At 53.2% G+C, this 69813-nt stretch overlaps 2 protein-coding genes across 4 annotated transcripts; one reads left to right on the forward strand and one right to left on the reverse strand.

Moving 5' to 3' along the window:
* The first annotated feature begins 3051 nt into the window (after positions 1 to 3051).
* Positions 3052 to 7541, forward strand: IGFBP1 (insulin like growth factor binding protein 1). Its single transcript, XM_036066747.2, has 4 exons — positions 3052 to 3475; positions 4623 to 4792; positions 6078 to 6203; positions 7070 to 7541. Exons 1-4 carry the CDS (start codon positions 3067 to 3069, stop codon positions 7199 to 7201), a joined length of 837 nt encoding a protein of 278 aa, XP_035922640.2. The 5' UTR covers positions 3052 to 3066; the 3' UTR covers positions 7202 to 7541.
* Positions 7542 to 16727: 9186 nt separating this feature from the next.
* Positions 16728 to 24160, reverse strand: IGFBP3 (insulin like growth factor binding protein 3). 3 transcript variants are annotated; one of them, XM_078059908.1, is made up of 5 exons: positions 23632 to 24159; positions 20329 to 20555; positions 19892 to 20011; positions 19069 to 19208; positions 16728 to 18080 (listed from the first exon to the last, which is right to left on the reverse strand). In XM_078059908.1, exons 1-4 carry the CDS (start codon positions 24038 to 24040, stop codon positions 19083 to 19085), a joined length of 882 nt encoding a protein of 293 aa, XP_077916034.1. In that variant the 5' UTR covers positions 24041 to 24159; the 3' UTR covers positions 16728 to 18080; positions 19069 to 19082. The 3 variants fall into 3 exon arrangements, with proteins under 3 accessions (XP_077916034.1, XP_077916035.1, XP_035922638.2); XM_078059909.1 differs by lacking the exon at positions 16728 to 18080 and adding an exon at positions 18662 to 18809 and having other exon boundaries at positions 23632 to 24160; XM_036066745.2 differs by lacking the exon at positions 16728 to 18080 and having other exon boundaries at positions 18662 to 19208.
* Between the last annotated feature and the right edge of the window lie 45653 nt (positions 24161 to 69813).

The raw sequence follows: 69813 nt of genomic DNA on the forward strand, positions 1-69813 counted from the left end.
CCTGCCTTACCCACTCGTCTGCCCTGCGGGGCCATCCTCTGCTGTTTGGGAGGCCCTTCTTCCCCTCCGACACCTGCCTTGGCTGGCGGCTTCTGTGGGAAGCGCCCATGCGTGGCTCCATGCCCTGTGGCCTGCAGTTTGCCACCACACTCTGGACTCTCCAGGAAAGCGCTTATCTCCAGGACCAGCTTATAATTGGCCCCGGACGGGGCATACCTCCTGCCAGGCGCCGCAGCCCTCACCGCAGCCGGCCCCCATCCTCTGCATGTCCTCTGCTGCGGGAAGGACAGGGTGCGAGACCGAAGCTCGAGAACGTGCCCTGTGAGGGCCCTTCCTTCCCGAGGGGTGGCTGTTGGAGGGGGTCAAGGAGAGCCCGGGAAGAACGCGCCTGCAAGGTGGACGGCGGGATGGTGGCGCGGAGGGAGGTGGACTGGGGAGGGGCATGGAAATGCCGCCAGGAAGCACAGCAAGGAGGACATCAGGAGACGTGGCAGTGACTTTCTCTGGCGTGGGGTGGGGACCCAAGGGCCGGACGCTGAGCAGGGGTCCGCAGGACTGGGGAGGCAGGAGCAGCTCTGACCGCACAGTGCTCGAGTCAGGAGGGGCTCCCTGCAGCGCCCGGGGGGGGTGACTGGGCCTCTGACGGGGTCACGGAAGTCGGGGCGCGGACCTGGGGGCGCGGCAGGCCGGGCGCCAGGGGCAGCAGGGCCCGGGACTCACGGGTGCATGCAGGAGCAGGCCCCGCAGGGTGGACAGACAGGCAGGGCCCACAGGGGCCTCCAGGAGGAACTGCCCCGTTCGTGTTGTTGTGGCCGGGGAGGCGGAGGTCTCTCTCTCTGGGGTTTGGTTCGTGGCTCCTGCGAGGCAAGCAGTGGAAACATTTGGGAAATCGACGTACACGGAGAGGAACTTCCACTACATGCTGAAGGAGGGAGACCTGGGGTAGGGGTGGGGGCCTCACCGGGCAAGTGCACAGCAGGGTGAACTGTCCAGGGCTGGCACGGACCCGCACACAGTAGGCGGACCCTGAATGTTTACCCAGTGATGCCCTCTTGTGTGTGTGTCATTAAGGGACCATCTCAGGTGGACACAGATCCTAAATGGAGGAAGTCAGAGGAAATTCAGAGCACAGATCCTTCTTTTGGAAACGAAATCATTTAGGAACCTACACCCAAAATAATGCTCAGCTAGTCGAAAGCCATGGTCAGCTCCTTTACCAGACACTGAACTTTACTCCCTAAAAATAATGACAAACATGACCTTGAACTTCCAACTGCAATGATTTCCGCTGACCTTGTTTTGATCGTAGCTGGTGCTGTGGTCAGGGACGGAGCAGAGCAGAAACCCAAGCCACCGGCCCGGTGAGGCGGCTACAAATTCATGGTAAATTCATGGTAATGTGGTTACTCTTGAGATGGATAATAGACAGGATAATAAAAGTTACGATCCTACGAAATAATGTAGTATTTACTAGATACTGTAAATCCAGAAAGACGGAGGTGTGCACAGGGCAAAGCAGTCCCTCCCTCAGTCCCTGATGTCATGCCCCTCCCCACCAAGGAGGCCCTGACATCAGTGTCTTATGTATTCCTCCCAAGATAGTCCATAAATTTAGAATCACGCTGACATGTATGTTCCTATTACTTTTTTGTACACAAATTGCATATTGTGTACCTCCTCGTTTTTTAAAAAAGATTTTATTTATTTATTAGAGAGAGAGCGAGCAAGAGTGGGGAGGAGAGGGAGAAGAGGACTTCCCCGCTGAGCAGGGAGCCCAACGCGGGGCTTGATCCCAGGACCCTGAGATCGTGACCTGAGCTGAAGGCAGACGCTTCACTGACTGAGCCCCCCAGGCGCCCGTGTACCTCTTCATTTTACTTCACTTGGAAATTATACTTAGCTTGCAAAACTTCATACATCTTGGACGTTTTCTCTGTCAGTAAGTGTGGAGCTGCCTCCTTCTTGTGAATAGGTGCCTAGTTTCTGGGGACCAGGTGTCCACGAGAGCACCTGCAGGTGCGGGGACGAACGGACCCATTTCCCACGGCCTCTAAAGATACAAGGACATTTTTCTTGCAACCCCAGAAAATATCTAACAAATAGGAATTTTCTCAAAAGAAAAAGACTCCTGATAAAAATTTGGTCCCATGGGGCGCCTGGGTGGCTCAGACGGTTGCACGTCTGACTCTTGGTTTTGGCTCAGGTCTGATCTCAGGGTCGTGAGATCGAGCCCCACGTCAGGCTCTGTGCTCAGTGGGGAGTTTGCTTGAGATTCTCTTCCTCTACCCCGCCCCCCAGCTGTCGCTCTCTCTAAAATAAATAAATCTTAAAGAAGTTTTTTTTTTTTTTGGTCTGAGACAGAAAGTCAGAGGAAGAAGCCTGGGGTCTGGGCTGCATTCTGGGGCCTTGGCCCTGTGTCTTCATGGGCCCTGAGCCCTGCTCTTCTCTGGAAGCCAGCAAAGTCAGTCTCTGGAGGCTGTGGTGACACTGGGGAGCTTGGCACCAGCCCTGGGAGGAGCTGTCCCTTTCCCTCCATCCTCCCTCCTGGGAAAGGCTGTGATGTGTGCAGGTCCGTGGGCTGGAGGCCTTCTGCCTGCAGAGGGAGAAGCAATTCAGGGCTTTGCCACTGAAAACTGGCCAGGGGTCCCTCCCTTCCTCTCCCTGGGCCTCGGTTTCCCCGTTTGAATACTGGCCGCGAGGGCTGGCTTTGCCCAGCTGATCTCTGCGGAGGAGGAGCCCGCCGACGGCTGGGCAGGGGATGCCCCTTGAGCAAAACAAGCGAGACCTGGCCGTGCGCTCCTGGTCAGAATTGCCCTTTGGCTCCAGGTGGGAGCCCTAGCAGGACAAACAGTCGGAAACCTGGACCAGTAACCCTCCCTCCGCCCACCATTTGCGCAGGCTCTGGGATGCACGAGCAAAACAACCTTTTTCTTTTTTCTCTTCCCCCCAGACTTCTATTGAGCGCCAGCCACAAAGCGCGCCGCGCCGTCAATCATTAACGGCGCGTTCAGCGGGGAGGGGAGGGCGGGCCGCAGCCTTCATAAGGGCGCGCGGCTCCCGGGGAGCATGGAGCGGCGGTCACCTCGCCAGCAGCCGCCCTCGGCCCCGCTCGCTCGCAAGCGCGCCCGCTCCACGATGCCCGAGGCCCCCGCAGCCCGCGCCTGGCCGCTTCTGCTCCTGCTGGCCATCCGGCTGGGCGCGACGGCGGGCGCCCCCCAGCCATGGCACTGCGCGCCCTGCTCCGCCGAGAAGCTCGCGCTCTGCCCCCCCGTGCCCGACTCCTGCGCGGAGGCCGCGCCGCCCGCCAGCTGCGGCTGCTGCCCGATGTGCACCCTGCCACCGGGGGCCGCCTGCGGGGTGGCCACTGCGCGCTGCGCCACCGGGCTCAGCTGCCGCGCGCCGCCGGAGACCCCGCGGCCGCTGCACGCCCTCATCCGCGGCCAAGGCGTCTGCGGGCCCACCGATCCCGAAGCAGGTAGGACCATACCCCCCACGGGGTCGCTGGACCCCCGCCCCACCCCAAGACAGATTGGGTGGGGATGCACAGGGTGGAGCAAACCCACCCAAGTCCAGAGCTTGGAGGGGAAAGCATCACCTAGATGAGCCCCGTCATTCATTCCATGGTCCTGCGGCAGGTGCCCAGGAGAGGGCCGGAGAGGCAGGAGGGCCTTGCACAACTTGGTGGGAGAGCTGGGGAGCAGGCCCAGACCTGGACACCAGCCCACTAATGGGGGGGTAACCCAGTCCCCCGAGAGAGGAGGGAGGCCATGGGGGGCCGGCCCTCCTTTCTGCTGCTGAGTGGCCGCCCCCCATGTTGGGGGGCTTGCCCGGAGCCTCTGGGAAGGCCTGGATGGGGATCCCTCCCGCCCCAGGGCAAGCATTTGGAATGTTCTTTGTAATGGACTCCCGTGGAGACAGCCCGAATTTGGCAACTGCTTACAGAGCTCGTGTGAGCAGAGGCTATAAACTTCACTTGCATTCATTGCGATAGGAAAACAGCATTTGACATGCGTGTTGCCCCTGAGGATTTGACAGTCAGATCTTTGCTGAAATTCGCAGGGATTTATTTGTAGTGGGAAGCAGAGGAAATGCCCCCACTCCCTACCTCCCCATCGGGCCGGTGGCTGCCCTGTCCTGTGTCATTCTTGGAAGAATCCCGTGGTTCCATGCCCTGGGAGGGGACCTGCCAGAGCGCGTGACCCTTGCAAGGAGGGACACAGTGTTCCTGCGGGGTCTCTGCCTTCAGAGTCAGTAAAATGGGGTCATCTCAATGGTCCTCAAAGGAGTTGGATCCCCGGGACCCCCTCAGGAAAGCCAGCTCTCTGTGACTCTGTCCACGCACCGGATCCAAATGTGCACGTGGCTTCACTCTCCTGCTACTTTAGAAGCAAAAACACAGGGTACCCTTGCAAGAACCCCCAGCTTACAAAATTGCCTGTTGGGTCGTCTGATTCCCCGGACATTGTCAGAAGCTCTGTTAAAGAGCAAGTGGGCATAACTCAGGGTCAGCATGACCACCCTTCTGCCCCAGCCTGGATTCTTGGGAGAGGAAGCCACTCCCGGGGGGGACAGGGGCGGAAGCTTGGGGAGGGCTCACGGGTCTGCGGCGCTGCCTTTTTCAGATGCCAAGGAGTCCTCGGAGAGCTCTGAGATCACCCAGGAGCAGCTGCTGGAGAACTTCCATCTGATGGCCCCGTCGGAGGAGGACGTGCCCGTCCTCTGGAACGCAATCAGTAGTTACAAGACCATGCGAGCTGGGTATGCCTCGGGCTCGGACTCCGACAAGTTGAAGGTGAGGCCCCGGGGCAGGTGCCAAGCAGACCCAGTGGGCTTCCCGGGGGCCCGAAGGCCTGGGAATGAATGCTTTCCTCCCCAAGGCCTGATGAATGGACGTTTCCCACCTCAGCTTTGTCCAGCTTTTCCCGCAGGGACTTCGAGGAGGAGAGCCTGTTGGGTGGAAAGCCAGCCCCTCTGCTGTGTGGCTTCAGATGTGTGTCTGTCACACCGCCCTAAAGCTCAGCCCGGGACTTTACACTGCTTCCCCAGGACCTCTGCTCCCCGCTTTCTAAAAATTGTGGTCAGATATGCATAACGTGACATTTATGATTTTAACCATCATACAGTATAGCTCTGTGGTATTGATTCTGCAAGCATCACCGCCATCCATCTCAAGAACTATTTTATCTTCCCACCCTGAAACTGTCCCCACTAAACGCTCACTCCGCCGTCCCGCCTGATTCGACGGCTGTTTTTCATCCGACCACTTGAGGGCGGCTGGGAATCAAAGCTGGAGGGATGGGCGGGTGTGTGAGGAAAAAGAGAGAAAATGGTCCCCACAAACACAAGCCCCCAGAAAAGTGGGGGTCTGACCCACTTCCCGGACACTTCAGGATTCTGTCTGCACATGGTGACCAATGGGGAAAAGTTCATTCTTATCTCCAAGTAGCCAGATGGATGCCTCGATCCTCGCTTGATCTAGCTTCTGTGAAGTAATGGCATAGAGGAAAGGGGTTCACAATCTCGAAGTCTCTGCTGCTGGAAGGGCTGGGTCCTCCTTCCCGTCAGATGGCCGGGGCAAATGAACACGGGGCAGAGGCAGAGGGGAGCACCGGGGGATGGGGAGCTCCGGTCTCCCTGTAGGTGTTTAGCCAACGTTCAGGGAGGGTGGGTGTGCCCCCCCCAAATCTCAACAACTCTCACATACACTAACCCCCTCCTCACCCCCCGGGCAGGTCTGACCCGCCCCCAGAGCCCCACAGAACTTCTCCCGCCAGTCCTGTTTAGGTGGACAATTCACTTTTCTTTTCTTTTTTTTTTTATTTTTTATTTTTTATTTTTTAAAGATTTTATTTATTTATTTGAGAGAGAGAGAATGAGAGACAGAGAGCATGAGAGGGAGGAGGGTCAGAGGGAGAAGCAGACTCCCCGCTGAGCAGGGAGCCCGATGCGGGACTCGATCCCGGGACTCCAGGATCATGACCTGAGCCGAAGGCAGTTGCTTAACCAACTGAGCCACCCAGGCGCCCGACAATTCACTTTTCCTTGTCATTTATCGCAATGTCAAAATGTTCTTCTAGGAGCCTTGCCGGCGAGAGCTCCACAGGATACTGGGACAACTGGCCGAGGAACATCAGTCGCCCAGGCACCTTAACAATTTCTACCTGCCCAACTGCAACAAGAATGGATTCTATCACAGCAGACAGGTGTGCATCTTGCCCAGGGGCATCCTGGTGGGGACGGCCCCGGCTGGCACATCCCTGCAAAGCCACCCTTTCCTCCAGCAGGGCGTCCAGTCCCAAATAGGCACCGTAAAGCCCCCAGCTGACCATATTAAGTAAGAGCCACCCCTCTGGGGCTAGGGGCAGGCAGCCCCTGGGAGCCTGAAGACCAGTTCGGTGGTCACGGCCAGTGGGGGACCCCGCACTGGGCCAGGGACTCTGGCTCAAGCATGACCCTGCCCCTCGGCAAGCCTGAGCAGGTGGGCGATAGGTCCCAGATCTGTTTCCCATCTGTCCCACCAGAGGAAGGGGATAGTCTTAGGAAAGCGAGTGTCTCCTTGGACCTCTGTCACTGCTCTCCTCCCCACAAAGGGAGACAACCCGCTCAGTGAAACACAGTAGAGTCTTCCAGCTTACAGATAATAAAGGAGATCAAAACCAAACCAAACACTTAATTTTGAGGAGCTCCTTAAGACCCAGTGAAGCACGGGGTCTGGGGGGGGTGTATAACCAGGCTGTGGTTTCCTGATGAGGAGTCTGCCCGGGGGATTGGGGGGGGGGGCGTCCAAGGTGATGGCGGCCACACACGGGACATGCTCCCTCTGGGCTCAGCAGCCTGCTGTCGGGGCCACAAGCCAGACACCTGTGCTCACACGAGGCCATTGAACACATGCACGATGTCCTCATCAACTGGACACTTGGCTTTAGTCTCTATTTTACGGGGAGAACTGCGGGCGAGCTTGTGGGGCGTGCCCTCCCCGGCCATGGTCATGGCGGCTCCGAGCTCCACCTCCCCCCAGCTTCACCGGGGCTGCTCCTGACCTTGCCTGCTGTCTGTCTTGCGTCTGCAGTGCCGGACGGCCACGGACGGTCAGCGGGGGCTCTGTTGGTGTGTCTACCCCTGGAGCGGGGAGAGGATCCCGGGATCTGTGGAGGTCAGAGGCAACCCCAACTGCAATCAATATTTTGCCGTGCACAGCTGAGAGCACGTGCCCTGTCATCTGTCCCTTCACAGGAAATATTTAAGTACATAGCGTATTTATAGTCCAGAAATCATGCACACCTATCTATATATATATATGTATATGTGTGGGAACCACTTTTATACGCCACATGCTAGTGGACACATAAATCTGTAGTTTATTTATTCACTGTACATGTATTTTTTCAACACAGTCCCTGTGCTGTGTTACTTTGTAAATCATGAGACCTGTCACGTCGCACTGGGTGTAAATACTTGATTGCAGTTCCTCAAAGTTCCCTGCTTCTGGTTCTAAAGAGCTGGGGGTGGGGAAATAAAGCCTGGAAAATGCAAACCTGAAATGTGTAGCAGGTGCTTTTTTTTCTCAAGTGACTTAACAGGATGCTGAAGAAGGACTCCCTCTGCAGCCAGAGATCCGAGTCTGTGTAAACGCGCAGGGAGAGTCGGGGGGGATGACGGGACCAGAGTGGGACGTGGCCACGTTGCTCCGAGTTCCGGTCGAGTTGGCCATGTTGTCCGACACACCTGCAAGGTGCAGACGTAGTGCGAAAAAATGTTCCAGCTGGGAGCACTGTGGCTGCCGTGGACGTGGACTGAATGTTCCCTCCTTGTCTCTGAGATCCCTCTCATGCACCCCCTTCTCACGCAGCTGTGGTGTTTCAGGCTCCCAGGCCTGCTGCTGGCAGGTCTGCTCTTCCCCCTACCCCCTACTCCCCCAACCTGGGTCCTAACCTCTGATGACTCACCCCTTCTCTGCCTCTGTGAACAGGATCTTAAATGCGGGACACAAGCACTTCCTTCACTTGCCCCTCACCCTCTCCTGCCTCTGTCCTCGGCAGGGCTCGACGGTCTGTAGGTGGGCACCTGCTTCCCCTTCTGTTTGGATGGCTGAGCCCTGAGTGCATGGGGCTTCTCTGCTCCTTGGATCCCTTATTCCTTCAACTATTCCTTGTTTGCTGTTCTGGAGGCAGCCCTGCTGACTGTTCCTTCCACATTTCTCCAGGGATGGATATCTTATCCATCCCAGTGGGTCCCACCTAGCCTCTTGGCTGCCTCCACCCCATCTCCTGGGGGCCCCCTACCTTGGCTGTGGGAAAAGCCAGAGTCTCCCCATCTCACATCCCCCTCACCCTCCATGGTCTGGGCTCTAGCTCCCCATCCTGGGTCTCTCCTTTCACCCTCTGACCCGTGGCTGCCGTCCCGCCTCTGCCAAGCCCCCAGGAGTGGCCTGTGAGCTCAACATCCAATATTATAATATCTTAAGACTATGGACACAAACTCTTCAACAAAATACTAGTAAACTGAATCCAGCAGCATATTAAAATAATCATTCATTGGGCGCCTGGGTGGCTCAGTCGGTTAAGTATCCAACTCTTGGTTTCGGTTCAGGTTGTGATCTCAGGGTTGTGAGATCGAGCCCTGTGACAGGCTCCATGTTGAGCTTGGAGTCTGCTTAAGATTCTCTCTTTCCCTCTGCTCGTCCCCCACTCATGTGTGCATGCTTGCTCTCTCTTTCTCTCTTAAAAAAAAAAAGTCAATCACTATGACCAAGTGGGATTTATCTCAGGAATGCAAGGTTGTTCCAACATCCTAACATAAATTAATGTAATAAATCACATCAATAGAATAAAAACCTAAAAATCACATGGTCATCTCAAGAGACTCAGAAAAAGCATTTGATAATATCCAATACCCTTTCATGGTAAAAAACAAAAACAAAAACAAATCTCAACAGACTAGGAATAGAAAGAACTTCCTCAAGCTGACTAAAGGGATCTAGGAAAATCCCACAGCTGACAATGTAGTTAATGGGGAAAGTCTGTGTGCCTCTCCCCTTCCCTCTGCAGATGGGGAAAGAAGACAAGGATGTCTGCTCCCACCACTTCTTTTCAGCATTGTACTGGAGGTTCTATCAGTTAGGCAAGAAAAATAAATAAATGGCATTCACATAAAGGAATAGTAGAACTACCTCTTTTTGAAGATGGTCTGATCTTACATATAGAAAATCCTAGGCAATCCACTAAAAGACTATTCAATGAGTTTAGCAAGGTTGCAGGATACAAGAGCAATATAAAAAAATCAATTCTATTTCTATATGTTTACTTCATTCAACCTAAAAAGAAAATTAAGAAAATAACTTCTCTCATTTTTTAGCATTAAAAAATATAAAATACTTGGTAATACACTTAACAAAAGAAGTACAAAATAAAAACTACAAAATATTGTTGAAAGAAATTAAAGGAGATCTAAATAAATGGAAAACATACCATGTTCATGGAACAGAAGGCCTGACATTGTCAACATTAAACACCCTAAACTAACCCACAGATTAAACACAATCCTTTTCAGAATCTTAGCTGACTTCTCTGTAGAAACTGACAAGCTGACTTTAAATTTCGTACAAAACTACAAGGGGTCTAGAATAGCCCAGACAATCCTGAAAAAGAACAAAGTAGAAGGACTCACACTTCCTGACTGCAAAACTTATTACAAAGCAATGGTAATCAAACAGTGTGTTACTGGAGTAAGGCTAGACATATAGATCAATGGAATAGAATCAAAAGGCCATTAATAGACCCATACATTGCTGATCAGCTGATTTTCAACGAGGGTTGGAAGACCATTTAATGAGGATAAAGTTCTTTTTCAACAAATGGGGCTGGGAAAACTGGATAGTCACATGTAAAAGAATGAAATTGGACCCCTACCTCACACTATAAAAAAAGATTAAATCAAAATCCATAAAGATGTAAATTTAAGAGCCAAAAATATAAAATTCTTAGAAGAAAACATAGGGGTAAATCTTCATGACCTTGGATTGGGCAAAAGATTCTTAGATATGACACCAAAAACACAAGTGACAAAACTAAAAAAGATAATCAAATTTTATCATAATTAAAAACTCATGTGCTTCAAAGGCCACCATCAAGAAAGCAAAAGGACCACCTGCAGAATGAAAGACAATATTTGCAAATTACAAATCTGATAATACTGGTATCTAGAATATATAAGGAAGTCTTACAACTCAGTAGTATAAAGACAAACAACCCAATTAAAAAATGGGCAAATTATATGAACAGACATTTCTCCAAAGAAGACATATAGTCACTAAGCACAAGAAAAGATACTCACCCTCATTAGTCATCAGGGAAATGCAAATCAAAACCCCAGTGAGTCACCACTTTGCATGCATTAGGATGGCTGTAATCAAAACATCAGGTCACAAGTGCTGGTGGGGATGTGCAAAAATCAGGCTCTCATACTGCTGGTGGGAAAATAAAATGGTGCAACCACTTTGGAAAACAGTCTGGCCATTCCTCAAATGATTCCACATCGATTTACCATAGGACCCGGCAATTCCACTTCTAGAGATATATCCGAGATATGTGAAACATATGTCCGTTGCAAAAACTTGTACACAGACGTTATGTTCTAGATGTATTATTTATAATGGCTAAAAGGTAGAACTAATCGAAATGCTCATCAGTAGATGAATGGATAAACACAGTATCGTGTATCGATACCACAGAAATACTACTTGGCCATAAAAAGGAATGATGCATGCTACAACATGGGTGGACCTTGAAAACAGTATGCTCAGTGAATGAGACCCGTCATAAATGACCTCACATTACGTGATTCTGTTCACGTGAATGTCCAAAATAGGGAAAGCTGCAGAGACGGAAAGGAATGAGTGGTTGCTTAGGGCTGGGATGAGGGGCTGGCGGATGACAGCCGATGGGTACGGGGGTTCTTAATTCAGTGATGGAAATGTTCTGAAACTGAGCAAGGATGATGCCACATGTTGGTGAATACGCTCAAAGCCATGGAATTGCATACTTTAAATGGGGGCATTGCATGGTATGGGAAATCTATCTCGACAAAGCTGTTAAAACAAAATTTTCTTGGGGCGGAGGTTATGCTGGATTCCAGGAGAAGGCACAGGAGCCGGAAGACCAGGTGGGAGTTGGCTGGAACCATGGAGAGCTAGCGACTCTCGGAGTCACCTGCGCTCCCCGGCTCCAGCCTCTTTCCGGGCTGTCTTTGAACCCATTCTAATCAGCTGTGAGGATTCATCACAATCCCCGGTTGATAGCACACTCCCATTATGGGTCTGCATTTGGCTCTCTTATTATTTGTTCTATTTTTAATAATGCAGTAAGGATCCATGGTCTCATGCGCCAACTTGAAAACCACAATTCTGGCAATTACTTAGAGTGAGGACATGGCTCCTTGCTTCACTGTGGATATAGTTGTATATCATCTATGCTTATTTTTTTTAGTATGTTTTTTTTTTAAAGATTTTATTTATTCATTTGAGAGAGAGAAGAGAGAACGAGCAGGGGGAGAGGCAGAGGGACAGGGAGAAACAGATTCCCCACTGAGCGCAGACCCCAACTCGGGGCTTGAACTCATGACCCTGAGATCATGACTTGAGCCGAAATCGAGAGTCAGACGCTTAACCGACTGAGCCACCCGGATGCCCCTTAACAGTTTTTATAGTGCTGAATTTTGTCAACTGTTCTTGCTGTCTGTATGTCTTTTTCTCTTTAGTATACTCATGTGATTAGTTATATTTGTTCTCTTCGTAGAGTTTCTGATATTAAATTATTTTGTATGCCTGGAATGAACCCAAGTTGGAAATGGCATAATACCTTTTATATGAACTGTGGGATTTGATTTAGTAACAATTTCCTTGGGATTTTTATATCGATGAGCACAATAGGTGGGTACTTTGCCTTTTTGTCTTTGTGTGGTTTTGGTTTTGGGGTCATACTGCTTTTGTAGGATGAATCAAGGTCTCTTATAGCTTGTTGATTGGGACGCTCTGTTCCTCAAGCATTTAGTAGGACTCGTGAGACCATTTGGACGTGGTGTTTTCTTTGCGGGAATATCTTAAACCGTCCTTCAAATGCTGTCACAATTACAAGAATCTTCAGGCTTTTGTTTTTTAAGATTTTATTTATTTGTCAGAGAGAGAGAGAGAGAGAGACCAAGCAGGGGGAGCAGCAAGCAAAGGGAGAAGCAGGCTCCCCGCCGAGCAGGGAGCCCGATGCGGGACTCGATCCCAGGACTCCAGGATCATGACCTGAGCCGAAGGCAGACGCTTAACCGACTGAGCCACCCAGGCATCCCAAGAATCTTCAGGCTTTTGATTTGTTCCTCAAAATTATAACTTCTATGGAATTTTATGTTTTATTTGTGTTTTCGAAGGTGATAGTGTAGAGTTTTGATAGTATTTTCTAATACTATGCTAACAATCTGCGCATTTCCTGCTTTATCTGCTCTATCTCCTTTCTCTCATAATATTAGCTGTGACTGCTTTGTTCCTGACAGTCTTTTTAAAGGTGTTTGCCTCTTTTGTTTGGTGTTTCAAAGAAGTTTTGACTGTGTTGATCTCATTTCTTCTCAGAGATTGCTTTCCACCCTTCTCCTTATGAACTCTTTGCTTGTGTGGTCTCTGGGTTTGCTCTAAGCACCGCAGGTAATCACTTAGCTGATTTTCGGCCCTTTCTTTACCTGGTGTAGGTATTTCGAGCATATATTTCTTTTGATCTTCTTGCTTGTCATTATCATTAACATTATCCACAGAGTTTTAATTTCAAGATGGTTAGTTCCTCCTTCAATCTTGAGTTATTCATCTCTGTGCTTTTCCATTTTTGAAAATGTGGGCATCTAGGGAGATTATTCCTGTCATTAATTCTCGATTTAATCACGTTATGGTCATAAATTATCATGTACATGGTATCTATTCTTTTAATTCTGAGGCTTTCTTATGACCTGATACGTGATCGATTTTTCAAAGCTCTGTAGGTTCTTGAGAAAGACGTGTAGTCTGTAATTTCCCCACATAAATTGGTTCTGCTAAGCTGGGTAGTTTGGAGGTTCCAGATCTCCTAAATCCCCGCTGATTTTTTTTTTTTTTTGTCTGTTTGACAATCAATAACGAAAAGAGGGCAAAAATTCTTATCATATTAATTTTCAAATAAGGTAGTTGAAAGATACCTTATTAGATGCACATGTGGTTAAAACAGCTAACTACTGCTGGTTAATTTACCCTCTTGTTACCTTGTAGCGACTTTTCCTACCTCTAAGAAACCACTCTGTCTTAAAATCTGTTTGTTCTCATGGTACTAGCTGCTATACTTTGTGTTGGTTGGTTTTTTTTCCCCTGGTATCACTTTTCTACCCTTTAACTTTTAGCCTTGTCTGTTGTAATAAAATGTATCTTGATTTTTAACAAAGGAATCTGCCTCTCTCTGTTCAACTGGCAAATCTTAACATCTGTTTAAATCAGTTTCTGAATGTCGGCATGAGTGACATCTTGGGTGGGATAATTGCTCGTGGCAGGGCTGTGCTGTCGTGGGAAGCTTGGCAGCATCCGTGGCGTCCACCTGCTGGACGCCAGGGCACCCTCCAGGTGTGGGGCCAGATACCTCTGCGGACACTGCCCACTGTCCTGGGCGAGGGGGGCAGGGGACAGTGCTGGCGCCGCCGGGGAGTCACTGATTCCACAGTGCTGACCGTGGAATCCGTTTATAGCATTTCCGTTTGTTGTTTGCGTTCACCCCCCTCCACCTTCTACCTTCAACATCCAGGATCCGTACTCTCCCACAGGAGGTCTTCCTCCAAAATGCTGTCAGTGTGCTTCTCTGGGGCGGCACGCCTCCCGGGGGGGTGTCCTCAGTGCCTGAGACTATTTCTCGAGTCATTCCTTTGTCCTTCCTGCATCCAGAGTCGTGGTCACACACTTGTTTCTGTATCTGGGACCGGCTCTTTCTCTCTCGAAGCTTTGATATTTTACAAATTCACCATAATGTATCCATCAGTTTTTATTTCTTTACCTTTTAAAGATTTTATTTATTTATTTTAGAGAGAGCAGGGGGAGGGGCAGAGAGAGACCCTCAAGCAGATTCCCTGCTGAGCGCGGAGCCAGCCGAATGCTGGGCTCGATCCCACGACCCTGAGATCATGACCTGAGCTGACATCAAGAGCCGGACGCTTAACTGACTGAGCCACCCAGGCGCCCCCATCAGTGTTTTTAAACTGTATCCCCTGGTACGTTCGGTGGAGCCCATCAACCTAAAGTCTTTCTTTCTTTTTTTTTCTTACAATGAGAAATGTATCTCTTATTTCTTTAAATATTCGCCAGGACTTCTGTGGTCTGGACGCAACCTCCCTGCTTCCAGCCTCCATTCCTCTCAATTGTTCCTTTTATTTTGCAGTTTCTGTGTTTCCTGCTTCCTTGTAGGACAGGTGGTCAACTTGATCTTCACTAAGTCAGCCTCTGGCTCTTTATCCCACCTATTTGTTCTTTGTTTCAACCATTAGAAACTTCATGCCACCTTTGCCATTTGGTTCTTTATGTTTCTTGTTCTTACGTGGTGATAGGATACCTTCCCTCCGCTCTTCACACCTGTGCTGGGGGGACAGTTATGATTTTGTTTCCAGTGGAAATGGTCTACTTCTTTGTTTACCTTTTGATACAATTGTGCTGCTCAGAGTCCTGCAGCTTGTGAACCCTCGTTGCCTAGGGTATCAGCGACCCCTGCCGTGTGGTTCTGTGTCCCCACCCGAAGCTCGCGGCTCAGGTGCAGGGAGGATGGGGCCGGGGAAAGCGTCCGGCACCGGGAGTCTGCAGTGGGTCACTCACACCTGCCTGGCTTGGGAGAGCTGCCACCTCCCCGTGTGGAAGGGACCCCCTGCGCTTGTGACCCATCGCTGCCCTGCCTTGACTTCGCTCCTTCGGGACACCTGTAGCACGTGGGGCAGGTGCTGACAGTTCCCGAGCCATGGAGGGGCACTGGTGGGGGCAGAGGGAGAGCGGCCCCTTTCCTGGGGGTGCACGCTGCGGCATCACTGGCCTGGCCGACTCCTGCCCAACACGGTGACTTGGGGGACCCCCCTTAAAATAGCCTCAGGCTTCCGGCTCCCCAGGGGCTCCTGTGGGTGTGTACACAGTATGACGGCATCTGCTCTCGTGTTCACCCACACTGAACATTTTTCCGTATCGCTGGCAGCAATAACAGGGTGGGTGACGTCACACCCCTTTCCAAGGAATGTGTTTCAGCTGAAAACGTCCCGGTGCCGCGTGCAGGCCTCCAGCACCTCCTTCAGGCGCGTGTCTGGGAGGAGTGCTGGGTCCCAGGCATCCGGCCGTATGAGGCGAGCCTCTCTGGACAGCTTGCCATGGTGGAGAAGCCCCTTCCATGACACCCTCCTCAACACCAGTGACTGTCACGCTTTCGTGTGTGGCTGGCTGGTCGGACCCCGGGGGACCCCGGAGAGCCGCCAGAGCAGCTGTGTCCCCTGGGCCCAGGGACCCCGGAGAGCCGCCGGAGCAGCTGTGTCCCCTGGGCCCGGTGACACACACGCCCTGGCATGCTCATTTCTGTGTTTGGGGGATGGCGGCTGGGGACACGTGGTGTGGGGGGTGGAGGGACTCCCAGGGGCTGGTGGGGAGGAGAGCAGAAGTGTGCAACTTCACGTGTTTGTCAGACATGACAGGAGGGCAGGGAGTAGGAAAGGGGTCAAAGTCGAGTGGGGGTTCAGGAGGGCACAGGATGCCGCGCTCCCAGCAAGGCCGGCCCAGGGGCCTAGAGAGTTGGCATCACACGTGGCTCTCACCTGCAGGGGCTTTAAAGGCCCTGTGGCGCTCCGGTCCTGGATGCCCAGACACCTGCCGGACTCGTGCACCCCAAGCACCCCACGGCCCCCTGGCACCTGCTGCCCCTGTGGGCCTGCTCTCCTTCCCGGCTCCCTCCCTCCTCCCGGTCAGCACTTGGCAGGCACAGCCCCCACCCGCGGTGGATGGTGGACCGTCTGTGCCACGCTCCTCCTCTCCCATGCTCTTCCTCGTTTGTTCTATGAAGACCTACGGAACTTCACGCTAGCTACGGAACTCAATACAGCTCTGCAGGGTGGACCCATCTCAGGTGCTTCTTTAAAGCGTCAGTTACGGCTCTGAACAGGCCATTCTGTGACAGGAGGCTCGTCATCCGTGCCTGAAGGCGCCCGCAAATTATGCCGGGGCCACCAAGGCGGGAGCCCACCCAGCATCCTCCGGGTCTACCTCTCCTCTGGCCTCGTCCACTGCCCTCCAAGCAGAGGGGCGAGTGAGGGCCACAGGGGAGGCCGTCCAGTGTGTGCTCCATGCCTGCCCTGCTTGGCCCTGAACGCTGAGTGGTGACAAGATAGGTCCCCGGGGGGCACCCCCTAAATGCAGTAAAGGCCAGACAGCCACGGAGGGGTACCTGCTCATCTGCTGCGCACTCCTGCGGCGGGAATGAGCCCACATCCACCTCCTAGAACGGCAGGTCCCCAGAGGTGTGGCCCAGTGCCTCCGTGGGCACCAGCAGAGGCCTCCCGGGGGTCCTGCTGGGCTACTATCCCCGGAGGTGGGACAGGCAAATGGATTTGTCTACGGAGGGCTTCAGCTGTGCTCAGAACATCTAACTCTCTCCTGGATTATTTCCCTAGTAACTAGACGCAAAACCCGGGGCCAGTCACTAACACGGGGACGGGGGTTTCCTTATGGTAAAAACTTTATTTACTATTTATAAATACATTGCAAGACAAACTTTTCAAAAATACCTTTTTTTCCCCCAAAAAACTTAATTAAAAAAAATAAAGGAAAGCTCACAGGTAGGCAGAATGTCTCGAGACCCCCCTTTGTGCTCTCAGGGAGGGCTGTGTGCTGTGCGCATCCACCCTGGGGTGTTCCTGCTCACCTACCCTGAGGCCCGGCCTCCGGGAAAGCAGCCGGGCCCGGCCCCAGCGCCCTCCCTCGGTGGAGGCCGTGTTTCTCTTCTCTAGCGCGGCTAACATCTTGTCTACGATTATCTAGCACAGGTCCTAGCGTATCTGGACTAGGACGTATACGAGGGTAACACCTCATGAAGAAGATACTTTCTCTGCATATATGTGTGACTTAGAAAGAGAAGTGGGGGTGGGGGTCCAAGTGCAGTGGGCACGGGATTCTCTGGATGGCCCCAGTGTCCCCGACAAGCCATCCCTCTTTGCTGGGTGATAACAACTATTTTTACTCTTTTTATCTCGTGCCAAGGAGGACAAGGGAGAGACAGAAAAATAAACATTTTTGCCTTTAAGAAGTTGATCCTCAAAACTAAAGTTGTTCTTGAATTGCTAAATGTAAAAATGCTATTGTCTGCAGTCATTGAAAAATCCTACTCTAATTCCGTGGCCTCTGAAAAGGGCGGAGTCGATGGCAGAGGCCAGGCCGGGGGTGGGGGGGCGGGTCAGAAACACCTGTCTTCACAGGTTCCCAGACTTCCGGGGAACATTCTTGGTCTTTTTTTATTTTTTACATGTAAGACTCCACTTATTCTCTCTGCTGTTCCCCAGGGCGCCTACTTGAAGATCCGCAGGATCAGCGGGGCCGGGCCTCCTGGCTATAAGCCCCGCCCCCGGCAGGTGCCCCGGAATGTCCAGACACCAGGCTGCGGGGCTCCCCGTCCTCGCCGAGGCCTGTGCTCATTTACCGAGTGGGGACGAGGCGTGCCCTCTACAGAAGCGACACTCGCTGGGTCTGGAAGTGGAGGGTGGGCTGCGTGGGCGCACAGGCGGGCGCGCTCCGGGACGCGGGAGGGCCGGCCGCGCGGTGCCACAGGGTACGCGTATGTTTGGAGGAAGCAAGAAGAAAAACCCGGCCGCGTCTCATCGACTCCTGCGAAGTGGAAGACGCTCCGGTTCACCATCTACAAGAGCCCTAGGCGCTGCGAACATCTCCTTCTAAACTTTGGCTAAAAGAAAAATCAATTCACCACAAAAAGAAAGATAAACTGAGGCTGTAGCCAGATGCTGATCGTGTCCTTGGCAGTCTTTTGTGCAAAATTAGGCGTTTCTGAGCTCCACATTAACTAAAACAAACAGAAAAAGAAATGTATTGAAGTAACTCCCACACCTTGGAAGGCTCAACTCCCGTCGGGAGACACTGGGGGCGAGACCCCCCGCTGCGGGCAGGTGGGGGGCTCCCCCTACACTGTCACCAAGGAGCACCTGCCAGAGGGGAGACTCAGGCAGAGGCCACTGACCCCGAGTCTCACCCAGAACCTTGAATTTCCTTCCAATTTGTGGGGAAACAAAACTTGTAACTAAAAATGAAAATTTTGGGGCACCTGGGTGACTCCGTCAGTTAAGCGTCTGCCTTCGGCTCAGGTCATGATCCCGGGGTCCTGGGGTCAAGCCCTGCACTGGGCTCCCTGCTCAGCGGGGAGTCTGCTTCTCCCTCTCCCCCACCCCCACTTATGCTCTCTGTCAAATACATAGATAAAATCTTTAAAAATAAATGAAAATTTCTTCTGTTTACTTAAATTTGTCTTGAGGAGACGAAACACATTTATTCTGTTTTCTCCAATGGCTCTCCCGTTTATTAAAAGACAAAGGAGTGTCAAACACGACCGCAGTCTTCGAAGTCATAAATCTCATTTAAAATCTCATATTTGTGTTAGGTGAAAATAAACTTTATTACAATGGTATCAATCACAGACTATCAAAATATCCGGAACATTTTACAGAGAAAAACCAGCCACACTTGTGAGGGAGAAGCATGTTCCTTTCACAAGTCCTCGAGGGTCAGAACAGCCTGCCTGTGAAGATAAGCCACAGCAGCGGTGCGGGGAAGGCTGGGCGTTGGACTTCGCCGTATGCGTGTGTGTGAACGTGCACAGGTCCAAGTCCAAGATCTTCCAAGGGTCTCCAAGCACCTCTGAGACAACCTGACCACAGGCCCTGTTCCCTGGGCTGCTGCAGGTGGGTCGGGGGGGGGCCCTGCACCCTCCTGCGGGGTCTGTCCCCGCTTCCCGAGACACACCGCCGCGGCCCCCGAGCCCAGGCCCCCCGGCTTACGTGGCGAGCAGCGTCTACTTGCTGTCCATGCTGTAGCAGTGAATGTCGCCTTTCCCCCGGGCGTCGAAGCCGGGAAGGGGCTGCCCGTACTTGTCCACGCACCAGCAGAAGCCCCGCTTCCTGCCCTTGGAGGGGCGGCACTGCGGGAGAGCACAGGACACAGGTGAACCCTGAGGGCGGGCCAGGCGCCCAGGGTCAAGGGCGCAGCAGGCTCTCACGCCCGGGGGGAGGCTCCCGTGGAGGGGGAGGGGGGCTCTCCAGAGAAGCGGCAGGGGCAGTTCTGCGCCCCTCGGGATGAGAACGTCCCACCTGCCGGGGGGCACCTGAGAGCGCTCGCCGAGGTGCACAGATGGGCTCAGCGCGGCTTTGCTGAGCAAGGGACTGATGGGAATACGCAGGCGGCAGGTAAGCTGCTGCCTAATGGCTGGTGGCAAACAGGTGCGACAGAGACCAGGAGGCCCGTGGCCCCGCTCATTCTGCAGCCACCGTGGTGGGAACTGTCCCAGTGCAGAGCCGCCTGGGATGCTGCGGTCGCGGAACAGTTCATCTCCGGAGATGCACTCAGCCTGGCCTCAATTAACGGCCCCCCATCGTGCCAGGACTCCCGGGAAGGATGGGCCGGAGGGCGACCAACAGGGGATCTCAGGGAGGCTTTCTGGCCCACGACCTCATGTCCCTGTGATGGTTATTCACAACGTCACCCCGTGTCCCTTCACCTTCAGTTAACCCAGGGCCCCGGGGCAGCGGTGCCCGGCTCTGCGGACCAGCGGGGAGGTGTGGACGGCGGGAGCGGGGGAGGGAAGCTGGGGAGGATGCCACTCACCTGCTTCTTCTTGTAGAAGCCCTTCCTGTCACAGTTGGGGATGTGGATGCCCCTGGGGCTAAGCATGTCCAAGAACTTGAGTCGGTTCAGCGTGTCCTCCACCTCCCGGCGGCAGGGCCCCTGTGGGGCAAGCCACGGGTCACTCGGGAGCGCGCACGGCCTCAGAGAACCCCACGCACCCGTGGAGGGACCTGCCATGCGATCCCCACGACCCCCCAACCATGGCTCCCCTCTCCCGTGAGGTCCCCAGAGCGAGGCCCGGGACTGGGGGGGAGGGAGTGGCCACAGGCCAGAGGACTCGGAGAGCAGGTGAACAGAACACCGCCAGCCCCGAGGCGCTCCTACCCACGTCGTTCCACCTTGACCCCCGTGGGATCCCGCAGTGGGAAGGGTCCCTCCACACTCAGCCCACCGCCCACTGGGAGGAGAAGGCTCACGTATTCCGTCTCCCGCTTGGACTCGGAGGAGAAGTTCTGGGTGTCCGTGCTCTGGGACTCGTAGTCCACCTTGTAGCGCTGGCTGTCCTTGGCGTGCCCTTTCTTGATGACGTCCATCTTGGTGTGCAGGGGCTGGAGCTTGGCGTCGGGCAGCCGGTGCGTGCCGGGGAGGGCCTGGCCCTGCACGCTCCCGGCACTGTGGTCCTCCTCCGACTCACTGCTGTTTCCTTGAGAAGTGCAAGGGGCATATAGGTGTGATGGCCATCCGCAGTGAGCCACAGTCTTTTCAAAATATTACCACGGCGACCGAGTCCCAGCTAGGTGGGAACGTCATCCAGCAACTCCAGAACACCTGGACCAAGTTCTGTTCCACGGTACTAGCAGTGGACGGCTGTCACTCTACCGGAAGCCCGCTTTCTAGAAAGGAATCTGATGTGTGCTTTCTGAGCGGTGGTGGTGGTGGTGGGGGGGGGCAGGGAAGGGTTCTCATCGCCGAGCCGGCAGCATCTGTCACCCTCCGCCGGCAGGGGGCACGCCCGAGCAGGGACGGTGCCCAGGATTCAGACCCCAAAGGCCACCCCAAGCGCAGCCTCCCAGGACTGGGGGACCAGTACCCTCTCTGCCCCACCCGCCGGCCCTGCTGAGTCAGAGGCGCCAGGTGGGGACAGCCATCTGGGTGGGGGTCCACAAGCCCCGCAGGGACTCTGACTCCCCCGCTGTCCTGTGCCACCAGGCCGACTGGCCCCGGGGAAAGCTCACTCCCCTTTGAGCCTGGCTGCAGGTCCCCTGGCTCTGGGCACTGGGTGGTGTGTGACGGGTCCCGCTGTCACATCTCTAACTCACTGTCCACGCATGGGCTGGAACGCCCCGAGGAGGCGCACAGACCCTGCGCGTGCTGGAGCACTCACTCCCTCAGGGACCCCCCGCCGCCCCCAGACACCGTTCTGTGACCAACACGCTAACATGAAGAGAACCGAGGCCCTGACACTGGTGTTGGATGTCCGCAGCTGTCACTGGGGCTTCACGTGCACGGACTACATGCGGGGCTGATACGGAGCCAGCGCGCTCTCGGGGTTCCTTTTCCAGGATGAACAGTGGGGGTGGCTACGGGGGAAGAGCTGCTGAGAACCCCTGTGGGTCACACGATCGCTCCATTCAACGAGGAGCCCGCCTCCGTCCTGGGAGGGGCTTGGCTCACCATCTGGTCCTGAATCTACCATGCCTGGGGGTGCCGAGCGCCCTCCAGGGGCCCCGCCCCTCATGCACGGTGGCAGCCCACAGGGAAGCTGGCTCAGACCTCCGGCTCTAGGGGACAGGGGCAAATGTCTCGTGGAGGACGCTCCCCAGGCTGGCTGAAGGACAGAATCTCTGCAGGACGCGCCCAGGGCAGGTGCACTCACCAGGGGTTGGGGGACACCCTCTCCTCCCTGGGGACTCCACTTCCTCCCCTGGGAAGAGAGAGTCCCTGGAGGTGGAGGGGTGGCTGAGCTCCCAAGGAGTTTGGCGTCTGGGGAAGCACAGATTAGCCCAGCGCCAGATACAGTCGGTTCTTAATTGGCAGAATTTGGTTTCAATGTCCTTTAACCTTAGGGTTTTTTCCTTCCTTTTCAGGGAAGTGCTGGGGACAAAGGAAATGCTCAGGGTATGTAAATAAACATATTTGCATTTCTTTTCCAAGAACTGAGTAATTTCTTAAACCTCCCAGGTTATCTTTCTAATGCCTGCTGACTTCAGCAGGAACACAAAACCTCTGCATTTAAGCAACAGATAATCTTAACTTTTGACTGCCATTTAAATGTACCTCCCCACCCCCACGGGTTTTATAAGTCTCATAAAATCCTAGGCCTGTTAAGCACGTTTTAGTTAAACACATCAACCCATGCTGCGGAGCTACTACGAGAGTAATCATAATGTACCCAGCACCGGGTCACTGAAATCGGCAGTGTGTATAAGAGCTTCTCAGGTCACTTTTCGCATACCCAGAAAACACGCTAGAAGAATAAAGGGCACACAGCAAACGCCGTAGTTGCCCCGAGAGACAAATGCACCTAGCGATTTTAAATCCACTATGATACGGCGGCGCACGTTTTAGGCAACTGGAATTTTACCTTCTCACCAGTCCTGGAATGGTGTGTGTTTCTCTGGGATCCACAGAGCCAGCCCTGCCTAGCAAAGACAGAGCCTCACCGGGAGTGGAAATGTGCAGAACCCGAAATTACAAGGGGACTGCCCTCCGGCCAGCCCAGGGTGGGAGCCTGCCCACTAGCTCTGTCCAGCCTGGTGCCTTGGAGGCGAGCGCAGAATTCTCGCGGCCTCCAGCTCCGCAGGAGCTCCACTCACAGAACCCAGGGAGGCTGGCTGAGCCTGCTGGAGAATTTAGAGCAACACCCGCAGACTCCATTTACACTGCTTTCTCGGAACAGCGTGATGTCCTTCACCGAGCCTGGCGACGGGCAGTGGGCGAGCCTCTGTCCTCTCGGGGCTCCCAGGAACCGGACCCCATCCCTTCCACTTCGGATTAAGGGCCAAACAGTCCTGAGGCTTATTCCACTCCCCTTCACCATCACTGAAATCTTCTGAGTCCACACTCCCTGAAGCCCCCGCACCTGGCGTTGGTCTGGGGCCATCCAGGCACCGGGGCGGATGGGGCGCACCAGGGGGACGAGGCAGGACGTGGCAAACCGGGTTCAGCCCCCACGCTCCTTCCTGCCTCTGGGGGACTTTGGGGAGGCACCACCTTCTGGACGTCAGGTTGCCCAAACCAAAAGATGCCAATACCCGGTTCCCACCTTACTGTTTCTGGCGCACGCCCAGACGTGCCATTGCTTCGCGCACCGTAAGTCTGTGCAAACGCTGGCATTTTTAAAGACAAGCACCATCTCCTACAAAGGTGCCCGCCCACCTTCTCCAGTCCCAATGCGCCCCGCCCGCCTCCCTGGTCCTCCAGCTCCCTCCGCATCCTTGGCATAAACACGCTCGCTCCCAGTCTGTGGGACACGGAAGCCGCGCTCCCGCGGTGGGCCGCACGGTCCATGCCCACGTGGCCGCGCTGCGCCCGCACCAAGCGCGGGGAGATGCTCGTCGGGATGGGACCGGTCATGACAACCTCGCCCCCTCCCCCTCCCTGCCCGGGACACCTCTGACCCAGTTCTGCCCAAAGCGCTTGGTAATTTGCAAGCGCTCCGCACGCGGTGAACGCAGCGCGTGGACGGCCGGCTGCGCTCGCTCGCGGGGCCTCGGTTTCCGCGCCTACAGCACCGGGCGCGGGGAGGGCAGGGGGTCCCCGCGGCGCCGGCGGCTCACCTGGCGCGGACGACGCTGGCAGCAGGTAGGCGCGCAGGCGGCCCGCAGCGCTGGCGTTGGCGCAGAGTCCGCGGCCGTCCAGCAGCGCCTGCAGCGGGCGCGGCTCCCCGGGCGGCGGCTGGCAGCGGAGGCCGGCGCCGCAGCGCTCGGTGTAGACTCCGCACGGCTGGCCCTCGCGCAGCGCGCACGTCAGGCAGCAGCCGCAGCCCGGCTCCCTCACCAGCTCGGAGCACGCGGACGCGGCGGGCGGCGGCGCGCACTGCGCCAGAGCGCGCGCGTCGCACGGCTCGCAACGCACCACGGGGCCCGCGCCCGCCGAGCCCGCGCCAGCCCGTGCGGCCGGCGGCCCGCGGAGTAGCGCCAGCGCCGTCAGCGCCGCGGCCCAGAGCGCGGGGCGCGCCCGCTGCATGGCGCCCACCGCGGGGGCCCGCTGCCCGGTCGGCCGGGGCGCGCAGGGGTCGGGCGGAAGCGCGCGGCGCGAGGCTGCGGGAGTGGGGGAGCAGCTAGCTGTGCCGAGCGCCGCGCCGCCGTTTTCGCATCTGGGCGGCCCGAGCGCGCTGGCCGCTATATAGAAGCCGGGTGGCCGAGGACACGCCCCGGAACGGCGCGCGGGATGGGGGGAGGGGGCGGGCCGGCGCCCACGAGGCTCGGGGCTCCCGCCGCACCCGGGGCCGCCGGGCTGGGGGCGGGGGCGCGCAGCGCGCGGGCGCCCAGGCACCTGCTCCACGCGCGCACTCCGGTCCCTTCGCCGCCCCGCCGTCCCGGGGACTCGGCAGCCCCGCCGCCCCGCCGGCCCCGGCGCCTCTGGCCACCCCGGCGTCTCTGGCGCCCCTGGCCCGTCCGACGCCGCCGCCCTTCTCCCTGCGGGCCTGGGCGAGGTCGCCCCGGTGGAGAGCTGGTGTCCCGGAGACTGGCGTGCTCCGCACCTCACCGAATGTACTTTGCGGCGCTTCGCAAAATTTGAGTCCACGGGTCGGGAAGGTCGTGGGACATTTCTGAGTGGGACCACCTGATTCGCGTCGAGGTCTCTGGATGTCTCTGCACCGGCGGGGCCGTTCGCTCCCTCTCCCTCCCCGCCTCCCGGGACATACAAATGCGCATCTGCAGGTGCGCACGTGGTCCTCGCGCGGTCCAAGGCAGCCGTGAAGCCTCCCTGGGTGTTTGACGCGAAGCCCCCAGCTGGCGATGGGTCCTTAGCAGGGCTCGTCGGAGCCTGGACATCACCACTGTTCTGGTCGTAGGTAGTCTCCCTGATTATGTTTTCAAGTGGAGTTTACTGCCCGAACAAAACAGTGATAAAAGCAGTAAAGCGAGCGCTGCCGAGGTGTCGTTAATAACAGAATGGTCCTCGCAGCTGGTTATTTTTACTACCATTTTCCCAGGCCACCTTGTATCCCTGTGCTGAGTTCTCTCCGGGGCGTCGAAGTGGGGATTGTTTGGGATTCTCCCTTCTCTGCGCGCCTCGGTGAAGTCCTGACCCGCGTTTGCAAAGGTGTCTGCGCGCCCCTTCCCGAGGTGACCGACAGAGGGCGCCGGGGGTCCAGGATTGAATCGGGAACTGCCCTTTGCAAGGCTCTCTTGCCGAGAGCCTGTGGATCAGCATTGCTACATTGCTAACCGATGAGACCCCCGCGGGCGGGGGGATGGTGTTGGAAAGGGAGTCTTGCCCTAGGAGGTGGACAGGTGTCTTGGGGGCGCGTTGTGCAGTTTGCAGTAGAAACCGCACCTCAGGACCCCCGTGCGTGCCCCCTTGTCCCCGGGCCAGCCCCCCGCGCAGCTGTGGGTGAAGCTAGCGTGCACCCCCGGTCTGTCTGCCCTCGCTGTGTGGAGGTGTGTGTGCGCGTGTCCTCCCTTAGAATGGGAAGGCCAGTTCGCTCCACGCAAATGCACAGACAACCGATAAAACAGCAGTCACACGTGAGGCTCTCCAAGGAGAGGAGATCAGAGACACGCGGGGGCCTGCGTCCCCTCCCCGCGGAGGCGCGCGCTCCTGTCCCCTCGGTCCCGCGCCCGGGCTCTGGAGCCCCGCCCTGCTCACCGAACACTGCGCGACCTGCCCGCCGCCCCGCTCCCATGCAGCCCTGCTTGTGCTGTCTGTCCCCGCTTTGACCCCGAGGACAGGGTCTCCGACTGCACTGGGAAATGAGGGGAAGCAGAAGATTCCCTGAGGGTTGCTCCACCCGCGGAGACCTCGATTCTGAAACTGGAGCCGGTTGTGCAGCCGGAGATCCCTGAGGTCGGCCTTTGGGTTTAGGACAGTGTCCGCCTGGCAGCGTGGCACGTCCGCAGCGTTGTCGTCCGGGGTGGCGGCTGCGAAGCTCCTTCCCGGCCTGGCTTCCCAGCGCCCCGGGCCGTGGCGGGAGAGCAGTGCCGGTGCGCGCGGAGGCCCCAGGGGGCGCCGGAGAGCCGGGCGCCGCGCCGCGGTCAGTCTCAGCGGTAGTCACGACCGCGGGTGGGGGACTGTCGTCCCTTCTCCGTGAAGTCCTGCACCAGCCGCGCGGGTCCGCGGCGGTGGGCAGCCACGGAGACACGAGGGCGTGAGAGCCGCGCCGGGGCCCCGAGAGTTACGTTGCAGTTTGCGCTCATCTTCACGGCACACACTGCAGGGACCCCCGCCTCCCAGACTGGAATTGTTGGCGGGGGACTGGGAGGGGCGGAAAACTAAATTTTGCACCAGGCTTGATTCCGTCCGGCTTGGATGCGTCTGCCGTGGTGGTGAGTTAGCGCGCACTAGGGCAGGCCGTGGGAAGAGGGCCGCCGCCCCTGCAAGTTAGGGCCTGCGCTTGCTTCAGGGTGTGCAGTCACGTCCGGCCGTGGGGAGACGGACAGAAGCAGACGAGGTCCTTCTCCGCAGTAAACTCCAGTTGGCCTGATTACGGTTAGTGACCACGGGGTCAGCCTGTCCTCGTAAGCACACGACGTGAGGCTCTCGTGTTTCTGAGCCCCCGGCACCTGCACCCGTTATGGCATCGGCCTCCTGGTCCCCCCTCTGCCCAGGCCTGGCCGACCCGCCACGCCCTCCAGGGTCTCCTCCCCACGCAGTGTGGGCGGGCGCCAGGAGCTCTGAGCCCCCCTCTGTGTCCCGCCGCTGTGGCCCGCAGGCTCACTTGCCACAGGGGCCTCTGAATAGGAAGGTCCTAACTGCCAGAGGCAAGGAATGTGGGGGATCCCATCTTAGAGCTCGGTGGCACGCTGTCTGAAGCTTCAGTGCTTCCTGCTAGGGGAGGTATGGGCGGGGACAGGGAGCCTAATTGTCCCTCCTCAGATCTCCTGCTGGGTGAGCCCACCAGGTCTGTGTTCAGGCTTTGGGGGTGCATTAGGGCGTTACTGCTGATAAGGACGCTAGAAATGGCCATAACCTACAGATAAGGCAGCAAGGGTCCAGCTGTCCACTCAGGCCACAGTTACCGAGCACCTCCTCACGCTGGCTGTGGGGTCTCACAGTCTGGCCAGACCAGACTGTGGGGGGCAGTGGGTGTTTGTCTCAGGGGAGGGGCTTGCCTATGTGGTTAGAAGTAGCTTCAGAGGGATGGTGGCATTCCAGTGCAGTCTTACCAGATGTGGAAGAGCCTGGCTGAGGGGAAAAGCCGGGAGGAAGGGTGTGTGTACGCAAGGACCATCGCTTTGTGTGCCTGGAGGGGTCGGGGGGCTCGGAAGGGATGGTGTCTCTTGAGGGACATGGAATTCTGAGGTTCAGAGGGAAGGACGGAACCTGACAAAGTGGACTGGGAAGGGGGTGCTGGTGGCATTGGAAACCCGCAGTCAGGGCCGAGGGACCTCAGAGTCGTTGTGTCCTGGTTAGTCCAACAATTTGGAGATGGATGAAGGGCCTCCAGAGAAAGACAGAAAACAAGTCTTCCTGGGACCCCACCTGCTCAGTGTGGGACTCACCCAGGACCCATGATCCTTTTATTCCTTCTAGCCTCTCCCTTTTGGAATGGGAATGCCCAACTTCTCCCACTCTGTCTTTTGGGAGCAGATCCCATGTTTTTTAGTTTAAAAGATCCACATGTGACGAGGAATTTGGGTCAGGATGAATCATACCCAGTGTCACCCATCCATGCCATTTGGACAAGTAGGTGATGAGACTTCGAGCTTTTTGAGTGGATGGTATTTAGATGAGATTTTGGATTTAGAGTTAATTCTGGAGTGGAGAGTAATGAGGTGAGCTGAATGGGTTCTGCATGTGGGACGGATGTGGAGTTTTGGATGCAGAGGGTGAACTGTATGGGGTTGAATAGTGTCAGCCGAAATTGAGGTGCATAGAACCTCGGGATGTGACCATGTTTTTAAATAGGTCTTCGAGGATGTAATCAGTTAAGAGGAGGTCATGCAGGATTAGAGTAGGTCCTAAATCTACTGACCGGTGCCCATGTAAGCCGAGGGACACTGAGGTACACAGAGGAAAGAAGGGCCGGTGAAGAGAGGGACAGAGATGGGATGACGCAGCACAAGCCGCCACAGATGTTGGGGTGGCCGACCCCACCTGAAGCCGGGGAGTCAGGACGACCCTGCACAGAGTCTCAGCAGGAGCGAACCTGCCGACACCTTCCTTTCAGCCTTCTGGCTCCAGAACTGGAGGTAGTAAATTTCTGTCATTTTAAGTCACCTGGTTTGTGGTAATTGGTTGGGGGGCCTGAAGAAACAAATAGATTTTTGAACTTGGAACAGTGAGATTGGATGCAATGTCCAAAGCAGTGAGTCAGGCCATGCTGGACAGAGGACCGGTTACAAGCCTGAGGCTTGGGAGGTCAGAATAACGAAGGCTGAGCCGTCAGAGAGGAAGGAGAAGAGCCAAAATGAGCATGAGGTGGAGGATGAGAGTGGGAGGTGGCCCGGGAACCTGGAGCAGCGTCCTGGCAGCATGAAGGACGCACTGGGATGTCATGAGTTTCAGGTAAGATTGATCAGCCTGACCGTCCTGGTCCCCATACGCAGCAACAGGTGCCGGCCCGGAGCAGTGGGAGATTGGGCTTCACTAGGTGTGGTTTCCCCAAGAGAGGAGACAGAGCTCTGAGCGGGACCAGGGACGGGGACAAGCCAGCCGAGGGGCCACGGAACGTAGGCTCCAAAATCCACTCTCCTTTCTGTCTCATAGCATGTATTCTGAGGCTCTGAGTTCTGCATACACTTGTAGAATTGCTGTGTTCTTGGTGAATTGACGCTTTGACCCTGTTATCATTAATGTTCTTCCTTGTCCTGCTGATTTCTTTGCTGTATAATCCACTCATCTGGTACGAGTTTAGATACTTCCGTTTCTTTTGATTTCTGTTTGCATGCTCTGTTTCTGTCCCTTTATTTTTTAATTGGCTTACTTAAGGATTAGATAATTACTCTTTTAGAAGTATTTGAAATTAGACAATATGATCATTCTTCTTCAAAAAGTGTGGGGACATCTGTTTTCAAAGAGCAATTCCAGATACTTAATTTATTCAAGCAATTTTCTACCAATGATAATCAAACTTTTAAAATCATCACTAAGGGGGCGCCTGGGTGGCTCAGTCATTAAGCGTCTGCCTTCGACTCAGGTCATGATCCCAGAGTCCTGGGATCAAGCCCCTCATCGGGCTCCCTGCTCCGCGGGAAGCCTGCTTCTCCCTCTCCCACTCCCCCTGCTGTGTTCCCTCTCTCGCTGTGTCTCTCTCTGTCAAATAAATAAATAAAATCTTAAAAAAAAAAGATCACTAAGTGTTCCCCGAGAGATGATCAGTGCTGAAGAATAAGCTGTCATGAGTATTTGTGTCTACTTTATAGTAAGATGCTGAAGAGTTTTTATAAAAGATATAGATAATTTGCCTCAAAGAGCTTCTGAGAAACACAATATAAACATTTACATTAGAGACAGAGCCCACTGTCTCCACTGGGACTCGCCACAGAGTCAACAGATTTGCCTGAAAGCCAGTACGGATAGACAGCAGCACGAGATTTGATCGCAGGACTTTGTCCCGGAAAGAAAGAGTGTGCTCGGTTACATGTGGCCTTTAATCTTGAACTACAGCTAGGCTGCAAATCCCAAGCTCAAACCCAGAGTCAGCCGCGTGGAGATGTGCACGCCCTCCAAACACTGTCCAGACTCCTGGGCGTCCCGGCTCTGATGCGGACCTCAGGGGCACTCAGAAGGGCACGTACTCAAGTTCAGAGCAGGATGAACCATACGTTCCCATTAGTGACTAGCCACAGGTCCCAAAGTACGCATGCCCACATCTGGGTCAGCATCTGGCCACGTGGCAAACCTGCCTGACTTTATCTAGTGCATTTTTAGTTTGTATGCTGCATTTCCCTCTTCTCCAGTTTTCAGTGGGTTCTTACAATTCCCATCATTGGTGAGAACTTCAACTTTTCTTTCACTTAGAGTCTTCCCTTCGTCCTCACAGAGCGTGGTGATAGTAGTAGGTCTGATCATTTCTGCGTCCGGGTTGTCTGGAGGCTGGCCTTCCCTTGTCCACTGTCTTTCCTCTTGAGATGTATTCGTATTCTCTTGGTGTTTCTGACTCTGTCCTCTGCGTGAGGAATGTTACATTCCCCAGACTCTCCGTGCAGGGTCCTGTTATCATCTTCTGGAGAATGTTGATGCTTTTGTTTGTTTCTCTTAGCGGGATATCAGCTTGGTCATCAACCACAAGTTTTGTTTCGCCATCTGTGGCCAGTGGTTCTAATCTCCGCTCTGCTTTTCAAGCTTTGCTCTGCTGCCTTGGGTCTTGCCCTTGTCCGAATCACAAGGTATTTGCTATGCTGCCTTGAGCCCCTCCCACTCGTGTGCCACTGGGCTGAGTCTAGGACTTGGGCACGTTCGTACTCAGAAGCAGGCAATCTGTGCCATGCCAGCCTTTCTCTGGGGCTGCCCACCTCCTCTGGCCCGCAGAGGTCCCTTTCCTTGTCTCTAGCCAGAAGCCGGGTGGCTTTTCCTGCAGTTTGGGTTCTCTGTGCTCCAGCTGCTCCAAGATGGGGCCACGTCTTTGGGCAAAGCTCAGAGGGAAAAGAATGGAAGAAAACAGGCATTTCCTGCAACCCTCTTGGCTTTAGGAGCACTTTCTCTGAGTTCCTCTGGCCAGAAAGCCAGCATTGCACCTTCTGTGCTTGGGGCTGCCCTTGGGGCAACACCAGAGATGTAAGAGGAGCCTTTACACCAGGAAACATTCCATCGTGGGCAACCTTTCCATGCGTTGGCTCCCCTCTACGTGGGCCGGCTGTGGTTACTCCACATGTCAGTTGTGGTCAGCGGCTGGTAGAGGAGCTGGGGAAACCTCACTCCATCGTAGTCAGACGTGGCGTCCCGGGTGGTAATTTTCATGATTGTACTTTTACTTCTTCCTACTTGTTCAGAGTTATTCTTTAGTCATTTTGCAGTACTCCCTAGAAATTACGAAGGTCTTCTTCATTTATACAGTTCTCGTATTGGTTGTGCTTTGATCCTCTTTCTGTGCATTGAAAGCACAGTCAGATGTTTTAGTTCTGTTCGTGCTTTCCCTGATTTCTGGGCTATTGTTGGTATGTCTCTTAATTCTGTCCATAGATTCCGAGTCCCAGAACATGTTAGTGTTCTTGTTTTAATACAGTTAGTTTTCCTTTGGATCTAGTCTCATAATTCTTCTGATTTCTTCCTTCCTTCAGTTTTCCATCTGTAGCCTTCTTATAATCAGTGTTTACCAGGTATGTGTATTCCACCCTTTTAATCTAAACCTAGTAGTGCATTTATATTTAAAGTTCATCGTTTATATAGCATGTAGTTGGGTCTTGCTTTTTATTTTTGACCCCAGTCCAATGATCTCTGTCTTTTAATTGGACTGGTTTTTGTTAATTAACATTAATAGAATCATCCACAGGATTGGGCCAAGTCTACCATTTTCCTGTTTGCTTTCTCTTTGTCCCATTGAATCTTTGTCCTGCTTTTCTTTCTCTACATTCTTTGGATTCATTAAATATCTTTTGGTATTCCACTTCATGTCCTCTATTGGCATTTTTGTATTTTTTTGATCATTGATTTTAGAGATTACAATCACCATGCTACACTTTTCTCGGGGTACCGTGGGTTAATATTGGACCACTTCTGTAAGATGTAAGAGCTTTAGAACAACAATTCTGTTACCAGGACCGCCCCCACTCTTGTGCTATTGAGGTAATATATTTTGCTTACGCACATGTTATAAAACACACAGCACAATGTTATGATTTTTGCTTTAAGGAAGTAATAGTCTTGGGGTGCCTGGTTGGCTCAGTCGGTTAGGCGTCCGACTCTTGATTGCAGCTCAGGTCATGATCTCAGGGTCATGAGATTGAGCCCCGAGTCAGGCTCTTTGCTCATTGCGGAGAGATTCTCTCTCTCCCTCTCCCTCAGCCCCGCCCCCTGTATGCTCTCTCTCCCCACCCCCTAAAAAAAAATAAGACCTTAAAGAAAAGAATGAATAGTCTTACATATGTCTTTTTACATTTTATCTTTGGCCACAGTTGACTTCTGCTGGTGCCTTGTGTTCCTCCCGGTAGACTTGTGCTTTTGTCTTGGAGCATCCCGATGGCCTGAAGGTCTCCCTGTGGTATTTCTTTCAGTGTAGACCTGCTGCTGTGGATTCTCTCAGCTTTCTTTTTCTCTGAAAATGATTTATTTCGGCTTCATTTCTGAAGGATATGTTTGCTAATTATAGAATTTAGGGTTGGAAGTGTTCTTCAGCATTTGAAAAAATATTTCATTTTCTTCATTCTGGTTTCCTCTGTTTTTAGGAAAAGCCACCTGCCATTCTTTTTGTTGTTGCACAGAATACAATTATTTTCCCTCTGGGTGTTTTTACCCAGTTTCTCTTTGGTTCTCAGACGTTTGACCAGGACGTAGCTTGGTGTAGATTTTCTGTGTTTATCCACCATGGGATTTGTTGAGCTTTTGAATTGTTGGTCTGATGACCAATAGCATTGGGACGTTCTCGCTTGTTTTCTGTTCAAATACTTCTGCTCTATTCCCTCTCTCCTTCTGTGAACACAGCTGAGTTATACCAGAGTGTTGGACTTTGTCTGCGTCTGTGACAGGATCTATTTCTGTTTTTTCTGTGCTTCAGTGTGAATCCTTTCTCTTATTTTTCAGTTCACTGATTGTTTTGTTTTGCTCAGCCTCCATTAAACCAACTGAATGTTTCCTTAATTTTGGTTATTATATCTTTTTCATTCTAAAATTTCCATTTGGACCTTTTTTGTGGTTTTCATTTCTTTGCTGAAATTGTCCATCTTTTAATCCATTCTCGTATTTTTCTTTAATTACGTTAGTATATTTATAACAGTTATTTTAAAATCCCGCTAATTCCGGGACACCTGGGTGGCTCAGTCAGTTAAGCATCTGCCTTGGGCTCAGGTCATGATCTCAGGGTCCTGAGATTGAGCCCCGTATCAGGCTCCCTGCTCAGCAGGATGCCTGCTTTTCCCTCTCCCTCTGCTGCTCCCCAATGCTTGTGCTCTCTGTCTCTCTCTCTGACAAATAAATAAAGTGTTTAAAAAAATAAAATAAAAAATAAAATCTTGCTAATTCCAAAATCTGTGTTATTTCTCAGTGTGGCTGTATAACTGTTTTACTCTTTATGGGGGCGGGGGAGGGTCTCGTTTTCTTGTTTCTCTGAATATCTGATAAGTTTTGATTCTATGCTTGACTTTGAATATAAAGGACAGTGGGGAGGATGTGCATTGTGCTTTGTTAGGTAGCCAGAGTGAGCAGCCCTCACTGTGGTCCATCCAAAGTCAGGGGGGCCGTGGTGGGTCCCCACGTTACGTAGTTGCAATTCATCTCTGGTCTCGAATGCCTTGAGGGCCACACCAGATTCCTCTCTGTAGTAAAATCTTTGGCTCTAAATACCTCAGAACTGTGGAGATTGCTCTCTCACATGGGACATGTGAGCTGGCTCCGTGTTTGGGGTCCTCCAGATTCCAGCCCCCTACATACCAACCCATTAAATCTCCTCATTCTGGCAGACTTGTTCATTCTCTGCTCTGCAGTGATCTCAGGGAGCAAGTGGCCACTGGTCTTTTCTCACGGGGGAAGGGTTTAGAACCTTCTAGAATTTAGTAAATTTAGACTTTCTTTTGCATCTGTGTATTTCTGAAGGGGTTAAATAAAATATTGTTTTGTTTAGAAGTGCATTTTCTTTTCTTATTGTTTGGGTAGGAGAGATGGTCTTTTTCCATTTTCTACATCCCACCTTGAGGCAGACACCCCACCCATCAGTACTGGTGCCTGGCTCTCCATCCCATGCAGTGTGAAAACTCGCCCAGCTCCTCCTGAGGGATGCACATTTGGGCTGCTTCTACTCTTTCCTTTTCTGGCCTTTTTCTTTTTGTGTTGTTGTAAAATAGGGCTACCATGTGTAGCCCTGTGCATTTGTCTTCTAACATACTTGCCAGAATATTCCTAGACGTGGCACTGCTGGGTCAGAAGGTAACTGCATGTGTGATTTATCTCCCTTCCCCTCTGCAGGAGCTGCACCATTTTACGTCTCCCATAGGTGTATGTGAGAAAGCATGTCCCTCTGTCTTACCTTGTTGTAGGTGATCAGTCTTTTGGGTTTTTGCCAATTTGATAGGTGAGAAATCATAACTCAGTGTGCACTTGACTCTTGAACAACATAGGGGTTTGGGGTGCTGACCCTCTATGTATATAACTCTTGTCTCCCCCAAAAACTTAACTACTACTAGCCTATTGTTGACTGAATGCCTTATAGATAACAAAAAACAGTTGATTAACATGTTTTGTATGTTATATGTATTATATACTGTATTCTTACAATAATAAGTCAGAGAAAAAATGTTATCAAGAAAATCATAAGGAAGAGAAAATACATTTACAGTGCTGTACAGTATTTATAGAAAAAAATTCCTATGTAAGTAGACCCATGCAGCTCAAACCCAGTTGTTCAAGGTCAACTGTCCCGTGACTGGTCTTCCCGACAACCGTGTCGTCATTGGGCCACACGGAGTTACGTCCTGAAGACACAGCTTTTCCTTTTGTAGAAGCCCTCAGTGCCTTTCCCGTCCAGACGACACAGGTATATAAAAATCAGGGGCAACGGGGCAGCCTGAACCTTGATTTGGGGTTGGGGTCAGTGTGGCTTGCTGCTCTATCATCTGGCGGCTGAATCGTGGGGGGCAGATATGGGGAAGTAAAGGCAAGGTCAGTCGCTCACGGGATGCTTCGGACGTGCCCGTCTCTGTGCTAGACACCTCAGCGGGTTTGTAATATTTAACCCCTGCAGCATTTTGTGAGTTCTACCGGGGAGGAATCAGACCCAGGGAGCTCTCTGAGAAGGCCGTTAAAATGGGTGGTTGCAGCACCAGGGACGCATTCCGTGTTTTCCTAGCCCAGAGTGCGCGCTGACCTCTCGATCTCTCCATGATCCTGCCCTCCTATATGTTGTTTTCCGGTGTGATTGCAAATAGCTCTTCTCAGTGCAGAGGCCACTGTTCTTCACCAAACTGGGGACGTTGCAGTTATTTTCTGAGTTTGAAGACATAGGATAAAAAAGGAAGCCAGATATTTACAGGGTGAAGCCGGGCAAGGAGTTGGGCATGGGTGGGATGGGTTTTCCCATGGGGCTTAGCTACGAAGGCTCATGGGCTATTCTTTGAGGCTGCCCCTCTTTTCTCTTTAAAGCAGATGTTTCTTATTGCACAGACCACCTGCCCCTGATGGAGGGGGGCAGAGTGACCCCGGGGTGGGCAGCAGTGACCCTGAGTGGGAGAACTGGCTCTCTGGGGGTGCCCATGCGCAGCAAAGGAACGGCCCCTCACTGCCTGCAGCTGGGGGGGCAGGGGGGCCGAGCTACAGCAGTCCCAGACTACAGAGGCCTCTGCCGGGATGCCTTGGGTGCCTGGGGCTCGCTAGCGTATGGTGAGAGCAAAGTTACAAGGGCCCAACCCAGGGGGCAGGTCATCTATTTTTTCCCCCTTGATTGCTATTTCGAGAATTTGTGTTGATGTGGGGGGCATTTTTAGCCAAGCACACATGCAGAATGTCGAGGGGGATCCTCCCCAAGTGACTTGCCCCCTGCAGATGCACCCGTGTGTGGTTGGGAGGGCCCGGCATCCCGGGGCCTGGGGAGAGTGTCTCCTGTGTGTGGGTCCCGGCTGGCCAGGGAACCTGGGGTGTCTGGTGATGGAAGGGTGTCTGGGCAGCTGTTCCGAATTAAGTCTTTCCCTGTTGCGTGGGCACATCAGCTGCTTTTCAAGAGTAGGCGGAACGTTTGTCGTTGGACGAGATGCCGTGTCTTGGCGAGGCAGTGGGAAAGATTTCTGATGTGAGATACTTTCCCCGAAGACTGTGTGTGTGGGTGTGAGCGTGTGCACACGCATGTGCGTGTATCTGCACGAGCCTGTCAGTGAGTGCGGTTGGCTGGGAGTGTGTGTGCGCACGCGCGTGTACGATGAACACACAGATCCACATTTTCTGATTATATCGCTTGTTTTTACTTTAGCAAAGTATTAGCTGAGGCCAAACGGAGCAGTAATTATCAAGATTGGCAAAAGCGCAAGCATCGATTCCAGTTGAAAACAATTTTAATGGCCAAAATTCGGTTGTATTTTGTCGAGATACAGGAAATAATTATCATTAATTTTAGTTGGAGGGAATTAAAAAAAAGAAAACCTGTGTCAACGCTTGTCATTATGCCCCCCTCCCTTTTCCCCGCTTGTTGCTAAAGTCTCAGGGTAACAGGAGATTATTTAAAACAAGGCATCGTTGCCTTCACGAATTCAGCAGCTTCTAGCATGCAAAGAAACACCGAAGTACATAAAATAAACTAAGAGTAAGAGCAGGTAGCTTCTCTAACAAACTCGGAAGGAATGGGCACATCCCCAGCCCAGCGGAGGCAGGCCGAGGGGACCGGCCATGCAGGGCTTTTCCCCCAGTGTGGTTTTCGGCGCTGCTGGACCAGAGTAAGATGACAGGTCTCTGAAGGAACCCCAAACCTTGCCTAAATTCCAGACTTGTGAGCACTTGGGATTCCGGTTAGCCTGACGAAAGACAGGTAATCAGCAAGTCCAAATCCCACTGCTCTGAAGGCCAAAGTTCTTTCAAGCTGATAACCCTGCAAGACCCCCCACGCCCTGCAGCCTCTGCCTGTGGCCTCTCCTTGGGGGGGGCTCCAGACTGGGGGTCCCCACGTGGAACTTCCCCACTGCGTCCAGGGCTCTGGCCATTGTGCTGCAGTCCCCCAACCCGGACACGTTTGCAGGTTTGGGGCCCTAACCACAATACCCCATCTCCCCACAGGGGGTTCCAAGTAAAAATATCCCTCAGACATGAGTGGTGAAGCATGGAGGCGGTGTGAGGAGGCTTGGCAGCAGTATTTGGAGCCCTTTGGGGGGCGCAGATGGCACTGGTCACCCGGAGTGAGGCTGGGGGCCCAGGTCACAGGTTGGGTCTGGGCTAGCCCAGGTCGGGGAGGTGAAGGCAGAGTCTCTCAGGGCAGGGCACCATGCGGGGCCAGGAGGGACTGGCGTCCGGCCTGTCTCCCTTCCCCGGCCCTGCATGGTGGGGCCTCCGAGCACCCCACCTCTCTTTGCTCCGTCCCAGTGTCTCTGGAGGTGTGTCTCATAGAACTTTGCCCCCCGGCGCACCTGTGTTGGCCCTGGGTTCTGGCCCCCGAGTCTGTCCTGGGTCCCCATCTCTGGGGTGGCCAAGCTCACACAGCCTTTTGGGGGCCTCAGGGCTGACACTCTTCTCCAATCGGACCCCCCCCCCCAGTAAATAGTTATAACTTTGTTTTCTGTAGCAATTGTCCCGGAGAAGTGCTCTCAGTGGGGGGTCAAAACCCGCCAGCAAAAACCCACTGTGGGGGGACTCTCAGCTTCCAGGGAAGCTGGAAGCAAGCGGAGTCTGGCCACCTGTGCTGGTTGATTGATAGTGGGTCTAGAACTGGCTGGATGAAGGCGTTTTGTCCATCTTTGTCGCTGGCTGCCAGGTGGGAGAGAATGTTGGTTCCAAAGGGCCCTACAGATGCCGCTCAGGAGTAATCCTGAGAAGGGAACAAGGCTTTTCTCCTTTTTTTGCAAACGAGTACCTTTCTGCGGTCCCACAGCAGACGTGGAAATTCGGGTCTTGGGAAATCTCAAATACTATGAAGTCACCTAAGTTCAGCTCAAAGACATTAAAATGCCGGCTTACCCTTCAAAAACACTTTAGAAAGCATGAAGTACAATTGTATATCTAAGGGTTTTTATTTCCATGGAGATATTTCCAGGAGGTAATGGGTGCCTACGATCATAGATTCCCCAAGGACTGCCCGTGCTTGCACTCGCCGGAGTATTTCGCTGGACGTCTTGCTAGTGGGATGAATGGAACCCCTTTCCCTCGACTGTCAGTTCGTTTACTGTGTCTTCTGAGTCCTGAAGGGCAAGCACTGTTGCTCGTTACAGGAACCGTCTGAAGGATAAACAGGTTTGGTTCGACTGAAGTCTAAGGAGGAGACTCGCACAGGCGGCTAAGTCCGCGGGGCGGCGCGGCGGGTGGGAGCAGGTTCTCAGGTGCCCCAGTCAGGTGTCCGCACGGTGTTGCTCTTGCGCGAGGCCGGACGGCTCCGGGGCCGGGGACCCGCTCCCGCACGTGGTTTCTGTGCATGCCCGCTGGCGGGAGCCTCCGCACGAGCTGCGGACGCACCGGGGAGTGGACTCGGCCGGGTGGCCTGTCCAGTCTGTGGACCTGCCGAAGCCCGGGGCTCTGTGGCCAAAAAGAGGATGAGTGATGCAGTTTTTCAGACAAAGTGGACACACGTCGGCCTGCTTTTAGCCTCTGCCTGCATCCTTTTTTTTTTCTCAAGCCTGGGACATAGCTCTTTCGGATCCAAGAATCCACCTCATTCATGTAGAGAGGAGGGGTTTCACGTTAGCCGGTGTCTTTTGTGACGCGAGTGTGTCCATTGCACCAGAGCCCATGTCCCGGGTGGCGCTGGGCCAGGGCAGGGTGCAGAATCCACAGGCAGGGTGTCCTCTTGTCCGGGGAGGGGCTGTGGGGAGGGGGGCTCTGGCTGGTCCCACAGCCCCTCTGGCAGAAGCCTGTGAACAGCCTGCCTCCAGGTGGGTCCCTCGACTCGGCATCGCAGGCTCACCCTCACACCTGCCTAGCACCTGCTCCAAAATTCCAAAACACAGAGGAAAAGAAGCACCATGTGTGAGAGTCAGCAGAACCACAAACACCAGAATTGGGCTCCTGAGAGTTTCAGGAAAGGGGATCAGAATGTTTAGTAACAGAGATGTTTTCTGTTTGGAGTACACTTTCATTTCAAAAGTAGCAGAGTTTCATCAGCCACTCCCTTCTGTGCATGGTTCTTTGGGACAAGGAAGCTCCGCTGTTTGCCCCCATTATGACCTCCAGCCACCAGGAGTCTGGAGAACTCTCTGGTGGGTGAGAGGTCAGAAAAATAGGCTTTCCTGTCATGTTCCGGGGTGGCCTGATATTCTCTGTGGGATCATAACAGAGACTGAGCCGTGAGACAGAAATCCCTAATTCTTTGTGTCAGGTTTACTCACATCCTCATCCATCTCACTTGCCAAACCACAGCTTGTGGGCTGGTCAGCAGGGTCGGAACCCATGGCCCGGGAGAGTGCTGGAGAGCGGGCCAGCGGAGGCTGGGGGGCGCCTGGAGCCCAGTGTGGTCACCTGTGCTGGCTGAGGGCCTCTCTGTGGGAGCAGGGGCGTTCCTGGGAGCAGCCCCGTGTCCCTGCTGGAGTCTACACCTGCAGAAATAAGTGCTGGCCCAGGAGATGGAGAAGGTCTTGGAATGGGGCCACGGCGAGTTAGTGACAGCTGTCCAGCTATGGGCAGGGAGGGCCAGCCTGGCACGTCCCCCAGAGGGGCTTGTCTCTATCACATCCCCCCGAGGGGCTTGTCTCCATCACATCCCCCCGAGGGGCTTGTCTCCATCACATACCCCTGAGGGGCTTGTCTCCATCACACCCCCCCGAGGGGCTTGTCTCCATTATATACCCCCTGAGGAGCTTGTCGCCATTCCTCCATGAGAACAGAACCTCATTCTCAGGGCATTAAAAATTCATATTCTTGGGGGAAGGGAGTTCTTAGCCCATAGGGCTCCTGTCTGTTGTTCCAACAAGGATGCTGAACTCTCCAGGTTCATGAAGGCCAAAGGGATTCTTCCCTCAGAGTAGCAGAATGGGTTGCAGCCATCCCCTTCAGGATATGTGAAGGTTTGCTTCAGCAGAACCCAGCCATCCTGTCCCCACGTGCCCCCACCTGCCCCCACCTGCCCCCACCTGCTCTCACTTGTCCCCACCTGTCCGCACCTGCCCCCACCTGCCCCCACCTGTCCTCACCTGTCCCTCACCTGTCCCCACCTGTCCCCACCTGTCCTCACCTGCTCTCACTTGTCCCCACCTGCCCCCACCTGTCCTCACCTGTCCCTCACCTGTCCCTCACCTGTCCCCACCTGTCCCCACCTTTCTCTACCTGTCCCTACCTGCTCTCACCTGCCCTCATTTGTCCCCACCTGTCCCTAGTGTGTCCCTGGCTCTTTCTATGAGCACACACATACCTACTTCATCCTTTCTTTTTTCTTTTATTTTTTTAGTTAACACAGAGTGTATTATTAGTTTCAGAGGTAGAGTTTAGTGATTCATTAGTTGCGTATAACTCCCAGTGCTCATTACATCATGTGCCCTCCTTAATGCCCACCACCCAGTTACCCCAGCCCCTCCACCCCTCTCCCCTCCAGCAACCCTCAGGTTGTTCCCTAGAATTAAGAGTCTCTTGTGGTTTTCCTCCCTCTCTGTTTTTATTTTATTTTTCCTTCCCTTCCCCTATGTTCATCTGTTTTGTTTCTTAAATTCCATATATGAGTGAAATCATACAGTGTTTTTCTTTCCCTGACTTATTTCACTTAGCATAATACCCTCTAGTTCTGTCCATGTCCTTGCAAATGGCAAGATCTTGTCCTTTCAATGGCTGCAAGGCATTTCCTGTGGGGGCCGAGCCCGGATACCTGAAACCTTCCCCCTACCCTGAGCTTCCCAAGTGGTGTTGTCCTTCCCTTCTGACTCCCCTTTTTCTGATAAAAGTCCAAATGTGAGGAGAACTCCGTTCTCTGTAGACAAAGACTCAGTACCGGAGACGTGTTCAGGTGAACATTTTGAGAACCACGTTGCAGGGAGATGGGGACACGTCATGCTCCATATTTTGCTTTTCTCTGCTCTGCGTGTCCTTTCCCAGGGCTCGCGGAGCTGCCCTTGCTCCCCAGCGCTTTGCGGGAGGAACCCCGGCGCTCCTGAGGAGGCTCTGAAGTCGGCACAGACTTTTGCCGCTTTTAAGAGCATGCACCTGTTGTTACACGGCAGTTCTGCTGAGAAATGCGTGAGGGTGAGGAATACTCGGACGCCACCCACCTGTCCTCACCCCGTGAACCACACAACACACCTTGTTCCAGGGAGAAGGGGAGCTTCCCTGCTGCGGGTGGAGGTTTCTGAAGCGTCGTCCACTCCGACCGCGGGGAGTGCGTGAATGAGTTAGTCGTGTCTGCCCCTCACGGCAGGGGGAGGTGGCACGGTCTGCCGCTCTGGTCTGCGGGGTGTCTGTCGGAGTTTGCTGGCCCCTGGGGAGCCGGAGGGGAGGCATCCTGTGCCCGCTGCGGGGCGAGTGGTGGGCGCAAGTCCGATCACCTGACGCTTTCCTTGGCCATCTTCCAGCGAACCGACTGAAGCCCCAGGCCATGGCGAGATCCTCACTCGCCGCTCTGTCTCCGGAGGGGATGTGGCCCCCTGGCCGGGGCGGAGGTTGGCGAGGCTGCCGGCCCCTGTCTCGTCGGTGAGTGTCCACAGTGAGTGGATTTCCCGGTGCTGCGTTCATTCTCAGACAGGCTGGCAGCAGATGGTGTGGCCTGGAGCCCCTGAGCTGCCCCTGCAGCCCGGGGCCTTGAACTGTCCCTAAACAGGTGTGGCGTGTTCGAGGAGTCCCAGGCGCATCGGGTGTGGGGCCAGAGTGGTGGGAAGGGGCCCGTGGCCAGAAGGGTCCTGAGCACTGGGGGGGTGACCTCAGGGCCCGAGACTAGAAGTCCAGGGAGGCCGAGGTGGGACAGCTGGGGAAGGTGCGTGTGAGGGACGAGGGGGCGAGTCTGAGGGGCGCAGGCAGAGGCCCGGCCTCCAGGGCGGCCTGCACGGACTTCCATCCGCATTTCCAACCTGCTGCCAGGAATTTTGATATTATTGCCTTTTGTTGCATGTTTGGTGACCTGGCCGAAGGCTCCACGAGGCGGGACGGCGATCCTGCCGGGGTCCCAGGCTGCCAGGTCAGACCCACTCGAGGCTTTGGGGAGAAGCGTGGATTCTGCATCCTGCCCTCGAGGAGGAGGGTTGGTGGTGGGTCCAACGCCTCTGTTCAAAGCAGTGGGGTCCGTGCCGGGAATAAGGAGCCGGGCAGATTGGGGGCCCACGTGGACGACGTGGCGCTGGTGCTTGGCAGGGACCCACCGGACCCTGAGCGAGCCGCGCCTTCTCTCCTCCCGCCAGTGAGGTGTTCCCTCCTGCCCCAGCTCTGCTTACTTCGCTTTGGGTTTCACGCCCTTTGTCTGCATCTCTAATTTCTGAGAAACTGTTCTGGCTCCCTGGCTTACACTCGGTGACCCTGTGCACCCACAGGCCCTGCTCTGCTCTGAACCACCGCCTGGGGGCTGGTTTCCTTGGGACTTCTGGGGGTCCCAGCACGGCCCTCAGCCAGATCCCGAGGTGGAAGCAGTCCGGGAATGGGTGTGGGGTTGCCCGGGGCACCAAGAACCTCTCTGTGGAGCTGGCGGGGCAGACCTGCTGCCTCTGTGGTCGTCAGGGAGGACAGGCCCAGGCTCGAGGAGGACAAGAGCCTCCCTCCCCGAAGCGGAGATGGAGGCCCTCCCCAATCGATCGCCTGGGCCCGCACCTGCCCCTCGTTCTCTCTGACGCATCCGTCCCGCCCTCTTCCCGGCTGTGCACTCCTCAGGCCACTTCTCCTGACTGTAGTGTGAGGTCTGGACTCTCGCAGGGTCCGCAGTACTGCCCCTCGCTCCCAGGGCACCCCCAGACCCGCTCCGGCGTCTTCTTCCCTGAGCTCCTGTTTGCTGACTGTCCCTGGACCCTCCCCGGGGCGGGAGCCTCGCCCTTCCCAGCCCATTTCTGTGAAGCTGGCCTTGCTCCCCAGGGAAGCCCCCCTCACCCCAACCTGGAGTCCTGGTGGTTTCTCTTAAGGTGCTGTCCCTGTTCTGGACTTGCCTTTTTAAATAACCACAGTGCAAATTTATGTATTTCTTCTTTACACATTTGGATGTGGGTGCAGTTGATGCCCCGTGTTCGGTCAGCTTCAGGTGTGGGACACAGTGACCCCACATCTCGATGTCATGCTCTGCTCCCCATCTGCCCCCTGTCACCATAATCTGTATGTCCCGACACTGCTGACTTTCATCCCTGTGACTTCCTCATCCCGCAGCTGGAGGCGGGATCTGTACTCGCCTTTTCCTGTGCCGTCTGTGGGGACCCACCTGTTGGGGACCCCCTCGGCCGTGGGTTCCCCAGGTGGACACAGACGCTGGCTGGGTTAAACTCAGTGAAACTGGAGGCATCATCTCTGGGCTGGACCCAGGGGACGGCCGGAGCAGGGTGGCCGGGACAACTGGCAGCAGGGTCTTCTGCAGGCTCCAGGCCAAGCGTCCGACCCACATGAGCGCCCAGTGTTGTGGGACTCAGAGCACCGGCCGGGGGGCGGGGGGGGCTTTGGCAGCCCAGCAGGGGCTGCAGCCACTGGCCCGTGGGCCTGAGGAGCTGGGGCAGGTGAGGGTGTGCCCGTGTGCCTTTGGGGAGGTCCTGGATGTGGGGGGACAGGTATGCAGGAGGGCTGGGGCCAAGGCTGGGGCCGCCATCAGTGGTCCGCGTCCACGTGGGAACCAGTGGCCGCCCCCAGGCCAGGGCCCCTTCCGGAGGAGGGGACCCAGAGCCATGTCAGAGGAAGGAGCTTACCTCTTTCTGAAGTGGCTGCTCGATCCCCTTTTCCCTGTAGGTCCCCCCCCCCGACAGGTGCACTGCTCTGGACGAGTGTGCACATCCAAACGCGGGTCCTCAGGCAGAAGGGCCCAGGCGCTTCGAGACACAGACTGCAGCTTCCGTCCTCCCAGGCTTCCCAGCCCAGCGGCTCATGGAGGCTGCGCTGTGCAGAATGTTCTGGAATGCCCCGTCCCCACGGCACACCCTGGTGAGGGGACACAGAGCTGTTATGCTCACCATCCATCTTAAAAATAGTCAATGCAATGTGTTAGACTATCGGGGTGCTGTCTGGGAGTCCCCCACGTGGGGACTTCCACGACTGCTGTCACGTCCACGGGGCCCGTGCTCAGATTCTCGGAGCAGCTCTGATTTTGGAGAAGGTCCGAGAACTCCCTGGCTCCAGGAATCTGAGGCTTTGCATTCAGAGTCCTTAAAACAGAAGGTGTGGTGGGAGATGCCCGAACCCCTTTACTGCTGCCACCTGCTGGGGTTTGAGAAGTGGCAGGGGGGTGTCTCTGAGCTGCCTCAAGTGAGCTCTTTCAGCCAGGGGGAGCTCGGGGATCAGACCCAGGCCTCACCTTCTGTCCACACGGCACAGCCTCTGTCTTTGGGCCTCCTTGCCTCCTTGGAAAAGGGGCCGAAGCATAGAGCCTGCTTGTTAATTTATTTCAGGTGCACTTGTACCCACTCCAGGCAGGTGCACGGGGCAGCGAGGTTGGAAGCCGCCCTGGCCCCCACCTGGTAACCATCAGGGCGTGCCCTCTGCTGGCTGTCCTCCCGTCCAGTGCAGGCACCCCCACCCCCAGGGTCTCCGGCGCCCGCCGCCCCTGCTCAGGGCTGGCCCCCTTTCTCCTGCCATAAACTCCAGCTTTTTCTGCAATCTACATTACAGCTCCCAGGCTTTCCCCTGCAAGAAGCCCCCTCTTTATCTGAATACTTGCTGAAAAGCTGGTCTCTCATAAAATAGAAATAGATCCCACTCTGAAGAATGCAGGCCGTCCAGTGCAGCCTGAGAAAAATCATAATCCGGGAAGAAAAATCTTAAAAAATATTTTCTTAGCTTCTTGATTAATGGAGTTGAGTCGGGACATTATACAGAGCCAAGGGTAAAATCTGTTGTTATTTAATACTATTTAATAAGAAAGATCTGCCCTCCCCACTGAGTGATGATTTGAATATTGGCTCTCTTGAAAGGGCTTTCTGCTTTCAGCAAACCTAGTGCCAGCTTGATTAGGTGATTATTTTGCTTCAGATTCTCAGGGGGCTCCTGATGCCCTTAGAAGGAAACCCCATGCCCTGAGCAAGACTCTAACCGTGCGGTCCTGCTGTCGGCCCCTCTGTCTGTGCCCTCCACCCCGACAGGGAGCTGGCTCCTCTCTGGGGCCCTGGTGACCTCTCACATGTCCACACGGCCCACAGGGCGGGGCTGGAGCTGTGCCTGAATGCGGGGTTTGCAGAATGTCTTGTGGTCCTCCCAGACCCCGGGATCGATCTTGGAGGCCTGTAGGGAACTGCCATCTCTAAGTCGCTTCCCTGGGTGGAGGAGGCTGTTCAAGGGTTTCTCACGGCCTCCCGGATCCTGAAGAGGGATGAGACCTTCTGCCTGCCCCCCGTCAGGATAGCTGCAGGGGACAGAGCTGCTTCCTGCCCCCCCGCCATGGCCGTTCTGCGGCCCCGTGTCTCATGGCACCCCACACAAGGACCTCTGGCTGTGCTTCCTCCCACCCTGCTTGCAGGTAGCAAACTGTCTGAGCTTGAGGGGACCTCCTGTTTCCCCCTCTGCTGAACCAGCCATGTCCGGCCCTGCCTTGTGCTCAAGACCCTCTGCTTCCTGCCATTCCCCCCTGCTCCCCTGCCCTGAGAGTCAAGACCCTATGTGCGCTTTCTGGTAGGACAAAGGTCGCTGGGGGAGCACACAGAAGTGGGCAGATGCTGGTGCTGTTGTGTGCAGGGCATGGTCTGTGCTGCTTCTGTGACCCCTTCTCACGCCGAGAAAGGGACATCGTCGTCCCACATGAGGGAGGAGGAATGAAGGCCCAGGGGGGAAGTCCCCGTCTGTGTGATCATGGCCTACGGACCGCAGGGCCCTGATGGTGAGCTCTCTTGAGCTTTCCAGCATCTCCACTGCATTGCCGAGGGGTGTTCAGTCCGCAGACAGGTTACCGTCCTGTCCCGACGACCTGGAGCAAGCCCACAAGAAGGCTCTTGACCGCCCTGCCTGTGTGGCCTGGGCAGCTTTCTTCTGGAGCAGACAGAAGTTCAGGCCGCCCACAGGAATCCAGGACGGGGCGGCCAGCCGAGGAAGGGCCCGGTGCTGCAGGGGATGAGAAATATGGCTGGGGACAGGCCAGAGGGCACACGCCCAGGGCACAGGAAGGCTGTGTGGAGCTGCGGCACAGCTGAGAGGCCCCCCACCCCGAAGGCCCCGGAGGCCCGTGTGGGGACCGGGGTCTGGGCGTCGGGGAGCATGGGGGGCCCATTGCGGAGCTGGTGGTGGACCTCCATGCACCTCGGGAGCCGTCCAGGTTCTGCCCGAGTGGACCCGCTAAACAAAGGCCCCAGGTTGCCAGGTTCTGGGAGACAGCGGGGTGACCGCAGGGCGGAGGGTGGGGAGGCCGCACGGTGTGGGTGAGCCCCGAAGTGTGTGACTTCGCCCTCCCTCGTGGAGGTGCGTGGTGATGGACCCGAGGGCCTGGCGGGGACTCCAGCGCGCTCTGCGGTGACCTCCTGGCAGCCCTATGGACATGGGGAGGGGGTGCGGTGGAGGGCTCCGGGATGCCCCACGTGAGCCCCCCTTGTCAGGAAGCGTTTAAACCACAGACCCTTCCCAATGACCCCCAGACTCAAAGGATCCAAGTTGAAGGCAAAGTGGCTCCACTCGTGTGCTCGGTGTAAAACCGAGCCGCAGCCCGCCCCCTGCAGACCCCACCAGCCCCCCAAGAGCCGAGCGGGCAGGGGGCACCCACGCACGGCTCCGATTCGTCCCTCTGAGCCATCCCTGCTGGGGCGCTCCGGCCCCCCCCAAACTCGCTTCCCGCCTGCGCTTTCAGAGACGCCGGTGCGGCTCACCCAGTCTGGGGGTCCACGAGGCCCGGTCGGCCCCCCATTGCTGAGCGCGCGGGAGGAGCTGGGCGGGGAGGGAAACGCAGACCCGCGGTGGGCTCCGTGCGCGGGTGCCCCCGAAGCCGCCGCGTGCGCCAGGCGCGTGGGGTTTGCATTGGAAGTGGGGGGGCTTCCAGCGTCGGGGGCGGGGCCGCCCGCCTGTGCATCTGAACGAGTCTCTCGGGGGCTGAGCTGAGAGTGGACTTTGGGGGGCAAGGCCGAGCAGAGCAGAGCAGAGGGAGGGTTATCACAGTCTCACCAGCACCTGTGGCTGAGCGTGGGGGTGTCGGAGGCGTGTTCTGGGGAGCCCCTCAGGGACGGCATCCAGGCGGCTGGAGGGGTCGCCGCAGGTGGGGTGGTCCGGAGGAGAGGCCTGGTGTCGGGCTTGGACACCGTCAGTCGCTCGCAGGGGGGAACGGGGTGGGGGGACGGTGCGAGTGGGAGCTCCGTGTGGGGCTGTCGTGGGTCGGCCCCAGGGGAACTGTGACAGCCGCGCTGACCCACCGGCTCTGACCGAGGCTCATACACCAACACCGCGTAGTGCACCCATTTCCATCGCACAACTCCATGGCTTTTTTATACTCAGAGTTGTGCAACCATCCCCATAATCTCATTCTAGAACGTTTTCGTTACCCCAAAGAGAAAGCCCGCATCCACTAGCAGGCACTCTCCAGTCCCTAGTGGGGTGCCTTTAAATACTGATTATTCCTATTTTTTAAAGACTGTTAAGTCTCTTGATAAAGAACAACATGGTGTTTGCTTTTGCATTATCAGTCTGTAATAATTAGTCAGAAACAGCTTTTGCAGGAGTGAACCACACTTTTAAATATAGACGGTTTTAAAGATATGACCAGAGGATGTATGTCTAATTTAAGGGGGGGGGGCTGGCCCCCCGGGCACTTCTGTGCGGTCGCTCGGCCGCCCGCACTGTTTTTCACTTCTACTTGAGAAGCTGACAAGAGGTTATGCAGATAAGTGAGGACTGCTTTTTTCCTTCTTGGCTGTATTTCTCTAGCATCTGTTGTAAACAAAACAGAGAAAAGAGTCTTTCTAAACCTGGTGCAAATATCTCAAATGCAAGGAAGCCAATGAAAAATGTAATATCAAAGTTCACATTATTGTAACTACATGGCATGAATCACATCTGCTCATTAAACTTAATTCCAAGGAACAATCACAAAAGCAAAGAGATGTCAGAAAGTCTCCTGGGAGAAATAAAGTACTTGATGAATTCTTGGTTTTAACTGTCTTATGTCATGGGGATGCTCTGTGTCTTTTTGGCCAAGTGTTTATGGACTCAGACGCCACACTGTTGGAGCTGGAGGGCACCACACAGAAGCCTCCCACCCCTTCATGTCGGATCAGGACCTTCAGGGGGATAGTGGCAGGGCTCCATCAAGCTGGGGCTAGAGTGTAGGAAGTAGGTTCTAACTCAGCCTGTAGGGTAGACCAGCCATTTCTCTCCCCGCCCCATTTATTATTCAATTTACTTAAACTAAAAAAACAACAAGCAATAGTTCACTCATTTCCCCCACCCCTGACTCTGGCAACCACCAATCTGTTCTCTGTGTCTATGGGCTTGGTGGTTTTTTTGTTTTGTATTGTTTTGGTTTTGGATTCCATATATAAGAGACATCATATGGTACTTGTCTTTTTTATAGCTGAATAATATTTGTGTGTGTGTGAGTGTGTGCGTGTGTGTATCCCACAATTTCTTTATCGATCCATTGAACCACTGATGGACACTTAGCTGCCTCAGTCTCTTGGCTATTGTAATAATGCTGCTATGAATATGGAGGAGCAGATATCTTTTCGAGTTAGTGTTTTCGTTTTCTCTGGGTAAATACCCAGAAGTGGCATTATTGGATCACAGGGTAATTCTATTTTTTATTTTTTGAGGACCCTCCATACGGTCTTCCACAGGGGCTGCCCCAGTTTGCATTCCCACCAACAATACATGAGGGTTCCTTTTTTTCCACATCCTCACCAACACCTGTTCTTTCTCGTGTTTTTGAGAAAAGCCATCCCAACATGTGTGAGGGGATATCTATCTCACTGTGGTTTTGATTTGCATATCCCTGATGATGAGTGATGTTGAGCACATTTTCATGCTCCTGTTGGACATCCACACGTCTTCTTTGGAGAAATGTCTATTCAGATCCTCTGCCTTTGGATCTTTTTTTTTGTTTTTTTGCTATTGAGTTGTATGAGTTTATTATATATTTTGGATATTAGCTTCTTTTCAGATATATGATCTGAAAATATTTTCTCCTATTCAGTAGATCGATGTCATTTTGTTGATGGTTTTCTTCTCTCCTGCAGAAGCTTTTTTAGTTTGATGCTGTCCCACTTATTTATTTTGCTTTTGTTGCTTTTGCTTTTGGTTCACATTAAAAAAAAATCACCTCCAGGACCAATGTCCAGGAGCTTACTGCATGTGTGTTTTTCTAGGAGTTTTATGGTTTCAGGTCTTATGTTCAAGTCTTTAATCCATTTTGAGTTAATTTTTGTGTTAGACTAATTATATTTCAAACATAATTTTAAGGCTCAGGAATTTTTTTTTTTTTTCCGAATGAAGCTTTATGTGGACCAAGAAAGGATGAGGGCAGAATCGTTCTGATGGGGCTGGGAACTGCCTGGCTCCCCTTGGGACTAGTGACCCTAGGTTTAGTGAAGCCTGAGAATGTCCTGTTGACATTCCTCCCCATGCTCGTCTGCAGCATGGGACCCATCCTTTGAATACCATCACTGGTGTGCTGGTTTCTCCCCCTTCTCAACCATGGAATCTCTGAGCACAATGACTGTGTCTCTCATGAGACTGTGTCTCAGTTTGCGACCTCAGGAAGGATGAACTTAGCTGTCCTGTCTCAGGTACTGTTCAAAGTTCTGGAGATACAAATGTGAGAAAAACAACTGTCTCGTGCGCACAGAGCCAACATCCTGTGGGGCAAGGGAATGCAGAGGGATAATAATCAAATAAAGAAACAACCATATGACGCATGTTGTGATGACAGGAACTGTGGAGAACATGTAGAACAAGGGGAGCAGGAGTGGCTGAGTCTGCTGTTTACACAAGGCAGTTGGGGAAGGCACCTCTAATAAAGTGGCATTTGCCTAGATACATAAAGAAGTGGAGAAGGAGCCAAGCATATCAGGGAACACAAGTGCAAAGGTCCTGAGGCAGAAGCTTGATGGTGAGTGGGAGGAACAGCAATGAGGCCAGCATGGAACAGACTGAGTGGGTTAGGAGGGGAGGTCTCAAGGAGCCAGATTATGCAGGGCTCTGCAGGCCATGGTCAGGACTTGGGAGAGGGCACTGGAGCTGAGGAATAACATAACCTGATTTGGTGTTTGAAAGGCTCGCGCTGGCTGCTCTGTTGAGAATAGGTGACACAAGTTTGAGCTGGGAGCAGGGAGAACAGCCAGGAGGCTCCTGCAGGAATCGGGTGAGTCGTGGCAAATCCATCCCTCCAGCTCCAGAGTTTTCATGACCCACGTTCCACCGCATCTGCAGATCCTTTTGTCTGTCCCTTCTCAGTGTGCCGAGTCTGATCGCCTCGTCTCAGTGTTACTCCCCTGGCCCTGCTTATTATGTTGGCTTTAGGCATTTAATGGCCTCTTTGTTAAATCACCAGGTGACCACTGGGCTAGCAGAACTGGGACTTCAGTGACCGCACATGACAAGGAATAGTCTCACAGAAACAGTTTAGAAGACACTAAACAACAAGAGTCCACAAAAAGCAGCAACAACAAACCCTGGGGAGAGGTAGATTTTGATTTCCAGAGTTACCATATTATGATATTCAAAATGTCCAGTTATCAACAAAAAATTACAACACACACAAAGAAACAAGAAAGTATAGCCCACTCGCAAGAAAAAATAAATAAACAGCAAGTGTCCCTGAGGCAGCCTGGACATTTGATGTACTATTAAAATACATTAAATCAATCATCTTAAATCTGCTCAAAGAGCTAAAGGAAAATTGTAGACAAAGAGCTAAAGGAAACTAGGAAAATGATGCCTAAATAAATAGAGAATATCAACATACAGAAAGGAAATATGAAAATAAACCAAATAGAAATTCCATAGCTGAAAAGACAATATTGAAAAACTCACTAGAGGGGTTCAACACAGATTTGAGCAGGAAGAAGAAAAAAATCAATAAATTTGAAGATAGCTCAATTTAGATTATCCAGTCTACAGAACAGAAAAGAAAAAGAATGAAGGAGAATGAACAGATCCTACTAGACACATGGGACACCATTAAGTGTAGCAACATAGGCATAATGGGAGTCCCAGAAGAAGAGGAGGGAGAAAAGGAGGGAGAAAAAATATTTAAAGCAATAATTGCCCAAACTCCCCCAAAGGATGAAATACATAAATCTATGCATCCAAGAATCTCAGTGAACTCCAAGCAAATAAACACAAAGAGATCCACACCACGACACACTGTAATCAGATTTTTCAAAAGATAAAGGCAAAGAAAGAATCTTGAAAGCAGTAAGTGAGAGCAATTTGTCATGTTCATTAAGAGGGATTCTCAATAAGAATAACAGCCAATTTCTCCTCAGCAAGCATGGAGGCCATGGTGGAAGGGAGGTGACAGATTTAAAGTGCTGAAAGAAATGCAGTTGACCCTTGAACAATGCAGGGGTTGGGGCATTCACTGCCCCCCCCCCCCATGCAGCCAAAAGTCCATGTACAACTTTTCACTCCCCCAAAACTTAACTACTAACAGCCTACTGTTGACAAAAAGCCTCACCAATAACATAAACAGTCAACACATATTTTGTGTGTTATGTGTATCATATGCTGTATTTTTACAGTATAGTAAGCCAGAGAAAAGAAAATCATAAGGAAGAGGAATTACATTTATAGTACTGTATTTACCCCATATAAGTGGACCCTTGCAGCTCAAACCTGTGTTGTTTGAGGGTCAACTGTAACTGTTAAGGATACTATTTTTTTAAAAATAGGCTTCACACCCAGTGTGGAGCCCAATGTGGGGCTTGAACTCACGACCCTGAGATCAAGACCTGAGCTGAGATCAACAATTGGGCGCTTAACCAACTAAGCCACTCAGGTGCCCTGTCAACCCTTAACTGTTAATCAAGAATTCTACATCTGGCAAAAATCTCCTTCAAAAACAAAGGTGACATTAAGACATTCCTGGATAAACAAAAGCCGAGGGAGTTCATTACAAGTAGGCCTGACCTATAAGAAATACTAAAAGGATTCCTTCAGGCTGAAATAAAGGGACACTAGACAGTAATTCAAAGCCATGTGAAAAAATAAAGAACATGTGTAAAAGTAACTATAGAGGAAAATACAAGAGCTAGGGTACTGTATTTTGGGTCTATAACTCCTCTTTCTTTTTTCCTATATGGTTTAAAATCCAAATGAATAAAAAGCCCATATAAATTTATGTCAGTGGGCACTCAGTGCATAAAGATGTATTTGCAACCATAGCAACATACAAGGATGGATGGGGCTGTATCACAGCAGAGTTTTTTTGAATAATTGAATCTAAGTTGGTATTATTTAGCTACATTGTTATATATTTAAGATGTTAATTATAATCTCCAGGCTATGAGGTAGGAAATAACCAAATAGAAATTAATTAAGAAAATAAACAGAACCTATTAAGAAAATGAGAATGAAATAAAAATTGTACACCAGAAAAAATTAATTAAACACAGAACAAGGTAGTAATGGAGGAATTGAGAAACAAAAAGGATATAAAACATGAAATATAAGTGAAATGGCAGAGCATCTCTTCCTTAGTCTTAATTACTGTAAATGTAAATGGATTAAACTATCCAAGTAAAAGGCAGAGATTTACAGCATGTATATATTTTTAAAGATTTATTTATTTATTTTAGAAAGAAAGAGAGAGAGAGAGAGGGAGGGCACACAAGTGTGGGGAGGGGGCAGAGGGAGAGGGAGAAGCAGACTCCCTGCTGAGCAAAGAGCCTGACTGGGGCCTCGATCTCACGACCCATGAGATCATGACCTGAGCCAAAACCAAGAGTCAGATGCCCAACCAACTGAGCCACCCAGGTGCCTCCAGCATGTTTTTTCTTTTTTTTTTTTTAAAGATTGCTCCAACTTTGTGCTATCTACAAGAGACTCACTGTAGGTACAAAGACACAAAATAGTTGACATAAGAGGATGGCTCAGATATTCCATTGCAAATACTAACCAAGAGGTAAATTGAAGGGAGAAGGTCCTGCAATGTGGCCAATCATGAAGGGATGCTGAGCTTCCGGAACGGATTCTCCCCTGGGACCCCAAAGGGAAGTAGCTGTGCAGACACCTTGATTTTAGCCCTTGAAGACACATTTTAGACTCTTGCCCTCCAGAACTGTAAGAGGGTCAATTTGTGTTGACTTAAGACCCTAAATTTGTAATAATTTGTTACTGCAGCAATAGGAAATGAATACATAATCTCAGTGAAAACAGGGGTTTTGTCTCTTTATTTCCCCTTTGCTATAGAATTTCTAGCACTTAGAAGAGTCTTCAATAAGTATTTGTTGGGTGAAATGAATGAAGCCAGCTTTTATGGCCCAGATTTAGGTCGGTTGGCTACATGTGGGGAGGAGGACAAGTCAGAGTCCTCTTGGCATCGCTTCTGCCTGCATTGGGGAGCACTATCATCAGCTGAGAATGAGAGTGAGGGGTTGTGGGCGTGCAGGGAAAGGAGAGGGTGTGAGGATCCCCCTAGCACAGTGAGAGGTATCTGGACTGGGTCTCTGGCCACTGGTAGAACATAAATTGGCATCACCAGCATGGGTGTGGAATTTCTCCCATTGGGGCAGTAGGGAGGCATGGAGTTAGTAAAGCCACACTTTAACCAGACTTGGGGTGTTTCTATGCTCCTATGAGAGAGGCAGGCATGCAAGCAAGGGAGTTGACTCATCATAATGACGGACATGAGATCTAAGCTGGGGTGGGAGCGAGGGGACCAGGACTCGGGTCTACGGGTGAGAATTCATACCGGGGGCTGACATCTTTTTGGAGCCGTGGTAGCGGAGGGCATGAGCGTGAGTGAGAGCAGGGGACGGCAGGTGTGAGCTTTGAAACTGAGTGGATGGAGGAGCTGCTGAGCCTGGTGACGCTGGGTCTGGGGTGTGCTGGGGTGGCAAGGACAAGCTCTTTGAGAAGAGGACACAAAGGCAGGGAATGCGGGTGCAGAAGGGGTCTCTTCTGGGGGTATTACAGAGAGACTGGGGAGATGAGGATGATCCTGGAGCGCATGGAAGGAAGGAGCAGTCTGGACATGGCTGCAGAAGGAGAGGGGATGGACGCCAGCCATGCATCTGACAAAACCCCCACCAAAGCAGCAAACAGGGCAGCGGAGCGGTTCGGGGTCAGCTGGAGCACTCCCATGAGGAAGGACACTGAGGCCAGAGGTGGGGCGTTTCCTCATGAAAGACTGTGCAGGACTGGGGAGGGGCATCCGCGGGGTCACAGGGGGACGTACGGGAGAGTCTGGTGGGGGTGGGGGAGTGATGACGGGGTCCTGGACTTCCTGCAGTCGCTTGGGGACACCTGTGCCTGCCTGAGAAGTCCCAGTCCTTGGTCTGGGAGCGCCCGCCTCCAGGACGGTGAGAAGTTAAGTGAATGGCCAGACACGATGATGTTTGCTGCTTCGGGCTGCCCCTCGGGCACCCCCCCAGCTCCCTGGGGGGCCTGGCTGGCCGAGCTTGTCCCTCCCGGGCCACGGAGCCCCCTCTCAGTTCTGGGTTATATCAGGGATGTGGGACACGAGTGTGCGGAGCAAGGGAGCAAACGCATGGCAGTGCCGAATGGAGGTGGGGATGGAGGGTGATTTGTCACCGAAAGCACAGTGGTCTGTTTCAGACATGGTGCCACCCTGCCTGGCCTTTTGGTTCGAGTCAACAGCTAGTGTCTGTGATGGTCCAGTTCACTTTGCCTTCCTGACGTGGCTGGGACTTCAGTCAAAGATGAACAGATCCATCTTCAGGGAGGACATACTTGAACGGGGGCCCGCAGAGTGCTATTCTCGTTTTTGGTGCCAGTCGAAATGTCATGTTGACTTTTTTCAGAAAGCAAAGATGACATCAGGGCCTGAAGCAGTGTGATTTATGATTTCCAAGGCATGCAGCGAATTTTTTTTTTTCTTTACTAAGGGAGAGAAGAGCTTTGTCATTATGATACAAATTTGGGATGAGAGGCGAAGCATCCCTCATTCCTGTCTCCTTTGAAAATGGAAAAGGCAACCAGGTTACAGAAGGTAAATGCCACCGAGGTGGTAGGGAGTCTGAGCCCCCACTGCCTGCTCCCTGGGTGCAGACCCCGGTTGTGCCAGGGCCCCGAGGAGCCTGGGCTGCTGCCCGGCTGGCCCCTTCACTCCCAGTCTGCAGGGCTTGGGGGCTGGGCTGTAGCCTCTTCATGAGCCCCGAGCCCCACGACCTGCAGACAGCTCCGCTCTTAGGCCCTGAGATCCCTCTGTAGTTTGTATACAGAAGGAATTTGAAAGAAGGAAATCACATAAAACCACGTTTATCCAGCTCTGCACGGCCCTGGTCATTCCTCACTCTTGGAACCTGTGTGGAGCTTTTCACAGCAATTAATGGCTTAAGATTTTACTTGCTGGTCTGTGGTCTTGATGACGACTGTCTCCCACGAGACTGACCAGAGGATGGAATGAGAAACATCCCAGACACTCTCTCTCCGTGGTGGGCAGTGGGGTCTCCAGTTCAAGCAGGAAAACAGAGGTTGGGGTGGCCGGTTTGGTCTCTCGCTGCTGTCATGTGAACCTCCCCTGTCCGTGCCCGGGCTCTGCCCTGTGCAGGGTGCACGCGCTGCGGGCACTTTGAAGACACCGGCAGACCGTCCCGTGACGTGCTGTTACTGCAGAGTGACCAGCTTCCGCAGGGACGCCCCGTCCCACGGCCACGGAGCACCCGCGGGGAACCGTCCAAGTCCATGATGGTAACAGGGATTGCGCAAATTGGAAACAGCGAGGCCAGCAAAGAGGTGTCGTGGACGAGGACCATCTGAGAGCTTCCCGACCCTCCGCAGGCCTCCATTTGTCGCCCTGCAGCTGAGACCGGAGAGTGTGTGTGTGTGCCCCAGGTCCTGCCCGCCAGGGGCCAGCTCCAGGCCCCGAGATAGTGCGAGTGCACAAGGACGTTCTGCCTTCGTGCGTCAGGTCTTTCCGCCTCGAATGTTCCGTGTGTGCGGTGGGGAGGGCGCCGACGCCCGAGCCGCACAGCCCTGGGTTTGAAGGCGGACTCTTTCTCCTCCTGACTGTTGTGGGGGGAATCCCACCACCGTGCCGAGTCCCAGTGTCCTTCTGCAGAGGGCAGGCCCCTACCTCGCTGGGTTGTTTTGGGGGCGGAAAAATACCGGGACGCGTTTAGCACGTTCCTGGCGAATCAAACGTACATAATTCTCGGTACCCGTTACTGTTTTTAAAATAAAGTGCCTCCCATCAAATCCTCCAGACAGGACTGCCTGAAACACAGACATGTTTCTTTTTGCTTTCTAGAACCGTCTTATGCCGAATGCTCTTGGGATGCGGGATTCTATTTTTCTGGAAATGAGTTTGTGTTGCCGAATGTTTAGCGGAGGAAGAAATGTCTTTTTTTTTAATTCTTTTACTCTCTTCTCAAGGTACGAAACTGATCTCTGGTAGCCCTAATTTAAAATAGCGCCAAACATAAAGTATATGTTACCGTGCCTTTCAGTTTGGGGCTTTCAAACTGTGCCCAGTGAGAAACACCCCAGCCCAGGGCTCAGCAAACGCTCCTGGAGAGCTCCAGATGTCTTAGACCCCGCAGGCCCTGTCTCCGCGTGAACGATTTGCCAGTGACACTTCACTGACAAACCAGACCAGAGGCCAGACGGGGCCTGAGGGCTGCCCTTTGTCAACCCCGTTCATCCCCAGCCATCCCGGGTCATCCGGTTCAGCTTCTTACAAACCGTGTGACACTGGCCCATCACATCGTCCCTCTGAACCTTACTGTCGTCCTTTCAGAAGAAGGGCAGGTCTGAGGACTCCAGCGCAAGGTGGGAACCGTGCCCAGCACCACGCCAGGTGTCCACTCTGGTCCTCTATGTGCTGGGGCCGCAGCCCACGCTTCTGTTCACGATGAACTTCCTTCTGGAGCCGCGAGCTCATCTGTCTGTGTGCGACTTGGGCTCTTCTGCTTCTTCCCCATCCTGGGGAGACTGTTGTTTCTCCCAAGTTGACTGGAGGCTGAATTTGTCTGTCTTAAAGACTTTCAATATCTTATATTCAATATCTTATAAAATCAGTATATTTCATCCCAACGAGACCATGAAATCATTGGTGGCCTTTCTGTGTTTGTACAACACTCAGCTCTTCAATAGGCACAGTTTGCCTCAGGATCTAACCAATATTCAGTACATTTGCTTTATGAATGTCGGGCGTTTCCATTGTCAGGTCCGCCCTGAGTGTGTGTGTATGTCTGTATCTGGGTCGTGGAGAGGAACCCTCTTTTCTCCCCCTTAACTGTTCCAGACCCACAGAAGCGAGCATTATCGAGTTCCAGCCCATGTCACTCTCTCAGCCTCTGATTCCTGCCGACTCAGTCTGCTTCACGGTGTACCTGTCCCGCACGAACCGGGTGGAAGTCTTGACTTAGGCTCAGACCCAGAGGTGTTGAAACATCCTAGCTAGGTAAGAGCATTGTTCGGGTGGAAATATCCCAGGTTTGGGGTTTGTAGTCAGAACTATCTGCATCTACAGATTCCAGAAGATTTGAGTTATAATATTTCTTATCTTTTCCTAGGTAACATTTCAACCGTTTGTATCCAAAGTATTAAATCTAAATATTATTAAATATTGATATGAAATATAACAAGTCTGCTTGTACATTCTTTTTTTTAAGATTTTATTTATTTATTTGACAGAGAGAGAGACAGCGAGAGCGGGAACACAAGCAGGGAGAGTGGGAGAGGGAGAAGCAGGCTTCCCGCCGAGCAGGGAGCCCGATGCGGGGCTCGATCCCAGGACCCTGGGACCATGACCTGAGCCGAAGGCAGACGCTTAACTGACTGAGCCCCCCAGGCGTCCCCTACTTGTACATTCTTTATTGAAATGCAAATGAGATCATAGATGCTGTGAGTTCTCACAAAGAGTCGACATTATTAGCAATTACCTTCAATCTATGTCTCCTTCAAAAATTAGTGATCTCCGTGGGGCCCTTGGGATTCTGGCAATACTCATTTCTTTATCTGCTTCGTGGTTTCCCCAGGGTTGGTTTATAGTTATTTATTAAGGCAAATATTTGTTGTATTTGACCTCTCTTTATGTGTGTCATATTTTCTAATATAAACATTTAATAAAATACATTAGATACAGGTGTTTCTTTTATTCTTGTTCCAAAATTAATGTATCTTAGGACATTCGAAAAGTAATGGTGTACGAGGAGAAAATGATCACGCACAATCCCACCATGCCACTGGATCTGCTGTCCCAGTGCCTTATCATCCCCGGGGGTCAACACGTGCTCCCCACCCTGGCCCCACCCCCCAGGCTTTTTAAACAGAAGACCTTAACACCTGCCACTAAACTGTGAGCCAAACTGCAGGCTGGTGTGGACGTCGCCTTGCTCCCAGTGGGCCTCACCCAGGAGAGCACCTTGCAAGTGCCCATCGCGTTCCCAGCAGGGTCACCCCCTCGACTCGGGGGTGACACTCCACGTCCTGCATCCGGGGACACCTGTCGCTGGTCTCCCCACGACTTAGTCTTGTGCGGTCTGTGACATTTCCCAGTTTTCCCTCATCCATCATGACCTTGACCGTTTTGAAGAGCAGGGGTCAGGCGGTTTATAGGATGTCGCTTAACTGGGGTGTGTCTGGTGCTTTCTCAGGATTGCAGCACGGATGTGGATTTGGGGAAAAGGCCACTGAGGTGACACGCCCTTCTCATCACACGGCATCGGGGGCCCGAGCTGTTATCACAGCCCAGCGCGGTGATGTCTCAGGGCTTGGCTGGAAGTCAGGGCGTCTTCACGCTCATCTGTACCCAGACTGACTTGCCTCATCGGTGAGCCGCACCCCACCTCTGTGCCGAGAGAAAAAGAGAGAGAGAGAGAGACAACATGAGCAGGGTGAGGGGCAGAGGGAGAAGCAGACTCCCCCCTGAGCAGAGAGCCCGACGTGGGGCTCGATCCCGGGACTCCAAGATCAGGACCAGAGCTGAAGGCAGACGCTCAACCGACTGAGCCGCCCAGGGGTCCCAAGAGTCAATGCTTTTTAAGGGAAGGGAGAACAATGGTAGCTGAAAAAGTGCAGGTTAACAGGAACGTTAAAAATGGAAAAATAAAGTTAAATATCACGATGTGATCAAAGTGTAAAAATGTTTAAAAGCTTTTGTGTGGTGCTTTAGGGTCATCTGGATGCCAGGCGATGTGCCACCGTGTGGGACCCTCCTCCCGGGCCCTCCCCATGTTTGTGAAGACTGCAGCCTCGAACCCAAACTGAGGTCCCCAAGGGACAGGGATGCCCCTGAGCCTCTGGGGCAGGTCCCATAAGCTTGGGAGGGCGCTGGGCCCAGGCTGTTCACGGGGGAGGAGGCGCGGTGTTTCCCGCGTGGGTCTGGAGAGGTGAAGTAGCCCTCAGTGGGGTTTCCAGGAGGCCCAGCGACCGTGCGTGCACAGGAGACGTGGGCACTTTGTGGGCTCTTAGACCCCAGGCCAGCTGAGCTTCAGTTTGTTCATCTGTGAAGTGGGCTGAGCAGGACCCACCAGGTGCGTAGTAGACAGCATGCGCCAGACATGCTTCTCGGGGGACAGCGCCCGACAGGCCCTGGCCTATTCTAGGGGGGTTCAGACTCCCAGTGGCCGGGGGAAAGCAGGAAATACACACGAAAACAAGGGAATACCTCAGTTGCTTCCAGAGGCGACTCACGAGAGGGAGTCAGACGCGTGCCAAACGGGTGGGAAGAGCATTTTTAGTGGAAGGCATGGCGATGGAGCAGGACCCGCAGAACCGCTGAGCGGCCTCGGCCGGTGTTCCTGCCCCTCTGCTGCCTCCGGATCCCTGGGGGTCTTACGGAGATACCGAGTATGGGGCCCCAGACGTCCTGATTCAGCAGGTGTGGGCCTGGGGGGTCTGCATTTCTAATCAGGTTCCCTGGTGGTGCTGATGGTGTTCATGTGGAGGGTCTGGGCTCCACGTTTTGAGGAACACGGTGTCACAGGGACAGAGAGAAGGACAGAGTGGCTGAGTCAGAGCAGGTGGCTGGGGTGGGGGACGCGGAGGGACGGGCTGGTGCAGCAGAAGCAGGGGATGACTGAAGGATGTGCAGAGCGGGTGCTCTGGGGAGGATGGTCCCGAGCGCGGAGGGGCAGATGGGTGGGGTGGCCGCAGAGCCCCGTCGGCACCAGGGGCGGCTTGGACTCTTGGGCTCCGTGGAGACAGACGTGTCGAGTTACATTTTGGAGGCAGAGATGTCGGACGGGATCTGGGAGGTGAGGGAGAGAAAAGCGGGATCCGAGGGCACGAGTCCCCTTCTGTCCCCTCCAGGCTGTGGCTCAGACGAGCTGACCAGCAGGGACGAGTAGCGCCCCTCGGATTTCCCATTCCTGTGACCTCACCAGGACACTTCCCCAGACTTGCAGGAAGAGGTAGTTGTCAGCGCGAGGGAGTTCTGGTAGTGATAGGGTTTTGGCCCTGCGGGGAGAACCGAGGGAGGATAGCAGGCGTGGGAAAGGGCGTGCACCGTTTTCACTGGTCCACTTCCTGGATACAGACCCATCGAGTCTGCAAGCAATTTGAGGATTGGGTTTTGTAAGGAAAATGTAGTTGCGTGTGGGACCTCACTGGACTTGAGAAAGGAAGGCATCGTCAGCCCTGTAAATCTGTTTCCCAGCCCTGTAATTCTGTTTCTGGTGGAGGAAGAAGTCTGGATGGACATTCAGGGGGACACATAGGCAGTTCTGTACCCCGGGACGCCACCCTGGGGCGGGTCTCCTGAAACTCCTGCCCCCTGGGCTGACCCATCTCGGGGTCTGTTATGGTCTTGAGAACCTCCCTGTGCTGAGAATTCCCACCTGCCTGTGGGGCGGCCGTGCGGAGCCCCATCCTACTTGTCGTGAGCCTAGCACCGAGCCGGTGAGCCAGGAGCTGGAGCTGGGGCCCCCCTCCATCCGTGGCTGAGCACACGGGGGCTCAGAGGGGTGGAGTACCTAGCTCTCCCGACTCAGACCCCTGGGCTCCCTGGTGGGAGACGGACTGGGGAATCCACCCGGAGACAAGTCTCCACAGACGAGCAGGTGTCCGCCCGAGCCACCCAGACGTGGGGTCAGCATCTCAGAGATGGTGTGTCCGTGGCCTCTCCCTGAGTCCGGCCTGGTGGTCCCCGAGCCACGCCGGCCCTGGACCCTCGGCCTCTCCCGGGAGAGCCCTGCAGACTGCGGGTGGTGTGGGACGCTCCAGGAGAAGCCTCCTGTCATTTTCTGAGCGCGACCAGCTCTCTCCTCCGGTTCCATGTCCGCGGAGATGCTACACGGAGGGGCTGCAGCCCGTTCGGTAACTCTCTTATCTGACCCGCTCCGATCACCATTTGATTCCTGCTGCTTCTTGGACACGACGTTCCCGTACATATGGCGGCCACATCTGGGTTGTGTTGTGAGCCCAGCATGGGGAGGGGTTGCAGAGTTACGTCGGCAACGTTTTCTCTTCCGCCTGAGATTCGTGCTTGCTCTCAGCGGATGGGTTTCCACAGGGATCCTGAGTCGCGCTAACCCGGGGGCTGAGGTCGGAGGCTGGGACGATGGCCTTTCCACCTTGATGCCCCCCCCCCACCCTTGCCTGGCCTCCCATCCTGTTCCTCTGCTCTGTGTTGGCCGAAGCCCTCCGTCTGGTCTCTAACCAGGTCACGACACACATGCACAGGTGGACGAGGATGTCATGTGGGGTTTCCATCAGGGTCTGAGGCTGTGATAACCCGTCTGTCTGTGACAGCAGAGACAGTGTGTGTGGTTTTGAAATCCTGTCATTCATTTACCCCCCAAATGTGGGGACTCATGGGCCCCTCTCCACTTCTTTCAGTTAAAATTGCATTAAAGCATTGAAATAATTAAATTACAAATGAAAAACCTTAGTGAACAATAGGAAAAATGGAAGAAGAACGAAAACCCAGAAACACAAGGGCCCCTGGCGGTTCTCTTCCCAGGAGGAGGGGGCGGGAGAGGCCTGGCCCCGTGCCGAACGGCCCCTCCACTCTCCGGGGCCGAGCCCACGGAACAGTGCGCTCTACGTCCTTTAGGGGCTAGGCACTTTCTGTTTAATGTTATTTCATTTCTTTAATTAAAAAACTATGCACGCGCACAGAGGGGAGGAAACCCAAATGTCTGTTGCCTTCCTCGGGGCTGATGTCTGTTAACAGTTCCTCCGTACCTGTCACCCCGTCCCGTGCGCCCCGTCCCCGCTCGTCCAGATTTCCACATGAGGGCCACTCAGATATCACCTTCAGAGTTCAGGGTACTTCCCTGAACCCAAGCTACTCTGGAGATATTTTGTTGTAGAATCAAAAGGCGGTGGACTTTGGTCGCCCTGTGAACTGTGACCCTAATAAAACGTAACGTCCTAACATCTCCCCAGCACTGACACTGGATCCCCCCCAGGCCTCGGACTCGCCCCGGGTGAGGGAGGGAGTCAGGCTGGGCAAAGGCTCTGTGTGGGCAGGGAGCCATGGGTCCCTGGCTCTGGGTCCCCTCGGGCAGGCCCACGGGGTCGCAGGGGGCTCATCCTTACCTAAGCAGGAGGTGGCCCCACGAACGTGGGCAGTGGGACGCAAATACCCACGTCTGTAAGATGAGGAGGAGGTTTGCACGGTGGGTGTTGGTGGACCCGAGGCGGCGCCCCCAGTGACGGCCAGCAGGTGGGTTTGTCATCCCAAATGCCGGGAGAGACTGGCTGTCCCCCGTGCCATCTCTGTGTATTGGAGCAAAACCACGCCACCTTGGCCGCCTCAGGTCCCCAGCAGCAATGTGGATGTGCTGGACCCGTCACATTAACCAGTAAATATTCTCACCTTAAGATAGATGCTCTGGGCGGCACTTCATGACCGCAGAGTGTAAGGTGGGACGAGCAGAACCCTCATTCCCAGGGCAGGAAGGACGGAGTGAGGTCTCACCGCCTTCTCCCGGCCGGGCAGCCTGTCGGCCGAGCCTAGACAGCAGGCTTCCCCTGCCATTCCTGGACCCCGTACAGGACCCGGAGGGCACTTAACGGCGGTCCACCGTCCTCACAGCGCATCCTGACCCGTTTCAGAAAGTCTGGAGAAGCTGAGTAATGGGCCCGGCTCCCCGGGGACCCAGGGCTCCTGGGACGACAGAGTCCGTGCCTCTAACCACTTTATTATTATTTTAAACTCTGTATGTTCTCCTTAAAATATAGCTTTAAAATACATTTACTCCCGTTTTAGTGTCGTATTTACAGCTGTACCAGATTCCCTTCCCCTATCAGAACTGTTTGAAATGACCCAATTGAAGAAGTATGCGAAACGCCGTTCACGGATCCCTTACCGCCAAAATATGGTTTCCACTGATTTGGAGAATGAAACGTGCCCCTTAATTTGAGCTCACATGGGGAGCATAAAAGCTCTCCTCACTTGGCATGGTGAGCTGGTTTCTTGGGATGGTCTTTCGATTCGCGCTCAGCGGCAGTCTCGTGTGGATATGGTCTCCCAGTAGAGTCTTCTTAAAGTTTAATGTGCACAGCAACTCTGCACGGACAAACTCACGGCTTCAGAGACTTTGGAAGACGTGTCGTGGGGCCCGAATGGTGACGTGTAATGAGCTCGATGAGGTGATAGGCCAGAAACAAAGGCACGGCCCCAGGGGTGCGTCTAGGCGGGACTCCTTAGGTCGTCCACACGAAAACCCGGAGAAGGCAGGTGGCTCGGGGTGCGCCCTGTGAAGTCGGTGAACTGGCCGGGCCCCCCAGACCCTGCTGCACTCTCTTCTCCGACACCCTACAGTCGGCTTCTACCAACCCAAGTGCCTGCTCAGCTTCGGGAAATAATGAGCAAATGCCTCGCATCCTTTGAGCCCTGCTTCTACCGGTGGTGATCAGACCTCTAGCCTTGAGAAGCAACGCAGGAGGGTGAGGTGTTTCCAGGACAGCGTAGCCTGAATGCAAGAAAAATTACAGGCCGCAGAGCAAGGTGGGTCCGGCTGAGAATGGGGTGCAGGGCAAATTCAATAGCACAGTAAAGAGAACAACTGAGGGTGAGAAAAACAGCTGAGTATTAAAGTTGAAACAAACTTTAAAAATACTTCTCGAGCACAGAAAGTATGTAACACAGACATATTAATAGTGGCCCCAAAGTCTGGATTATACTAATGAATCTCGAAATTCAGGCCTTGGAGAAAGTCTCAGTTTCTGGCATGAGGCAGAAAGGCTGTAATGGGTCCGATTTACTTTTTCTTAATAGAAGAGGAAGGATGTTTTCCTTTGCGTCTCATCCTGAGTGAGAAGCACTGAATCAGACGAATACAGTTCCAAACTGTTTTAAATATTAAAGCTTTTCGCTGGTAGAATACTCAAAGCTTATTTGATCTCGGAGTCTCCCAAGAAGTAAATGAGCAAAAATAGAACGGATGCGGGGGAAAAATGCGCTATCCATCAGAAGCCCCCCTCGGCTGCAGACCAGGGTATTGGTATGTCGTGTGCGTGTGTGTCTGTTTTCATTCACTCAGGGTACTTTCTGGAGCCCCTTGTGATCTCTCTCTGTGTATTTTTTTTGATTCCCACACATCTGTGAATTTTGCAAATTCCCTTCTACTGATTTTTAATTTGATCCCCTTGTGGTTGGAGAGCATGCTTTCTATGATTTTACTCCTCTCAAATTTATGGAGGCTTGTTTCATGGCTTGACACATGGTCCATCCTGGAGAACATTCCAGGCGCCCATGGGAGGAGGGTGTAGTCGGCCCTGGGCAGGGGGGCGGGTGGAAGGTCCCCTGGATGCTGGGTCTACCGTGGAGCTTGTTGTTCTGACCAGCTGCTTGACCCGCTATTGAAAGCGGGGTCCTGAGCCTCGACCCCAGGTGGGAACGCCCACTTGTCCCTCTGTCTGTCAGTCTCTGCTGCCTGCATCTCGAGGTTCCTTTTCGAAGTGTGTGGATGTGTAGAAGTGTGACATTTTCTGAATGACTGAAGTTTTCATCCCTAAAGATGCGCTTCTGTGTTTCCAGCCAACTTGAGAGCTGCTGAGACACAGTATCGTAATTGTTCCCACCGAAGAAAGAAGTGACAACCATGTGATGAGACAGAGGTGTGAGCTAATGCCCTGGGGCCGTCACGGGGCGATTCCTCCGTGTATCACACTGACGCACGGCGCACATCACACGTGCACAGGGTCCCATGACACTCTGTCTCACTGGAAAAAAGAGATGTTCGTCCCTAAGTCTGTCTATTCTTGTGAGCACTCCAGCTTTCTTTACATTGCCCTTGTGTGGGGCACATGGTTCGCCTGTCTTTTTTTTTTAAATTTAATTTAATTTTATTATGTTATGTTAGTCACCATACAATACATCATTAGTTTTTTATGTGGTGATCCATGATCCATTGTTTTCGTATAACACCCAGTGCTCCATGCAGTACGTGCCCTCCTTAATACCCATCACCGGGCTAACCAATTCCCCCTCCCCTCTCCCCTCTAGAACCCTGTTTGTTTCTCAGAGTTCATCGTCTCTCATGGTTCATCTCTCCCTCCAATTCCCCCCACCCATTTTTCCCTTCCTTCTCCTAATGTCCTCCATGCTATTCCTTATGTTCCACAAATAAGTGAAACCATATGATAAATGACTTTCTCTGCTTGACTTCTTTCACTTAGCATAATCTCCTCCAGTCCCATCCATGTTGATGTAAAAGTTGGGTGTTCATCCTTTCTGATGGCTGAGTAATATTCCATTGTATATATGGACCACATCTTCTTTATCCATTCGTCTGTTGAAGGGCATCTCAGCTCCTTCCACAGTTTGGCTATTGCGGACTTTGCTGCTATGAACATTGGGGTGCATATGGCCCTTCTTTTCACCACATCTGCGTCTTTGGGGTAAATACCCAGTAGTGCAATTGCTGGGTCATAGGGTAGCTCTATTTTTAATATTTTGAGGAACCTCCACACTGTTTTCCAAAGTGGCTGTACCAACTTGCATTCCCACCAACAGTGTAAGAGGGTTCCCCTTTCCCACAACCTCTCCAACATATGTTGTTTCTTGCCTTGTCCATTTTTGCCATTCTAACTGGTGTAAGGTGGTATCTCAATATGGTTTTGATTTGAATTTCCCTGATTCACCTTTTATTTGCAACCTGTGTCTTTCCGTCTGGAGTGTGTCTGTTTTACCCGGCACGTGGTCGGATCCTCACTGTTTAACACCAGAGCTTGGCGCTCTGCCTTTGGATCTGGGTGTTTATTAACACTGAGAGGTGTCACCAGGCAGCCAGGGGTTCGTTTTGCTACATACCGCTCGCTTTTCATGTCTTACGGCATTTTCTTTCCTTTACACCTCAATCCCTGCCTTTTTCTCTGCTAAATACAAATGTTTAGTGTCTATTTTTAATTTCCTTGTTCTTTCTTTCACTATATTTTTTGTTATTCTTTTAGTGGTTCCTCTTCGGATTATAATTACATTGTTAAGTTAAAATACACTAATGTGGTTAATAGTGTAAGTTAGTAGCAATACAATTTCAATAGCATTCCAGAGGCTTTGCTCTGAGAGACACCTGTTTCGTCTCCTGGGCTGTGTGCTCTCATCCTCACACAGAGGGTGTCTTATGAGCCCATCCACACGGTTTATAAGCAGTTGTCTGTAAGCTAGATGGAAGAACAGAATCACCGACACAATTATTTTTGTATGTATTTTATTAATTACTAATTTTTTATTTATGGTTTTAGTTATTATTAACTATTTATTTTGTTCATTATATTTCTGTGTCTCTATTGATATTCTCTGTGTGGTGGGACATCATTGTCCTACCTTCTAATCCTTTAAACATAGTTTCCTTCTGTCCTTGGAACGTGTTTATGTGGCTGATTTAAAGCCGCCCTTGGGTGGAATTCTTTCCTGGTTCCTGGTCCCTCGACATCTCATACATTGTTTCTTATTTATTTATTTATTATTTTTTAAGATTTTATTTATTCATTTGAGAGAGAGAGTGAGTGAGAGAGAGCGCACAAGCAGGGGGAGCAGCAGAGGGAGAAGCAGACTCCCCATGAGCAGGGAGCCTGATGCAAGACTCGATCCCAGGACCCTGGGATCATGACCTGAGCAGAAAGGAGACGCTTCGCTGACTGAGCCACCCAGGCGACCCTTATACATTGTTTTAAACTGATATTGTAGACACCGTAGTGTAGCAATGGTGGTATCGGATTTCTCCACCCTTCATTATTTGTTCTTGTTGCTGTTTATTTGTTTAGTGACATCCCTGGACTAATTCTGTGAATTCTGTATTCCCTGCAGTGTGGGTCCACAGAGTTCTCTGCTGGCTTTTTAGAAAGTTTCTTAGTTTTTTAATTTTGAAATAGACTTCCTGGGGCGCCTGGGGGGTTTAGCCGGTTAAGCGTCTGCCTTCGGCTCAGGTCATAATCCTAGGGTCCTAGATCGAGTCCCGCATCGGGCTCCCTGCTCAGCAGGGGGTCTGCTTCTCCCTCTGCCCTCTGCCCCTCCCCCCTGCTCGTGCTCTCTCTCTCTCTCTCTCAAATAAATAAAATCTTTAAAAAAAAATGAAATGAACTTCCTGGGGGTGAGACAGGGTCGATGTAATTTAGCTGTGAGCCAGCGATGGTCACAGGTCCTTAAACACCTTGCCTGTGCGTCTTCCCCACTTTGCCACAGGGGTCTGGGTGGGAAGCACTGTCTTCGGGCTTCAGGGATTTCAAACGCCGGCTTGGTTTCATCTGCTGCTGGTGGAGGCTCTCACTTCAGCCGGGGTGGAGAGACTGGAGTCTTCTCATTTTCTTGGTCGTGCATGAAGCCTGGACGTCCAGGAATACGTTGGAGCTTTTCAAAACTCCCTGTGGTTGTCCACTTTCCAGGATTTTCTTTTTAAATTTCTTTTTAAATTCCCAGCCAAGCTCTTGTTTGCCCCGACTCGTGTCATGGTCTTGGGCAGCTGAGCACAGCCCGCAGAACCCCCGTGGGGGTGCCCTGCGAGCAGACCCCCCACCCTGCTGAACGGAGCGTCACATCATCTACGTCAAGTCCTCACGCTCCAAGAATATCGATTTTCCACGGAGCTGCAAGTCCAGACAAAATAGTGGCTGCGATCCGGGGATGGTATTTTCACAAAGCTGCTGTGTCTGTGCTCCCTCGCCCCCCTCCCTGTCCCCGACCCTGGGGTCGGGCTTGCTGAGGATTGGTAGCCTCCCCGGATGGGTGATTTCCACCTTGTTCTGAGCACTGTTTCACGGCTGATGCTCTGAGATGGTAAATGGCATTTGCTCGGCTATGTGTGGCTTCTGTGAAAGAGCAGGTGTACCAACATGCTCACCCCTCCAGCCCGGAAGTCCGTCTTGAGATGGGTCACTTTATCATTGGAAACATTTGGTAATTTTTAAAGGGTCTGTTCAAAAATCAAAGGAAAGGCTTCCTCTGTCTATTTTGCTGAGTTGATATTGGTTGGTCGTCATAAAAGCTGCCACAACCCATAATTTACTGAGATCGTTTATGTGACCAAGCACTCAAGGTGCTGGGCCAGTCTTTCCTGGGTTATTTCTGTCTTTAAACTTTTTATGTTCATACCATTAATTTTTCTGTATAGCAAATTGGAACCCTGGAATTATTTTGTAAGACTGGAAAGTTTATAACTTCATTATAAATCAAAATATATTCTTTTAAAAATTATGAACACACGCGACCAGAATTTCAGTGCCCAGGTAGCTGCGTATGACACGGCTCCTACATGTTTAGAAAATGTGAACTGTGCAAACGCTTTAAATTTGTCCCCCACTTTGAAGACTTCTGACTTAAACTACACTCTCTTTCCCCAAAAGTAAATGCTGTTCAGCCTTTCGGATCAGTTTGCATGTACTAACATGGATGTTTTCAGGTCAGTTTAAATGCACACATCAGCATACATCTCAATATTCTTCGTGTGTGCATGCATCCGCCTTCCTGTCAAGGGAAAGACGAGAGAGAGAGAACACACTCAGGTGTGCTCAGCCTCCCATCCTGCTGTGAAGACACAGAATGTTCCAGCAGGAAAGTTGAGACAGTGTGGATGGGAAGGTGAGCTGTTAATACCACCCTTCCTGCCTGCGTGGTGACAGAACAGCGTGTCCTTTTTTGTTCTCAGCCGGAAAGGAAAGCTATCTCCATGAGTTAGGGTGGCCTGGGGATGCCCACTGCCTCCAGGGCGGGTGAGTGCCCCCATCCTGCTTGGGCAAGTGCTCCCATCCGGTGTGGGTGAATGCTCCCATCCAGAGCGGGTGAATACCTTCGTCCGGAGCAGGTGGGTGCTCCCACCTGGCGTGGGTGAGTGCTCCCACTTGCTGTGGATGAGTGCTCCCTCACCATCCGGAGCATGTGAGTGCTCCCATCCGGCACGGGGCAGCGGCCTCTTCTCCCGCAGAGCCGCGGCTCATGATGATTCGGGGCTTCAGAATCCCTCCATGCTCCTAAAAATTGTTGAGGACACCGGAGATTTTGGTTTCTGTGGATTACGTCTGCTGATATTTACCAGCGCAGAAACCAACACTGAGATCCTACATTATTAATTAAGAGAAACAATACACAATATATTCTTAAAAGTGCATTTTCTAAAGAAGGAATGACAGACACGTCTTTGTTTTCTACCTCTGCTGATCTCTTTAATGTCTGGCCCCACGGAAGACAGACTCTCACACCTGTGTCTCCGTTCAGGCTTTTGTGATGTTGCGCGTCAGGGAGCCCGTGGGAACCCCCACTGTAATCCCCCCGAGGACAGGACTGGAAAAGGCAAAGCGTGGCTCATTGTTACTGTGGCGACCGCCTGACCCCCTGCGCTCCTTGCCGGCTTCCCGAGCATCCCTGGGGACTGCAGCTCAGGGGGACCAGGGGACCCTGGTGTCTGCTACTTCATCCCTCCATGCCCAGGACTTAGAAGGGAAAAGAG

This window comes from Halichoerus grypus, chromosome 12, assembly GCF_964656455.1.
Source record: "Halichoerus grypus chromosome 12, mHalGry1.hap1.1, whole genome shotgun sequence".
In the NCBI taxonomy this organism is placed as follows: domain Eukaryota; kingdom Metazoa; phylum Chordata; class Mammalia; order Carnivora; family Phocidae; genus Halichoerus; species Halichoerus grypus.

Coding starts and splice junctions, on each gene's coding strand:
- IGFBP3 (XM_078059908.1), bottom strand. CDS start 24,040: ATGCAGCGGGCGCGCCCCGCGCTCTGGGCCGCGGCGCTGACGGCGCTG. Junction 20,556..23,631: donor GCCAGCGTCGTCCGCGCCAG/GTGAGCCGCCGG, acceptor GCACTTCTCAAG/GAAACAGCAGTGAGTCGGAG. Junction 19,209..19,891: donor GCTTCTACAAGAAGAAGCAG/GTGAGTGGCATC, acceptor GCTCTCCCGCAG/TGCCGCCCCTCCAAGGGCAG.
- IGFBP1 (XM_036066747.2), top strand. CDS start 3,067: ATGGAGCGGCGGTCACCTCGCCAGCAGCCGCCCTCGGCCCCGCTCGCT. Junction 3,476..4,622: donor GCCCACCGATCCCGAAGCAG/GTAGGACCATAC, acceptor TGCCTTTTTCAG/ATGCCAAGGAGTCCTCGGAG. Junction 6,204..7,069: donor GATTCTATCACAGCAGACAG/GTGTGCATCTTG, acceptor TTGCGTCTGCAG/TGCCGGACGGCCACGGACGG.